The following is a 71,305-nucleotide window of genomic DNA, read 5'->3' on the forward strand; positions in this document are numbered from 1 at the left end:
TTTCTGTCTACTGTCTACTTTCTACTGTCTACTGTTAGGACATATTTATTTCATATTTAGAACAGAAATAAAAAATAAAATTGAATGGTTTTGAAATAGAATTGAAATAGAAGATAAAATGATGAATCATCTAAAAATATTTAGTTTATTACTGGAATAAATGTCTAAATGAAAATTTAGAATTTGTTAGAGGGTTTTTTAATTAAAAGAGAGAAAAGTGATGAGAAAGGAGAATACCTCGTGAGAGAGAATTTTGAATAGTTTATTTTGGAACGAGCCGGTTGAAAATTCAAAGTCCGACTGGACCGTAAATGAATTTGATCATTCATATTTTCAAGTGGAATGAAAGTCAACATTTAATTTTTTTAAAATAAAAATAATTATTAAAATTAATAAATTATATTTAGATTTTATAGTCTAAAATAGGTGAATTAAAGAACTAGGCTGCTATACTATCGGTAGTACGGAACGCTTCGTGCTACCAAGTTGTTTTCGGTGATGCAGCTTTCAAATTGACGATCGGCTCCGTTAGATTTGATCTACACTATCGAAAGTATTTAGAAACTAAATTTCATAATTTTTTGATATCATTTACCTATCAAATAAGTAGTTTAAAATTGAACGGCTGAAAATAAAAATTTCATGAAAAATGATGATAAAAGATTTAAATTCAAGATCAGATATACTGATCTTACTCAAAATAGTGAAAAGAATTTTGTATAAAATTTTCATCGTATTTGGATTGTTTTACACTGTTAAACTCACAAACATACCACATCGGTCATTAAAATTGTCAATTTTAAGATCTTTTAATCACTAGTCAAATAATATCGAAAAAATTTAAAATTTAATTTTCAAATACTTTCAATAGTATAGATCAAGTCTAACGGAGCGGATCGTCGATTTAAAAGTCGCATTATCGAAAATAACTTGATAGCACGGAACACTACTCGCTACCGATAGCATAGTAGCCGAACTCGTGAATTAAATATGGCCTTTGTTTTAATATCTCATATCATCATGTATACTGTGTTGGAAATAGATTGGGGTGTGAGGGGGGTGAGGGGGGTGATGGATTTAGTTATGTTATCATCCCGAGATAGTAGAGGGCTTCCCCATGTGTTCATTGAATGAGAGGTCTCTTTCGCTCTGGGCGCTCGTAGTGCCACCTAGTAGCCTACCTGATGTCCCCTTTTTTCGTCCTTGTTTTCTTTTGGGATTAATTGCACCATTCACCCTATTCTTTATGCGTCTCTTCATTTTGGTCCTTATTTAGTCCCTATGTTTCATTTTTAGTTTGATGTTAATCATCCAAATTTGCCTAAATTTTAACAAAATGGGCCACACCAACTTCATTGAATTCTTCTGTACTCATGCAGATCACTGGCATAGTCCGATAGTGTCCTGTCAATTTTGGTACCGATTTTTTTAATTTTTAAGAAAAAATTGATAGTACATTTGGTTCGATGCAAAGAATGCCAAATGCTTCGGAACATATCATAGACATCATATGCAGGTCATGTGGTTATAGACATAGCGGACGATGTTGAGGATAGTAAAACTGAGTTTGACGTGATCTGTTTGCAAATAGGAAAAGAGGTTATTGACCAAAATTTTTTTAAAAAAATTTAGTTTAGAGACTCATGATGTAATTAATTCTAAAAGCTAAGAAATTAACTGTAGAAAATAAAAGGTTCAGCATCAATGGAAAAAAATTTGGTAAACTTTGGGGACTAATGAAAAACCCTTTTTTATTTCTTTTGGGTTTGGAAGAAACCCTAGGGAGCCTGACATATATATATATATATATATATTCCTGTGGGAACATCGATTACTTAGCCTGTTAGCCTGGATTCCTATCTTGGACTGGTGCGGAGTAACCAGAAAAAAAAATTGTGGTAAAAAAAATATTTTATTTATTTTTATAAGAATTAACGCATGGCATAGATTGCAGTAGTTCGATTTAGTTGTATTTTTTGTGGCTCTTTTTTAAGTCTGATAGCGTCAGAATGCTCTCAATACTAGACGAGCCTTCAAGGCACCTAAAAATCTCTTGTATTTCTAATCTAAATTTAAAATTCAAATTAAAATCACACAATTGAATTCGCTATTTAAATCCAATCTCACATAATCCCAACCTCTTAGTCGACGTTCCTGACTACATCAAACATAGAGACAAACAGTGGACCGAATTAGATTGAGCTCAATCTCTTTTAATCCCTTACTCCAAACATGCTCTAATAAAGGGATTGTGAGGTTTATTAAATTTCGTGCGTGATTGGGCTTTTATTATGTGGGCCAAACTTCATACCTTACCCACCTTGTACGTTGGGCTTGAATCACAAAATTTTTACGTAGCTGCTTAGGCTTCGTGCATTACCTAGGATGTCATGTCATGTAGATTGTAGTTTTTTAGTTTTTTATTAAATTTTTTAATACATATTTTAACCTTTTTCTTAATCTAATAGTTTTTCATGACCATTGATACCAAACAGACTCTTAGTTTAATAGTTTATTGAAGGACACATAGTGTCTTATAACTATGAATAGAATGAGAAATAATACTATTTGTACATCTAAAAATAAATTATAAATTTTATACCCACTTATTCGAGAACTTAGACACTGTTTTAGAAATTTTTAATATGATATATTGGCCTTTGAAAAGCTCTTCTTTTAATTCCTGGTCGATCTAAACTGATGACTAAGGCATGCGAAGCCTAATTTAATCCAACACAAGATCGTACTTTTTCCTTCTCTACTGTATTAACCCAAAAGCATGCATGGCCAAAAATGTTCTTTGTATGTTATAGTGATTTTCTTTTTCTGATGACACATTTACGGAAGTGCGACCATATTATAGTGGTGATTTGCTAAGTTGGCAATCCCAGGTAGTAATTTTGTAAATTAGATCTATATCTAAGTAAAGCACCCAAAAAATGAATTTTTCTTGCATTAGTTAGATTGCAAAAAGATTTTAAAGAGTGGAATAATTAATTATTGCACCTATTAGCAATGTCTTTTTGTCTTTTTCTTTAAACTATTCATAAGGGATATTACTATAGGATGTATTCAATTAATGATGGACAATTATTAGATCTTAGTGAGGTTTGCGGATCCTAAGACAAACTACATATGTATAATCATTTTTACTAGAAAAATGCTAAAGTATATACATCTTACATCCAAGAATTTAAAGATTGGTAAACTCCTTTGAATTTTAGTAAAAATGGAGAGAAATCGCGGCCGATTGAGGTGGGAATCGCGGCCGATCGAAGGGGCGGCTGAGGAAGATGAGTAAGAAGACGAAAATGGCGAGGGGCAAAATGGTCATTTTACACACTGTAACTCCCCTGTGAACATTTTTCATTTTTCATTTTTCATTTTACAAGGGGGCAAAGTGTAGGTTTTTAAATATCATGGGGGGAAAGTGAAAAAGCGGGTTATTACAAGGGGCTTTTTTGTAATTTAGCCAAATAATTATATGAAATATAGTATTATAATATGAAAAAAAAATAATTTATGAGTTGAATATCTAATTTTTTCAGTCTCACATGTCTTTTCTTCCGCCTTCAATCTCTATATTATTCATTTTCATTTATGCAGTCAAAAATAAATAAATTATATAGATAAATATTGTATTAAACTATCCAATCATATATAACTAAAATTAAAATTTTATATGAATAATAATTTTTTACTTTAAAATATTCTGTATATTTTCATCAAAGTCATGACAATTCAATAGGCAAGATAGGCAACGGCGGTATATGATATTACTTGCTAACTTAGAGGGCTTCCCGCTTGGCCACTTAGGGTGAGAGACAGAAAAAAGAAAGAGAGAAATATATTGAAATTTAGAGTTCGAAGAAAGAAAGAACGAAAGAAATGAAAAATATTAAATTTAGTAAAATTTTGCTCTTTTATTTGTCTATTGGTGTTTGTTTTTATGGCCAACAACATCAGCCCAATTTTAACTAAACTCAGATTATTCACTTCAGCCTATATATAATTAAAAATATATATATATATATATATTATATATATATATTATATATATATATATAATATATATATATATATTAAAAGCATATATTTCAAATTTCGGTCTATCGACAGACCCATTTTTGGTGGGAAAAAAAATTGATTTCGCTTTTTTCCTTACGTAAAATAAATAATAGAATTAAACAAACTGTTATTTCCCTCTTATTTTTACAACAGAAAAAAATTTATTTTTCCAAATTTTTTGCCAATCGAAGAATATCTATTGTGAATTTTTATTTAATTCTTCTTATCTCTATATGTAATATAATATTTATATACTATCTATCTATATCTATATATCTATACTATTTAAACATAAATTAAAATAATTGCTACGTGCATTTGCACGTACGCTCAACTAGTATATATTTATATATATATATAATATATATATATTATATATAATATATTATATATATGAGTCACTACTATGCTATCGATAGTACGGACGCTCGTGCTACAAGTGTTTTGATGATGCGGCTTCCAAATCGACGATACGGCTCCGTTAGACTTGATCTACACTCGTTGAAAAGTTTGAAAACTAATTTTAAATTTTTTTTCGACATCAATTGACAGTGATCAAAAGATTCAAAATTGACAATTTTAATGGCCGATGTGTGTGTTGTGAGTTTAACGGTTAAACAATTCAAATGCGATAAAAATTTTATTAGAAAAATTCTTTTCACTATTTAGAGTAAGATCAGTATATCTGATCTTGAATTTAAATATTTTGTCATCATTTTTTATGAGATTTTATTTTCAGCCGTTCAATTTTAGACTACTTGTTTGATAGGTAAATGATATCGAAAAATTATGAATTAGTTCTAAATACTTTCATAGTGTAGATCAACCTCTAACAGAGCCGATCGTCGATTTGAAGCCGCATCATTGAAAACAACTTGGTAGCACGGAGGCGCCCGTGCTACCGATAGTATAGTAGCCTAGCTCTATATATATATATATATATATATATAATAAGTGTAGAACTGCTATGCTATCGAATAATAGAGGATTTGATATTTTTTGAATTTTTGACCCTTTGATTAAAAATGTATGGTTGGGATGATTGCGGTCTCCCTAGGATTTAAATAATACTTTTAGGATTGAGTGGTCCCTACAAGGTAAAAATAATATTAATCAAAGATAAGACGATTTAAGGATTGATCTAAGATATCAAAAAATCGAAACACCGAAATAATAATTTTTTACTTAAAAATATTCTGTAAATATTTTATCTCTAAGCCATCATTCAAATAGCAAGAGTAGGCAACGGCGGGTAAAAATATGAAATATTATTGCTATGACTAGAGGGCTCGCTTGGCCCACTTAGGAGTGATGAGACGAGGAAATCAAAGATAGAGGAATAGTAAATTGCAAATTTTAAAGAGTTCGAAAAGAAAGAAGAAAACGAAAAAATGAAAAAATCATAATTTTAGTAATAAATTTTGCCTCTTTTTAATTTGTCTAATTGGGTTTTGTTTTTTATGGGCCAACAAACATTAGAAATTTTAAACTAAAACTCAAAATTTATTCACTCGCCTACTTAATAAATATATAAATATTATTATCATATATTAATATATATTTAATATATATAATATAGTATATATATTAAAAGCATTTTTAAATTTCGTCTAATAATCGACTCAAGCGCAGTTTTTTGGTGGATCAAAAAAATTGAAATTTTGCTTTCCTTAGTAAAATTAAAAATAAATAGAATTAAAACAAACTGTTAATATCTCTTTTATTTTTAAAACAGAAGAAATAACATTTATGTTTTTATCAATTGTTTTGCCCAATGAGAGAATATTTATTGTGAATTTTTATTTAAATATTCTTCTTTATCTGGTATAATGTAATAAGATAATATTTTATATAAACTAACATATATCTTATTAATTTATATATACTATTTTAAAATATTAAAAATAATTGCTACCGTTGGCAAATTGCAACGTAACGTCAGCTAAGTATAATAATATATTATATAAATATATATAATATAATAATATATATATTAGAAGGGTCCAGCTTACTTAATGCTCTCCGATAGTGAGCGGAAGCGGCTCGGTGGCTACCAGTTTTTGGTGTTTCGATGATGATGGCGGCGTTCCAAAATGAAAGACCGCTCGTTTAAGACTTGGAATTACACTTGTTGAAAAGTATTTGAAACTAATTTTTTTAAATTTTTTTCGTAATCAATTTTTGAAACTAGTGAATTCAAAAAATCTCAAAAAATGAAATTTTAATGGCCGATGTGGTGTGGTTTGTTGGAGTTCACGGTGTAATAAACAATTTCAAATGGATGAAAATTTTATAGAAATCTGTTCACTATTAGAGTAAAGAATCAGTATATCTGAGGCCTTAGAATTTAAATAGTGTTTTGTCATCAATTTTTTATAGATTTTTATTTTTTTTCAACAGCCGTTTCAAATTTTTTAAGACTTAATTGTTTTGATAGGTCTAAAATGGAATATGAAAAATTAATGAAATTATAGTTCTAAATAACTTTCAATAGTGGTAGATCAACTCTAACAAAAAGCACGATCGTCGATTTGGAAGCGGCATACATTGATAAAATACGACTTGGTAGCAGCGGAGCGCCCCCGTGCTACGATAGTGAAAAATACGTAAGAACTAGTCTATATATATTAATATATATTAATATAGTAGTGGTAAAGAACTTGGCTATGCTATCGGAAAATATAAGAAAATTTGATATTTTTTGAAAATGTTTTATGAACGGTTGAATAAAAAATATTGTATGGTTTTTGGGAATGCTTGCGGTCTCCCCTGGAATTAGAAATAAATACTTTTGGCATTGAGTGTCCTACAAGTAAAAAATACGATTAGATCCAAAGATAAGAAAAGAGTTTTATAAAGGGATTGTCTAGAAATCAAGAAAAATCGAAAAGCACCAGATACTCTACCTTAGATAGCATAGTAGCTCTACTATATATATATATATATATATATATATATTCGAGCTTTTCAAGCTTTTCGAGCCTAATTCGAACGAGCCAAGTAAGACTCAAGCTCGGCTTGAAATGAATTTCGAGCCTTTTTTTTTGCTCAAGCTCGGCTCATTTAAACGCGAGTCGAACGCGAGCTGGCTCGCTCATTTGCCATCCCTAAATGTGATGGTGGGCATTTTTGATATATTTTATTAATTTATAGTGGCAAAAGTAATATTGATAATTTTGAAAGAGCATCTATGATATTTTAATTATAACTTTTGACGAGTACATATTTGAAATTGCTTTAATTTTTTACACTACAATAAAATTAGGTTATAGGAATACATTTTTGGGACACTTTTATATAAGTGTCCCATTTGTGCCAAAATTTTTTTAAGGCTAAATTACAAAAACCCTCCTGTAATAACCTGCTTTTTCACTTTCCCCCCTAAGATTTAAAAACCTATACTTTGCTCTCTTGTAAAATGAAAAATATTCACAGGGGGGTTACGGTGTGTAAAATGACCATTTTGCCCATCGCCATTTTCGTCTTCTTCCTCATCTTCCTCAGCCATCCCTTCGATCGGCTGCGATTCTCACCTCAATCGGCCGCGATTTCTCTTCATTTCCTTCTCCACCTGCTCCCCTTCTCCTCCTACACCCTCGCCGCCCCTCGATTTCGACGATAATAGGGAGGAAATCGAGGTGGGTGTTGATGGAGAGGTAGGCAAGGACAACGAGGGCGAAGGCGAGGCGGCGGAGGAGGGCGAAGGGGATCTGGGCGAGGGAGAGGTACTGGAGGACGGCGAGGCGGCGGCGAGGCGGTGAGCCGGAAGGAGGCGAAGCAATAAGGAAGAGGGCGGAGGGGTATTTTCGGCATAAAAAAATATTTTATAACGGAACCCTAACGGTAAGGGGTGAAGTGCACATTTTTTATTTTATAAGGGGGCAAAGTGTAGGTTTTTAAATGTCAGGAGGGAAAGTGGAAAAGCGGGTTATTACAGGGGGATTTTCTGTAATTTAGCCTTTTTTAAAAAATCTATTAAGGTCTAAATATAAAGCCCAATCCAATTAAAAATAAAAAGTTTCTCTACTCAACCAATCACAGCCAGCCTACTCGGTCCGATTACAAATAAAAAAAAGGAAGAAAAAAAAAAGAAAAATTGATCACCATCTCTCCTTCTCCTTCTCTGTCGCCGCAGCTAACGAGGTAGTGTTCCGGCGGCTGGAATTCAGCCGCGAGGATCTCGCAAGGACCGTAGAGGGCTACGATCGCCACGTATCCCTCGCCACAGGTCGCTGGAGTAGTGGGTACCAAATATCAAGGCGACCCTACCTATAGCGACTCCACATATAGCAATACTTTTAAAAAGTGTCGGTAATTTAGTCAGCGGCACTTTTTTTGACGTGTACCGATATTTAAAAGTATCACTATACATAATTTTTATTGTAGTGTTAGCATGAAGCTTTTATCACTGTTTTCACAGTTAGTAGTCTAGGAGATTTTTTTTTCTTTGAGAAACAAATAGTATATTATCTGCTTCAATCATAAAAAAATGATTTAGTTTACGAGCGTGAGATAACCGGGCCTCGAAAAGAAAATAAAATAACTAAAATAAAATAAAATAAAATAAAGATTAAGATGGTTGGTTAGCCTTCCCTAGACTACCAGTAGTTTAGAAGACTAGTACATTTATCACTGACGCTTTCATTGAACAGTTCCATTCAGCATCTGTCCAAAAATGAAAAATCAGATCTAATCAAACATCCCCAAGAACATGGCAACTTTGTTAGGGAGAATTTAATACGGGTACCACTGTAGCTTTCTTTAACCAGCTCAACTCAGCATTTGTCCAAAAATCGCATCTAATCAACATTCCCGAGGAATTGGGCAAGTCCACACTTATTTACTCGATCATGTAATATTTATCTATGATTTAGACATGGTATAAAATATCAATGTATTGAAGTTGACATCTAACAATAATAATAAATAATAATAGTAATAATCCTTTTTTATGTATATATACTTCGTATAGGATGTTGATGTTTGCATTAAAATGCGTATCAAAGTATCCTTTGTGCAAGGGGTTCGGAATATCATTATCAAAAACGACAGAGCAACTGCTGATGTAATTCAATTCAAACTTCTTCGGGGGCTACGTCCAGGTGAAAATTTTTATTTTAATGATTATTTTTTTTAGCTCGTTTTTTCCTTTGTTTGCTCACGCGCTTCCGACCTTGATTTTTCTATTTTGGTTATGTAGGTGTTGAATATATAAATTAAAATCATCATTTTTTGACAGTTTGAATTTTGAGAAAAAAATAAATTTTTATACAATTTCATATGGTATAAAACTAAAAAAATTCTTTGTTCGAATTTTGTCAAACTGTTAACATTATTTAGTTTCTTCCTATTTAATTCAGGTCCATATTTTGGACTTGTTAAAAGTTTCGAGTACAAATATAATGAGAGAAAGTATTGAAAATATAAATTAGGAATATCATTCTTTAATACTTTTAAAAGCCGTCTCATATATTTAATAATAAATTTGGAGAATTTTTTTTGTGTCTTTTTTTATTTATTTAGGTTTAGGGACTTTTCTTGTTATCTTCCTCGATTTGTTTTGTTTGGGAGATTTTGGGAGATTGTTTCGTTGTTGATGTCCTCAGCATTTTGAGGCGGTGCTTTATGTTCCTCCAAAATTATGTCGAAGTAATCAAACTCCGATATTTATTTCCCCTAGAGAAAGGTCGTCAACATAAACAGCTAGATAAAATGCCTTTTGTCCACAACCGTTGTTAAAAGTTCACAGGTTAACTATAATAGTTATTTTCGATAGTGGAACATTCGATTCGGCGGTCGAATTTACTTACCGTAATTAACAGTATTAAAATTATCTAAAAATTAAAATTTATAATTTTTTTTAACTTTATGTTTCTTCAAATTTATATGTTGGCGGCTTAAAAGAGCCAGTATTTTGTCCTACGACGGAAAGCTAGATAGGCTAGGTCTAATCTCATTCGAAATGGCAGGAGGTTGCGTTGGAGCGAGTTATGTTCGAAATGGCAGGATGCTGATTGGGTCAAATTACAATTGAAACTCGTATGCGCTGTATTTATATGTTTTGAGTAAATTGATTGTATTTTTCTAATAGTTCGAGCTTTGGGAATTAACATATAGCATTAGACTACAATACTTTCGAAAGTACGTAGACATATATATTTATAAGTTATTTTGGATAATTGGACATTCGATTCGATGATCGGTTTTATTAGATAAAATCTGCAATGTTAAAACTATCGAAAAGCTAAATTTTATAATTTTTAACTTTATTTGACTAGTAAACGTATAGACTTAAGCTACTAGATTGAACGAGAATTACTAAATATGTCGTATTCATAAACACGTGTGGATCGATCTGAATTGAGTCGAAACTCTACTGATGCGCACCTATTAATTGAACGGCAAAAGACTCGGCCCAAATTTTTTATCTGTAAAAATAAAATAAAATAAAATAAGGAAAACAAAAAATTCTTTGATACTGCTGATAACAACCGCGAACGATAGGAACTGGGGATTGACTAAAGATGGGGGAACTCGAGATTTTCTTTTTCTTTCTTGGGTCGAGCTTAGCCGGACCACAACCGAAGTAGATGCAGTGACGATGATGCTTTTTTCGTTTTTTTAATTGAGATAAAACGATGCAAATTGACATAGCACCACTGCAATTACTCTGGGCTATTTATTATTATGCTAAAATAGGTTTAACATTCTGTTCCGTAATAATAGATTTAGAAGATTAATAAGTTAAGTTGGGTGAGCCTAATAAATTGAGCGGAGGTGCGGTCTACAAAAGATCTAATGGCAATAGACTCAACAATAGATCTAACGTTCGGATGAATTAAGTCAAGTTGAAGCTCGCGAGCGCTGTGGCTGAGCCCTTAAGTGCGATGGATGCGCCTTTCCTATCAGCATGTGCTTTTAGAATAGTTGGTTAGTATTTACGATATGACAAGTGGTATAAGAGCTAGTGGCGCGGGTTCGATTCCCACATGCTGTATTAACGATGCATATGACTAATAAGTTGAATTGGGTAAGCCTAATAAGTTGAGTGATGTACAATCCATAGGAGACCTAACAGCTAGAGGCTCAACAATAGACCCAACGCTCGGATGGGTTGAATCAGGTTGAAATCCGCGAGCGTTATAGCTGAACCCTTAAGTGTAACCCTTAAGTGCAACGAGTACGTCCTAGAACGTATTTTTAGAATAGTTGGTTAGCAATCTACAGTTACCACTCGGATAAAACTCGAACGAAAGTTGATCGGAAAAAATGGGGTACGGCTTCAACAATGTGCGTTTCATATTTTTAATTAGGAAAAAAAATAATTTTTTGAACAATTACTTTTTTTTGTTTAAAGTAGGGTATTTTTGGTAAATTCCGCGTGATGCCAAATTAAAAAGATAAAATCAAAACAGGTCGAAGCTAGTTTCCTGTTTCCCTGCGTAGCACTGAAACCCAGATGTTTCATTTTAACTCTAATTTAGAATTTTTAATGGTTTATATTATTATTTGCATATAGAGCTTTTTGTTTTGTCAGAATTGGCTTTAAATAAAAATGAATACTACCAATAAAAATGGACTTAAACTTACCAAATTATATGCATGTATTGCGTCCTCGTCTCACTTGGACTACGTTTGTGGAATAGAAGGTGTATGCGCAAGAATAATTCCGTCACTTAACATGAATTTTGTCATATTTGATTATATCTAATGTTTGTTATATACATTTCTCATCCAAAATTTATTTTTAAAAAGCTTTACATCCGAAATTCCTAACATCTGCTATTAGTAATGCATATCATTGGACAGTTATTTGTTGACGATCTTCTATTTAACTCCATTTTCCTTCTAATCAATGGATTTTGGATCGTTTCATCGTATTAAATTAGTATGTGATAATTTTTACACCACAAATGTTTAAACCATCATTGTAGATATTGTATTAAAAGTTTTATTTGTGTAATTCTTTAAATATTATCCTTGTATATTATTAAAGTGTTAATATTTTTTGAGAAATAATTAAAGTGTTAATATAGGAATTAATACTTTGCATTATTAATACAAGCACTCTAAACGTTATGTATGGTAAGCATTTCACTTCTTGTATTAGCCGCATTCAGATGAGAATTAAGAGACTTTGATGGAAATTAAAGAATATCCATACTAAAACAATACTTAATAAAAATCAGGTAAGATCATAAAGTACCGTAACTCCAAAAGTGAAAAGTTAACCAAGACCCATAAATTTTTTTTCACCACATATCCATTTATTTAATTTATTCCCAAAATTATAGCTATCACCAACTTAGTTCCACTTAATTACTTCGTCTATCGATAATTTGTAAATAAAGAAATACCGAGTTATAATTCTACAACTATCCAAAACTCGTTTTCTTTATAATACTTTATTTTATCCTAGATTTAGCATTTCTTTTTCTTTATCTTTTAAACTACGATACGGAGCATACATGCACCGTTCAAAACATACATATCTAGACAACATCTTTTTTTGGAAGCAGCACTTGGTGAACCAACTTGTTGAAATTTACGAAAGAGGGACCACCCTCCTGCGTCGCCTTCACCGCGATCTCCTTCCACTCCATGGCCCTCCTCTTCATCTCCTTCCCCTTCTCACCTCCCATGATCTCTCTTATCAACCCCTCCACCTCCTTCCGCTTCACGTCGTTGTCGATCTCCATCCCTATACCCCACTCCGTGCTCACGTATCTGCCGAACATAAATGATTAATTAAAATCAATTGAAGTTGGTTTTTTTACCAGTGATTTAAGGTTTTAGAGTAAAACGGTTATTTTGTAGTACCTGCAGTTGGTTTGCTGCTCTGCAAAGAAGGGCCAGCTCAGCATCGGCACCCCACCGCACACGCTCTCCAGCGTGGAGTTCCACCCGCTGTGTGTGAGGAACGCGCCCACCGCGGGGTGGCGAAGCACTTCCTCCTGCGGGCACCAGCTCGCCATGAGCCCCCTCTCCCTCGTCCCCGCTACAAACTCCGGCGGGAGCAGCGCGGCGTCGCCCTTAACAACGTCGGGCCTGATGATCCACAGAAACTCGTGCTCGCTATTCGCGAGCCCCCACGCGAACTCTATCAGTTGCTGGTTCGTCATGACTGTTATGCTACCGAAGTTCACGTAGACAACGGACCCCGGCCTTTTGTTTTCCAACCATTTTAAGCAAGCGGACTCCTCCTTCCACAGGCTGGAGCCCACGGAGCTGAGTGGGCCATGGGGGATGTGGCGGGCGAGGAGGGGGAGGGGGCCGATGGTGTACATGGGTGGCAGGATTGCCGCCATGGCTTCGAGCACTGGGCGCTCGAAATCGTCGAACGTGTTGAGGAGGACAGCGGACGCCATGGCGGTGCGCTCTGCCTCGCGTAGGAGGAAGTTCGCCATGATGTCGTCGGCGTCCACCGTACGGATGAAGCTGGGGAAGTCTCGTAGTCTCATGTTCGTCGCTCCCGGTACCCCATCGATCGGTGTTTCGAGATACCCATCAGTTAGCTGACCTACATCTGTTCACACAGAACCTGTCAAGATCCATTCAGGTAGCAGGAACAAACATACTGAAAGCAGAAGCACAGTCAAACAGTTCTGAAAGCGTGCCGCACCTTTAAGCGGAAAGATACCCTTCTCCATGAGTTGCCTGTAGTGGCGATAGCTGATGTAGCCAATGGCACTAGCAGTCCAAAAGAGGACGATGGGGATGCCGAGCTCCTTTGCGGCGTCCAGCGTGAAGCTCATGACGGCATCGGAGACGACGCAGGTTACCTTCGGGACGCCCGATGACGGGTCGTTGAGCTCCGCGAGGAGTTTGCGGAAGTGGGGGAGGCAGTTGGTCATGGTGGACCGGCAGAGGGAGGGGACGTCCTGCGTCTTATCCTCATCCGAGAAGGGGAGGCCGTCGGGTATGGTGGCGAATCGGAAGTCGGGGAGGCCATCGAGAGCGGCCGGGCCCTGTGACCGGAGAAGGCGGCGGTGGTTGTACTCGGTGTTGACGAAGGTGATGTGGAATCCATGGAGGGAGTGGAGGAGCTTAGCCACCTTCAACACGGGCGTCACGTGGCCCTGCGCGGGGTAGGGGATGCACACTGCATGGGGCTTATGATCAGATCCCACAGAACCCATCTCTCTATCTCTAACCGGGATATTTTTTGGAGGGGGTTGCTTTGTGTGGCTTAGAAATTAAGGAGCTTCTTGGCTCTATATATATAGGGGGTGGGATGTTATATATCTTTCGTCGTGTTGGAGCTCCAATTACATATTGGCCCCACGATTGCAAGTAAGTTTGCAATTAATAGTAGCTAAATGCCCAAGGAGACTTCGAGGAACCGCTCTTAACTTTGTGGAGGGCCGGCAGGATAGCCCAGTTGCATGTGCATATATATGTCGTGTATAACACTTATATTATATTATTTATTTTAAATTAGTTATATTTTTTATTTTTATATTATTCTACAATAAAAATATTTTTTAAAAAATAATAATGACGCATGAAAATTTTACGATTGATTGGAGGCATCACATCAGCAATTTAACTTCTAAATTTTTTTTTGACTCAGAGTCGTAAATTGTAAATTGAATGTACATGTACCATTCATGTAGCTTTCAAATTTATATTCTTTGCACAACTTGTAGAAGATGAAACAATCATAAGTTGGGGGACTAATTCTTGTCTATGGGGCGAAATAATAGTAAAGTGATTAGTCCCGTCAATTAACTCACTTATTCCAAAGAGTATTGCGTGCACCGATGATCACCATGTTAGCAGGCAACCATTGTACTACTTCCACATAATAAATACAGTTTAATTAAAATTTAGAAGTAAATCCGGATAGTTCAGAAATGATTCAAGATAGAATTTGATATATATATATACACGCATAATAGCCAACACTTAATGAGGAGGGCTACTGTACTATTAGGAGCACGACAGTACTTGTACTCTTAAGTTTCTGACCATCGATCAATTTTGATGGGTTGTTAGGATAATAGGAAAAGAGTAATTTGAAAAAAAATTCAAAAAGAAGAGAAATTCAGATGCCCAATTTTTTTTAATTTTTCTTCTCTTTCTCATCCTAGCCATCCTTTAAAATTAATAGATGGGTAGAAATATAAGAGCACAAGAGCTATTGTATTCCTTAATTGTGTTCTAAAATTATGCTTAGTTTGGGAACTAAACTCTAGTAAATGACTTTTGTTATTTAAGAAAATAAAAAATATTTTTATAAGATGGAAGTTATAAATTTACATTTGAATGTATTCAAGAATATTCTAAAGAATATCCTTAATATAGTTGGGATGAAAAATCTAAAACAATATCTATACATTTTTAAAAATACAATATTTTGTATAGAAGATTATACATAACATACATTAAAAATTAATGTAATGTAAATTTAATAATATTAATGAAAAATCTTATAATATAAATTATTCTCCATAAAGTTATTTTTACTATTTTTTATATAATACATTATATATAATATTTAATAAAGAGTAAAATAATATAATAACAATATATGTAAAACAACTTAATAAATAAAATAAAATAATATATCACATTTACTGTAATTTATATTTTATAATAGTGGATAAGTAAAGCTATATTATAACAAAATTAATATTTATATTAGTAATTATTTATTTATCCATTTATATAATAAAAAATAAAGAGACTAACAATTTTGTTACTAGTTCCATAGAGAATAACTTTTAACCAATTTGTTCAAAGATAATTAGTTTTGATGGGAACAACTAGTTTCTGCCTCTTTAGCTAGTATTTGGGTACAAAGTTGGGATTTTTTTTTGTTCCGGGGATATAAAATATATTAACGATTTTTTATGCATTATATTATCAACTATTTCAGATATTTTATAAAAATTGTGTTCATGAGAATTGATTTGTACGGCGTTGTGCAATAATGCAATAATAACAATGTTCATCCTATATCCAATTTTATTATAGTTGCATATATAATGGAACATGAACGCTGGACCGCGATGGCTATGACGACGTAAGTGTTACAAGAATTGAAGAGAACAAGAAGGAAAAGTGTGTCGGGGCGAAGACGCTTGCTGCGGCCGCAAGGGAGGGGGCACGACAATGGACAAAGATGCAGAGCATGAAAAAAAAAAAAATAATAAAACTAAAAAATAATATAGCATCTAAGATTCGACATATCTCAATATATGAGATATAATAGATCGAGTTAAATCTTGTAGTCCGATTATAGCATATTGGGTGGTGATTAAGTCCAATAAATTAAAAGTAGAGTAAGAATAATTCTTTAAATTGATGACTCCCTAGGGAGAAAAAATAAAAGTTTGACATATTGTTGGGCGATAGTTATGTCCAAAAAGTTAATAAAGGAGATGTGAGATATAATGATGTAGTTGGTTGACTAAAAAAGTTGAAAAAGAGATAAAATATAATAAAATTAAATCTCTTAACTTAGCTATCGTACTTTATCTTCATGTGCTCTTTTCTTTTATCTTTCTTAGATTCTACGGCACCTTTGTCACCATCGTCGCCGACGGCCATGCCCTCTGCCACAGCTTCACCTTTGTGATTTGCATATCTGAGTCCGTGTTATTATCGCTGGAGTTAACAGAGATGTGAAAAAGGTAAAAGAGAAGCACAGCGTACGTCAACGTGGGAGTAGCAGGTGGGGAGGAGGAAGAGGGATAAAAAGAGGTTGGACAAACAGAATAAGATAGAAAAGGAGGATGAATGGGGGAGAAAGACGAGCAACTAAGAGAAAGGAGAGAAAAATACTAATAATAATAATTTAGTTAGTTTACTAAAAATTTAAATTTAATATATAAAATTTTAAAAAATAATATATTTTAATAAAAATATAAAATTAATAAAATTTTTATGTAAATTACTATGACATTGCACATGGCACCTTACAAAACTGCATATCTAGACAACATCTTTCTTAGAAAGCAGCACTTGGCTAACCAACTTGTCGAAATTTGCAAAAGAGGGACCACCCTCCTGCGTCGCCTTCGCCGCCATGTCCTTCCACTCCATGGCCCTCCTCTTCATCTCCTTCCCCTTCTCCCCTCCCATGATTTCTCTTATCAACCCCTCCACCTCCTTTCTCTTCACATCACCATCAATCTCCATCCCGATCCCCCACTCTGCGCATGTGTACCTGCCGAACACGAAAGATTAATTAAAATCAATTTATATGAATTTTTTAAAACATTTAAATTTTTAGAGTAATACGATTGTTTTGCAGTACCTGCAGTTGGTTTGCTGCTCTGCAAAGAAGGGCCAGCATAGCATCGGCACGCCACCGCACACGCTCTCCAGCGTGGAGTTCCACCCGCTGTGCGTCAGGAACGCGCCCACCGCGGGGTGGCAAAGCACTTCCTCCTGCGGGCACCAGTTCGCCATGAGCCCCCTCTCCTTCGTCCCCTCTACAAACTCCGGCGGGAGCACCGCGGCGTCGCCCTTAACAAGGTCGGGTCTGATGATCCACAGAAACTCGTACTCGCTATTCGCGAGCCCCCACGCGAACTCTATCAGTTGCTGGTTCGTCATGACCGTTATGCTACCGAAATTCACGTAGACAACGGACCCGGGCCTTTTGTTTTCCAACCATTGTAAGCAAGCGGGCTCCTCCTTCCACAGGTTGGAGCCCACGGAGCTGAGTGGGCCGTGGGGGATGCGTCGGGCGAGGAGGGAGAGGGGGCCGATGGTGTAGATGGGCGGCACGATAGCCGCCATGGCTTCGAGCGCCGGGCGCTCGAAATCGTCGAACGTGTTGAGGAGGACAGCAGACGCCATGGGGGTGCGCTCCGTCTCGTGCAGGACGAAGTGCACCATGAACTCGTCGGGGTCCAGCGTTCGAATGAAGCTCGGGAAGTCTCGTAGTCTCATGTTCGGCGCTCCCGGTACCCAATCGATCGGTGTTTCGAGATACCCATCAGTTAGCTGACCCACATCTGCTCAAAAAAAAAAAAGAAAAAAAAAGAAAAAAAAAAAGAAAGAAAGAACTGTCAATATCTATTCACTTACTAAAGCAGAAGAAGCAGAACCAAACAGGTCTGAAATTAAGCGTGCTGTACCTTTAAGCGGAACGATACCCTTCTCCATGAGGTGCCTGTAGTGGCGATAGCTGATATAGCCAATGGCACTAGCAGTCCAAAAGACGACGTCGGGGATGCCGAGCTCCTTCGCGGCGTCCAGCGTGAAGCTCATGACAGCGTCGGAGACGACGCAGGTCACCTTCGGGCGGCCGGACAACGGGTCGTTGAGCTCCGCGAGGAGTTTGCGGAAGTGGGGGAGGCAGGTGGTCATGGTGGACCGGCAGAGGGAGGGGATATCCTGCGTGCTGTCGTCGTCGGAGGGGGGGAGGCCGTCGGGGATGGTGGCGAATCGGAACTCGGGAAGGCCGTCGAGGGCTGCGGTGCCCTGCGTGCGAAGGAGGCGGCGGTGGTTGTAGTCGGTGTTGACGAAGGTGATGTGGAATCCATGGAGGGAGTGGAGGAGCTTGGCCACCTTCAACATGGGCGTTATGTGGCCCTGCGCCGGGTAGGGGATGCACACTGCATGGGGCTTGTGATCATCAGATCCCATAGAACCCATCTCCCTATCTCTAATCGGGATTTTAATTCCTTTTTTTTCTTTTTTTTTTTGGTGGGGAGGGTGTTGCTTTGTGTAGCTTAGAAGGGATCGAGCTTCGTGGCTCTTTATATAGGGGGTGGGATGATATATCTTACATCATCTTGGAGATCAAATTCAATATGGCCTCATAAGTCGCAGTCAATAATCTGATGAAAGCTGCAGCCGCAGTAGGAGATTGCTATATGTTCCAGCCGTATTTTAATCATATCCTTCTGAAAAGTTATAAATAAAGAAGTTGTGTGGCCATTTTTTTTGAACAGAAACTTTCAGCAACTACAATTTTTGGTGAGCCACGGATTCCGGTTGCGTATGCATATCGACCCCAGGCCGCCAACTGTACAATTGATTTCATCCGAACATTTAGGCAGCGTTTGATTGCCGAATAAAGTGACAATAAATCAATTTATTTTTTTAATTCATTCAAATATATAGGTTGTAATTTGTTCAGTATAAAGAGAGGACTAAGTCCTTGTTCCTTTCTATATATTTAAATATTAATTTTTTCTTTTGAAAATTATAAGTTTTAATAATTAAAATTATGGAAAATAAGAGTGGAACAATTGTTCCACCCTTGCCTTGAAATGGGAACACGCTTTGTTAAAATTTAAATCTAATTTTAATTTTTATATTAATTTATTAATTAATTTAATTAATATATTTAGGTCATTATCTATTGCTTAAATAGTTAAATAATAAATTTATTTATTTATTATTTATGATTAATTAGCTCATTAAAAATTAATCATTTAATGTGCTCATCTAATAACTAATAATTATATTGGTCAATTAATTAAATTAATTTCTTAATAAATCATCTAAATAATGAAATAATTTACTAATTAATTAAGAAATTAAGTTATATTTTATAATTAAATAAATAATTAATTAGTTAATATATTGTTATATAATATTTATAGTTAATAAATTTTAATTTATTATATTATTTTAATTAATATTTGGTATTAATCAATTAGACAAAATATTATTAATTTAAAATTATAATAATTATTATTTTTACTACTCTAATCTAACTATCCAAATACTTTTTATCTTATTCACAAACAACTTAATTTTTATCCAAACAAAAATTTACCCTAATTCTTATTTATACTTGAATTTATACCTATTTCTGAAATAAGTATTTTTTACTTATATTAAACCAAACGAAGCCTTACAATATATTCATTTCATCATTAGCAATTAAAAACAAAATAATCGTAGGTGAGAACAAGCCTCCCTTATAAGTTAAAAAAGTAATGAAGTGATTAGTCCTGTAAACTAACTCGCTTATTCCGTGCATGTACTTAGTCCAACCACATAGTTAATACGATTTGAGAAAAATTCCATTATTTTTTTTCCTTTGTGGCTGTGATTTTTCATTTTAAAAAACATTATAATTAATGCACGCCACATGCCATTCCTGGGTAAAACGGGATAATGTATTTTATGTAATGGTCAAATATGCCAGAAGAGATATCGTCCAAAAAATATTATCATTTTAAAATTGAAGCGTATGATCCAATCAATTATTTAATGGAGATAACGTCGAACTACCATAGATATTTTTTCTTCCTATCTTAATTATCTTCTGGCCTGAATAAATGTGTACGCAAAAAAAATCTACACCTTTGTTCTAAACATATAATAAATTTTATCAGTCAAAAGATAGGAGAGTAGTCTCAACTGCTGGATTTTATTTTTTGTCGACCGTTGGATCAACACGACTAGTTTAGATTAATTTTATCTCTCTGACGAACCACATAATATACAATCTGGAGAAAATTCTATTTAACAATAGTACATTTCATATACGTTATTTGTCTCTACATTGAATTTCGAGGTGGAACAATAAAAAAAAATTCTGTATTTTGAGGTATCTCAATTGATTTTAGTAATGCTGCAGATCTTTTGAGATGCTACAATTATGATTTATCAATATATCGATTTATATTTTGTGGCTAATATTTTTTGACTGATTTGGAGTATGTTGAACTGTATTTTTTTTATTTAAAAATATAGAAAAATTATATTCGTTTTAACCGGAGAAGTGCTCATAGTATCTTTATTATATTTTTTGTTTCATGATGTTTGTTTGAATAAATTTGCATAAGAAATCATCCATGTTTTAATTTCAAAAAACAATAAGCATATAGTCAAAATATTAAGATATTATATTTATTTGTTAGTATGTAAATAAATATCTAGTAGTTTGCTTTGCCGACGCATGAGAAAAGTAGGCGGAGTACTTGAGCTTAAACATAAAAGTGTACCTCATTTTTTTTCAATAAAAGTGTACTAAAGAGGGTAAGACATTGACACGAGTACAAAAACAAAACTGTATATTTTAAACAACTTAAGTTCACACGTGTGGACACTCAAAAGAATCCGTTTCGAATCCGGAATGAATATCACTTGGTCGACACAAAATTCAACTTTACACTCCCAAAATATATATGAATATAGATAATTTAAAAAAGACACATTCTCGACCTAAAACAAGAGGAACACAAACGTGTCCTTAAGAAGTTGACAAAAACAAAAGCAAATGCCTATGTTTCTCCCACCTAAACCTAATTTGATAATATTGACCGTTCCCGGCACAAGTAACAAAGAGTTTAATAATTGATACTCGAGATTCCAAATTTAAATTCAAATTGATTCACACTTCTAGTTAAATTATTTCTAACAGAAATAAACGAATCAGCTAGCATATTATCTTTCTCTCTCAGAAATAAAAAGACTAGTTTTATTTTATTATATAATGGTTAAGAAAATCGTTTAAATATTTAGAAAGACTTAAAATATTTTAAAAGTGATTCTAATTTTTTTTATACTATAAAATTACAAGAGCAACCAGAGATGGAAAAGCATTTATAGGCCTAATTTGATACGTAATTCAAAGCACCACTTATGTGCACTTTATTATAGGATGCAAATATGATATCTCATGATCCAACAGTCTAAAAATTTTTTTAAAAAAATTTACTATTAAAAAGATTAACATGATAAGTAAACATATTTTATTAATCTTTTAAAGATAAGCGTGTAAGATTTATATCTGGAGGTACATAAAGTATTGCTTAGGAGCAGGACTGTTGTGCTCTTAGGAGCACGGCGGCCTCCATACTACTGAGTCGTTTTCGATGATAAATTTTCAAATAGATGATTAGTTTCGCTAGACTTGATCTAGCGTAGTTGAAGTTTCTAGAAAATATTTTTTGCGATTTTTCGATATCATTTACCTAGCAATCGAAAATATTTAACATCAACGGCTGAAAATAAAAATCCTATAAAAGATGGTGATATAGCATTAAAATTTTCAATCAGAGATATTGATCTTGTTGTAAATAGTATAAAAAAATTTCTATCAAAATTTTATTTGATTTGAATACTTCTATACAGTTAAACTTGCAAACGATAAACATCAACCATTAAAATTTTTTGATCGCTAGGTAAATAATATTATAAAATTGTAAAAATTATTTTATAGAAATTTTAAATACGCTAGATCAAGTCTAACGAAGTCAATCATCGATTCGAAAATTTCATCATCAAAAATGATTCCGGAATACGGAGGCTTTCGTGCTCCTAAGAGCACAGCAGTCCGGCTCCATTGCTTAGTATTTAATCACATGGCAATCGACTTGTCAAGCCTATAATAAAAAATTATAAAGAGAGAGCCAGCAAGTTGGAGAACTTGAAAGTAGTGTCGGTCTGTGGGAATCGTTTCACAAAACCGAATTGGTAGTTTGACATAGAACAGAGCAACAAGTAGTATAAGTAATCAAAACTTTCCACAACCAATGTAGCCTATATAATTAAAAAGGGATAGTTATATATATACCTCTTAAAATCTTTAAAATATCTTATATATTTTTATATTTTTTATTCTAAATATATCCCTTATATATTTTTTCTGTTACTAAAAAATATTTCTGCTATTAGTGCTCGTTAAGTTATCTTAGTTAAACCTGAGTTAAATTTTTACTATAGTTAAAAAATAATTAAAAAAAAAATTTGTCCCTTATGTAAGGCAAACAAGAAAAGTTGATGACCGCAAAAAATTAATATATTTGAAAGGAAAAAAAGAATTGAGCTAGAATACTTTTAGAAGCACCAACTCCTTGGTGCTTCTAAGTTTATAGCTCTTGGATCTACTCTTTAATTACTAATAGTCTTTGAATCAAACACTATTTCACCTACCACCACCTACCACCATCATCTCAACCTTACATCTCTCCATCCAATGGTTAAAAACTCAAAAGCGCCACTCTTTTAATGCTTTTGAGAGTATTCTAGCTCAACTCAGGAAAAAATATTCAAAATACTTATTTTGCTCCTATTAAGGACAAATAAAAAAAATTTGGTAATAGCAGAATGCTATATTTGAAAAAATAAAATGATAATTTTACAGAAATAACGACTGTTCCTAATAATTCACCAATAAAATTTAATTATAGAAATACATTTAAAAGACTTTAAAATCTTAAAATCGTATTTTTAATATTAGTCTTTTAGAAAAAATAAATAAATAAAATAATAAAATTTTAGGACTATATAAGTAATTGTCCTAATTGAAAATGTCTTAAAAAAATAAGTTTTCAGCTGAAATAATATTTAATATTTTTGTAAATTTTTTTTTTCAAATGAAGTAGGGGAATATCTCATTCCCAATGAAACAGGGAACGTGTCATTCTGATGAAAAAGACAAAATATATGTCAAATTATTCAACAGAGACGGTTCACAAGAGATCTATCTATCTATCTCTCTCTTTCTATATATGTATATATAAAAATATTTTTATTGAAGATTTTTCAAACAGATCCCTTTTATATCTCGTCTTTGCAGGAAATTAATGTCCATTCTCACCTTGTTTAATCAGAGACAACTAAAAAAATAATAATAATAAAAGAGAATATTTTAATATTTCTCATTCTTGAAGTTAGAGTTGTGATTTTTTTTTTTTAACCTTACTTTTCTTTTTAAAGTAGCACAGTAAAAATAAATACAAAAGAAATAGCAGGACTCGGTTGTCATTTTGGAGTAGTCTCTCTCTGAACCAAGAGGTCGAGCATAGCAGGCAAGGAGAAAGACACAGCGACGAACTGAGCTTTGATCCAACCAAGGAGAGGAGAGTCCACCAGGATCTAAACCTTCCAAAAGAGGGGCTTCAAAGGCATTAAAACCCAGCTTATCGGGTCGGGTAGTTGGAATATCGGGGCCACCCGGTAAGCTTTGACAATCATAGGCCTCACAGGCATGGCCGAGTCCACTTTCTCCCACTGAAATAGGCCCAGAAAGCCCAATAGTACGTTATATTGTTGCTTTTACATTTCAGTCCACGTTTTATGTAATTTTACAATTCAGTACCATGCAAGAGGGATGAGAACATGAAGTAGATGTAAAGAGCGAAAAAGGTAGAATGAAATATTGAGAAACTTCTTCCCCTCATTGTATCCGCATCCTCTTCTTTTCTCTCCTTTCCATTCTTTCCTCTCTAAATTCCCCTAAATTCCTCATAATTGTGAAGCATTGTAGGATCCGACCCACCCTCACCATCATCCCCTCCGCCATCCACGTCTCAGAGCGATCTCATCATTGATGGGTTGCAGCAAGTCCGGGATATTACAATATGAAGCCCTCAGTTCAAATTTTACTAGATTTTTAGTGCTTAATTTCGTATGTTTAAATTAAGTTCATATTTTGTGCCTACAAAAAAAAAAAAAAAAGGTTTAAAAGTGAGGCACGTTTAGTCAATTCTATTACAGTGTTGTGCTATTTAATAAAATATTTTTATATATTGCTGTCACGAGAACCACTGTATTGATTTTCTTTTTTTTTTTTTATCGCACTCTTCGCGATAAAATCAAAAGCCAGCAACAAACTAAGACTTCTAATATTTGAGTTTACACTCTCAATTGGCTTCTTATTACAATAGCACTAAATTCTACAGTTTGGCAAATATTTGGAAAATGCGACTGGATGTAAAATTAGAAGCAAGGCGAGATAAGTACCAACTTTTTATTTTTTTGATTAAAACTAAAACGCTCTTTTATAGAAGGAACGGAAAATTATAATTAGAATATATAATTTGAGGATGAAAAACTCATATTTACTTTGTGCACAACAGCCAAAATTTCTCTATTTACTAAAAGACCATTCCAATAAAACTAATTATCACAACAAGGTTGAAAGAGAAAATTAATAAGATTCGTAACTATATATATATATATATATATATATATATATAGAGTGAGGTAACTATACTATCGGAAGTACGGAGCATTCTGATAGTACCTAGAAAATAAATTTTATTATTTTTCGATATCATTTGTCTAGTGATCGAATGGGCTCAAAATCAACAAATTTCAATGGCTGTAGTGAGCCGTTTGCAAGTTTAACGGTGTAGAAATATCCGAATCACGTGAAATTTTGATAGAAAATTCTTTATACTATATAAAACGAGATCAATATCTTTGATTTAAAATTTTAATGTCATATTATTACATTTTGTAAGATTTTTATTTTCAGCCGTTGATTTTGAGCCCCTTCGATCACTAGGCAAATGATATCGAAAAATCGCAAAATTTATTTTCTAGATACTTCAAATACTCTAGATCAAGTCTAACGGAGCCGATCATCGATTTGAAAGTCCCAACATCGAAAACAAAGTGGAAGCACGGAGCGCTCCGTGCTTCCGAAAGCACCCCAGACGCACTCTATATATATATATATATATATATATACCAGAGTCCGACTATGGTGCATTCGAAAAATAAAGAATTTGGCGCTTCAGACTTTTTTAACTCTTGGATCAATCATTTCTAGCCTTTAGATTAATATTAATTTTCTAAGAGGACCACTAAACCCTAGAGACCATTATCATTGTAATCCTATAATTTTTTATCCGAAGACTAAACAGTCGAAAGTATCAACTCCTTTATATCACAATAAAATTTACAGCATATGTTTATTTTTGTATTCGTTTCGTTCAAGTGAATATCATAGTTAGTTAATTCGCGAATAATTCGCAAATTATTCGCGAATTTTTGAGAAAACGAATTTAACAGCCGTATACGTATTATTCCCAAAAATTTGAAAAAAATCGCGTTTTTTTTGTCAAAATACTTGTTCGCGAATAATTTGTGATTCGCGAATTATTCATCCGAAAAAATCGGCCCTGTCGGCTTGCAGGTAGCGGGCTCGCCGACGGGTCGCGGGTCTCATGGGTGGCCCAAAACATTAAAAAAAAAAAAAAAAAAAAAAAAAAAGAGAAAGAAGAGCCGAAAAAGGGTTTTGCCCTAACCCTTCACCCCTGCCGCTCTGCCGCCGACCCCAGCCCCATCCCTTTCCTTCCTCCTCTTCCCTTCCCTTCCTCCTCTTCCCTTCGAGCCATCGGAAGCCCCCGCGTGGCCACATCGAAGATCGGGTTCTTCATTCTTCAGAAATCAGAACCCTCCTCGTCGCCTCTTCCTCTTCCGCTTCCGCTTCCGCTCTCCAAACGATGGATCAGTAATCGGGTTGTTCTTTACAAGAATTTTTATGCTTTAGTTTCTCTCTCTCTTCTTTCCTTTATTTCATCTTCTCTTAATTACTAACTGTATGGTTTTGATCAGTAACATGACCATGACTACAACATGTAGCATCATTGTAAACATGCATTTGTTAAGATTCATTACTTCCTTTTTATCTTTAATCTCTACAGTATACATGAATATGCCCAGCATACAAGAATAATCAGCAAATAAGGCTTTAAGAATTAAGTCCTCAAAAGGTTTGATATGCTCAGCAGGTTTGAAAGTCACAAGCATATGCATTGATTAAAAACCAAGGGAGATCTAGCAAACTTAACAAAGGTACATGGGTGTTAATTGGCAATACTGGGAATTTCCGATAAATTTGGAGAAATAGCAATATGGAGATACAGATTTGAGTTTGCTATTTGCTTAATTATAGATTTATTTTGGAACATAATACAGTTTGCTAATTTTTTACTTAATTAACTTAAATTTGTAGCTCTTTATTCTTATATTCTTAAGAATTATAAGTATTTGTACTAATTGCATAAAACTTGAGAAAAAAAAAATTTAATTTAATAGTCGAATTTTTGATCCCGAATTTTTAATTAGTGAACGTATAATATCCGTATAAATCAAGTATCCGAATAATTGGCGAATCCGTTTTTTAACCGTATTTTTCAACGAATTTAAAAATTAATAGACGAACTCTATCCGAATTATACCCGTACCGAATTTTTGCCGAATCCGAATTAACTAACTATGGTGAATATAGATAAAAAAATCAATGATTCAACCCACTAGCATTAATAATTAATAATTTACTTTTGTGTCCGATTCTTTTTAGTGAATATAGATAAAGAATTAACGATTTGTTTTACTAAAATTGATAATATTTTGGGCCCAAATTGTCGGCCCAAAATATTTAAGTTCAATAATTAGTTATAGTATGTTCGTCACATGTTAACCTCTTACACTTCTACTTTATTCAATGTGGGATTATTAGGATTTTTCTATTTTAATTGCTGATGTGCTCGTTGACTCAATCTGCCAAAAATTATTAGATAATGTAAGATATATTTCACATTTCCAAGTGGTAAACCAACTTTAATACCAATGATAACAAGTAATTCTATTAAAATTAATAACTGAACTTAAACATATTGAGTCAATTATTTGTGCCTGACAAATTATTACTTTTAGTAGGCTGAGCCATTAAAATTTAGTCTTTAACTTTTCACATATACGATACTTTATCAGTCATTATGCGTCAAAAAGCTGATTTTGTTAAAAAATAATCACTCTATCTCTTTTTCAAACAAAAGTTATGATATGTCCGATTATTTTTTTTAATAATGAAGAGTACATTAAGGAAAATTGGAAATTGCATTGTAATATTAATTGTAATAATTTATAAAAAAGTTGAGTTAAAAATTATGAATATTAAAATTAAAAACTAAAGTAACACACTTCTTATATTTGGAGGACCAAAACTATAGTTTGAACGATAAAAGAGAGTAATACTGTTTGTACGTCCAAATCCAAGATTAGATGAAATTTTACATCTTATCTATTACAGAGCTATTATTTTTTTGGTAGAAATCTTATCACACTTTTATTTTTTAAATATCATTAATTTAAAATTATTGTATAAATTATTTAAAACTAGGCTACTATACTATCGGTAGCACGGAGCGCTCCGTGCTACCAAGTTGTTTTCGATGATAGAGCTTCCAAATTGACGATCGGCACCGTTAGACTTAATCTACAATATTAAAAATATTTAGTTATAATTTTTTGATATCATTTACCTATATATCAAACAAGTAGTCTAAAATTGAAGGGCTGAAAATAAAAATCTCATAAAAAATAATGATAAAAGATTTAAATTCAAGATCAGATATACTGATCTTACTCTAAACAGTAAAAAGAATTTTCTATAAAATTTTCATCGCATTTGGATTGTTTTACACCGTTTAACTCGCAAACACACAACATCGGCCATTAAAATTATCAGTTTTGAGATCTTTTGATCACTAGTCAAATGAAGTCGAAAAAATCTAAAATTTAGTTTTTAAATGCTTTCAATAGTGTAGATCAAGTCTAACGGAGCCGATCGTCAATTTGGAAGCCGCATCATCGAAAACAACTTGGTAGTACGGAGCGCTCCGTGCTACCGATAGCATAGTAGCCGGACTCAAATTATTTGACCAATAAATATAAAATTTACACTTAATTTTTAAATATTGTCTAAGATGCATGTGTGACGCATCTTGCGAATTGAGTTGCGATGAGGTGGAGAGTTTTTGCTTGATTTGCGCAAGCTAAGCTAGTGCGCAAAGCTCCATTTGTCCCTCATAATATACTAATTAACAGGAGCTAGCTAGCACATGGATATCGTCAGTTGCCACAGCTAGCCTACAGGTGTAGAGTTTGCATTTGTATCTGGGCACTACACATGGCAAAGAAGACCAAAAAGATTAATTTATTTGAAAGATCTATCATATTTGCCTTTTTTATAATATTATTATTCAATACTTAAAGATTCGGCCGTTCATATTAACAATAAGTATAGATCCCGTTTGAACAGGATCGGTCTGATCCCTATTATATAATTTGCTCTTGCATTGATGTGGTACGCATTGACGTTGGATCGATAGGGAGATATTTAAGAATTAATATTATTTTGCCGATTAAATCACCTCTGTATCATTATGTTAACATGATTAATTTTTACATTTACTGTTATAAGATAATTCCTCGTGAAGCATGAGCCACGTTATTTAAACTCCAAGTTGATCATCGAAGAGAATATGGGAATGGCTGTATAAAGAAGCCATTAGCTAGCTAATAGCATCTTAGCCAAACAAATTGAGGAACCACAATCCCCTACTAGTGTGTGTTTGTGTTGAGATTGAGAAAGATTGAGAGATGGGTTCTATGGGATCTGATCACAAGCCCCATGCAGTGTGCATCCCCTACCCGGCGCAGGGCCACATAACGCCCATGTTGAAGGTGGCCAAGCTCCTCCACTCCCTCCATGGATTCCACATCACCTTCGTCAACACCGACTACAACCACCGCCGCCTCCTCCGCTCGCAGGGCCCCGCTGCCCTCGATGGCCTTCCCGAATTCCAATTCGTCACCATCCCCGACGGCCTCCCCCCCTCTGATGACGACAGCACGCAGGACATCCCCTCCCTCTGTCGATCCACCATGACCACCTGCCTCCCCCACTTCCGCAAACTCCTTGAGGAGCTCAACGACACATCCACAAGCCTCCCGAAGGTGACCTGCGTCATCTCCGATTGCGTCATGAGCTTCACGTTGGACGCCGCGAGGGGGCTTGGCGTCCCTATTGCTTTCTTCTGGACCGCGAGTACTTGTGGCTTCATGGGCTACTTCCACTACAGGCACCTCATCGACGAGGGCATCATTCCGCTCAAAGGTGCACAATTTGATACTATTTTTATATCAGGTACCATGTAGACCACCGCCAGAGTGCTCAATTGATCAGGTGAAATACGTACTAACAAATAATACGAAAAGAATTTCATCCATTGGATGTAAAACTCTTTTTAAACAGTATCTTTATCTTGAATGTGATTTTAGATTTATTGGTAGAACTAGCAATCGAATCTCATGTTGTTATATGAGGTGCAAGTATTACAATATTGCTTAGATAAGATTACTGAACCAGCATCTCACGGACATGTTTGGTAGTATACTAATGAGGTTCGTCGATCGGGAACAGATGCGAGTCAATTCACCAACGGGTACCTCGACACCGCAATCGGCTCGGTCCCCGGATTAAAGAACATGAGGCTGAGAGACTTCCCAAGCTTCCTCCGTACGCTGGACCCCGACGAGTTCATGGTGCACTTCATCCTGCGGGAGATGGAGCGCGCCACCATGCCGGACGCCATCATTGTCAACACGTTCGACGATTTCGAGCGCCGGGCGCTCGAAGCCATGGCGGCGATCCTTCCGCCCATCTACACCGTCGGCCCCCTCCCCCTCCTCGCCCGCCGCATCCCCCACGGTCCACTCAGCTCCGTGGGTTCCAACCTGTGGAAGGAGGAGCCCGCATGCTTAAAATGGTTGGAAGACAAAAGGCCCGGGTCCGTTGTCTACGTGAACTTCGGTAGCATAACGGTCATGACCAACCAGCAACTGATAGAGTTCGCGTGGGGGCTCGCGAACAGCGAGCACGAGTTTCTGTGGATCATCAGACCCGACCTCGTTAAGGGCGACACCGCGGTGCTCCCGCCGGAGTTTGTAGAAGGGACGAAGGAGAGGGGGCTCATGGCGAGCTGGTGCCCGCAGGAGGAAGTGCTTCGCCACCCCGCGGTGGGCGCGTTCCTGACGCACAGCGGGTGGAACTCAACGCTAGAGAGCGTGTGCGGTGGCGTTCCGATGCTGAGCTGGCCCTTCTTTGCAGAGCAGCAGACCAACTGCAGGTCTTGCAAAACAACCGTTTTATCCTAAAAACTTAAACCAATAAAAATAACTATTAATTAATTTTAATCATTTATGTTCTACAGATACGTGTGCACGGAGTGGGGTATAGGGATGGAGATCGACAACGACGTGAAGCGGAAGGAGGTGGAGGGGTTGATAAGAGAGATCATGGGAGGCGAGAAGGGGAAGGAGATGAAGAGGAGGGCCATGGAGTGGAAGGAGATCGCCGTGGAAGCGACGCAGGAGGGTGGTCCCTCTCTTGTAAATCTCAAGAGGTTGGTCCACGAGGTACTTTTGGCGAAGAAGGGCGCTGTGTAAACTGTAGCACTTGTCCCAGAACCTGCTCTACAACATCATATGAGGACCAGTCAATTGAGCGGCCCTTTTTTTATTTTTATTTTTAGTTTTTAAATTAGCTCGGATCTAAAGTAGGGGTGACAATCCAGCTCGCTGTTCATGAGTCAGTTCATGTTCGGCTCGAAATAAGTTTAAGATCGAATCGCTCGTTTAATAAACGAGCCAAACATAAGCTGAATTTTTCGAATCGTTTATTAAACGAACCGAACACAAGCTGGGCTTAGCTCGCTCGTGTTTGGCTCGATCACAGTTCGAATACATATATTTTATACTTATATAATTTATTTAATTTATATTTATATATATAAATAAATAATTATATATAATATATATTTTTATTATTTAATTTTTAGCAAAATAAAAATATAAAGACGAGCTCAATTATAAAAAGATTCATTTATATGTAAACTTTCAACTATTAGATCAAAGTCTAATGGATAAGATTTTATAAATTTATTTTTTATATATATTCAATCTAATTCTTTTAACTTATTATTCGTTGGTCAGCTCGCGAGCCAGCTCGTATTCAACTCGTTTATTAATAAGCCGTATACGAGCTGAATTTTTTGGCTCAATATTTTAACGAGCCAACTCGTGTTCGGCTCATTTATTACACGAGCCAGCTCTAGCTCATTCGTTTTCGGCCCGTTTACACCACTAATCTAAAGTATTGTATTGTTTGACATATTATTCTGATTAAAAAAAGAAATTCTCAGCCGTCCATTGACTTCCTAATGGGAGATATTTGATTACAAGAAGGGCTTTTTGCTCGTAGCTTTCAAAATTACGCCCAACATAATTCGTTTGCATACAAATGAATGACGGTTTACAACTAAGTCGCAAAATTGCAACAAAAATAGTATTGAGGTGGAAGAAGTTTAATATATTTTTTATAATTTTAAAAATATTTTATTTATTATTGAATGACCAAAATTTTTTTATTGGTTTCAAAATATCCCTTCAAAAATCTCCCTTTTCTCTAGGGTTTACTAATAAAATTAAATTTTTGAAGAGTATTTTGAGTGTTGAGAGGTAAAATTAAATTTTTTTAATAACAGTAACGAGCAAGTAAACAAAAGTTACTAAAAATAATGTCTTCTAGCCGTTTAAGTCTTTTTGAAAATTGCAGCCGACTAGACATTATTTAACATGATGCCACAGAATATTTTGAGTTTAAATTTTATCCGACACCTAGTCTTACATTACATGTAGTTTTTATTCTTCAATAAAATATTTTTATATCGTGGTCTAAGGAGAAAATCTGTGTTGAGATTTGTTTGATAACTTCTTTTTAAATAACGCGAACCAAATAAGCCTTATTCAGAAGTTAGCATCAAATCTTGACTTCTAATTTTTTAGCTTAGAATCGCAATCATCTTCTCATTACAATAGAAGTTCTAAATTTGTTAGTTTGTCAAATATTTCGTTAGAAATAATTGTGACTAGAAGCAAATCAGAAATAAGGCCAAATTAGTAAAAAAAAAAAAAAAAAAAAAAATTATTCTTTACAAAAAAAAAAAATTGTTCCTTTATATAAGACGTGGAAGACGAAGATTAGAATATAAATACTAATTCATCAAAAGCGTCATTATAGGAGTATTAAGATTTCTTCACGGAATAAATTCTAATGTTATTTTTAATTTTCTGGCGCTTAATTTGAATTTTTGGACTTGGCCAATTTGACCTTCCGACGTAAAGCAAGATACTGACCTCTTTAGCCCAACAATTCTCTTCTCTTGTTGGCGCTAACCATTAAACCTGAAAGTTCAAACTGTTAGAAATACACAACTAATCTTTTAAAAGTGTATCTTGATTGTGACTTGGCCTTATCAAACTCACGTCATTTCGAACATGATTTGTCCAACTTAGTTTTACACCATTTCAAACGTATCTCGACCGACCTGACCTTCCGTCACAAAAAAAAATATTAATATTTTTAAGCCAACAAAAATATCAAAATATACCTTAGCAAAAATGTACATAACATAAACGTCAGTATACATGTAGTGACTCTTTATTTGTTAATATTTTTTGTCCACGCATTCTCATGTAACAGTAAACTACTTTGGATTACTTTTAAATATTGTTAATTATTAAAAAAACAAATCTTGAGAGTTTTTGATTGACTTGTGCAAGCTAACTAGCGTTCTAAGCTCCATTTGTCCACCATAATTCACTATAACACTGGAGCACATGGATATCATCGGTTGCTACAGGTGTAGAGTTTGCATCTGTACACAGATATAGCATATTCCAATTAATGAAGACTTAAAAGATAAATTAATTAGATAGTTGAATTTTAACGAAAAAGTGATAGGCCAGTGTAGTAAATATTAATTGCTCATGATGCCACGTTATTTGAATTCCAAGTTGATCAAATAGAACACGGCAATTAATGGTTATATATATATATATATATATATATATATATATATATATATATATATATAATATAAGACTAGGCTACTATACTATCTATAGTACCGAGCTCCGGTACTATAGTGTTTGTTTTCGATCTTAGGGCGTTCAAATCAACGATCCACACCGTTAAAACTGATCTAGAGTATTTAAAGTTTCTATAAATAAAATTTTATATTTTTTCGAAATAGTTTACTTTATTATCAAACTATTTCAAAATTATCAATTTTCAATGGCTATTATGACGAGTTTGGAATTTAACGGTGTAGAAGAATCTAAATTTCTTCAAATTTTGATAGAAAATACTTTAAACTATATAAATCAAGGTTAACATTCTTGATCTTGAATTTAAAAGTCCTATACTCAAATTTTAAAGATTATTCAATTTTCACCGTCCATTTTGATATAATTTATTTACTAAGTAAACGATATCGAAAAACACTAAAATTTTATTCCTAAGAAATTCATATACCCTAGATCATATTTAACGGTGCGAATCGTTAATTTGAATGTCCTAAGATCGAAAACAAACACTATAATACCGAAGCTCGGTACTATAGATAGTATAGTAGCATATATATATATATATATATATATAGAAAAGCCATAAGCTAGTGAGCAAGTAGAATCATAGCCAAACAAATTAAGGAACCACAATCCCTGTGTGTGTGTGTTTGTACTGATATTGGGAAAGATAGAGAGATGGGCTCCATGGAATCGGATCACAAGCCCCATGCAGTGTGCATCCCCTTCCCGGCGCAGGGCCACATAACGCCCATGTTGAAGGTGGCCAAGCTCCTCCACTCCTTCCACGGCTTCCACATCACCTTCGTCAACACCGAGTACAACCACCGCCGCCTCCTCCGCTCGCAGGGCCCCGCCGCCCTCGACGGCCTCCCCGACTTCCGATTCGCCACCATCCCCGACGGCCTCCCCTACTCGGATGAGGATAGAATGCAGGACGTCCCCTCCCTCTGCCGGTCCACCACGACCAACTGCCTCCCCCACTTCCGCAAACTCCTCGCGGAGCTCAACGACCCGTCGTCCGACCCCCCGAAGGTGACCTGCGTCGTCTCTGACGCTGTCATGAGCTTCACGCTGGACGCCGTGAAGGAGCTCGGCATCCCCGACGTCCTCTTTTGGACTGCTAGTGCCATTGGCTACATCGGCTATCGCTACTGCAGGCACCTCATGGAGAAGGGCATCGTTCCGCTTAAAGGTACAGCACGCTTAGGCCCCGTTTGGATACTCCTGAAAACGTAGTATAGTTAAACTATGCTACGGCGGTAAAAAAAATATCCTATAAAGTGTTTGGAAGGAAAAAAAAATAACGTAATTTTTGGAGTATAGTTAAACTATACTCTAAAAAATAAAGTAAAAGTATAATCCACTTTAACCAAAGAAAAAAAATTTTCACCATTCATGAGCTCCCTTACTCAAAAAAATGCATCAACTTCTAACTTTTACTTTATTTTTTAGAGTATAGTTTAACTATACTCCAAAAATTACGTTATTTTTTTTTCCTTCCAAACACTTTATAGGATATTTTTTTTACCGCCGTAGCATAGTTTAACTATACTACGTTTTCAGGAGTATCCAAACGGGGCCTAAGCGTGCTGTACCTTTAAGCGGAACGATGCCCTTCTCCATGAGGTGCCTGCAGTAGCGATAGCCGATGTAGCCAATGGCACTAGCAGTCCAAAAGAGGACGTCGGGGATGCCGAGCTCCTTCACGGCGTCCAGCGTGAAGCTCATGACAGCGTCAGAGACGACGCAGGTCACCTTCGGGGGGTCGGACGACGGGTCGTTGAGCTCCGCGAGGAGTTTGCGGAAGTGGGGGAGGCAGTTGGTCGTGGTGGACCGGCAGAGGGAGGGGACGTCCTGCATTCTATCCTCATCCGAGTAGGGGAGGCCGTCGGGGATGGTGGCGAATCGGAAGTCGGGGAGGCCGTCGAGGGCGGCGGGGCCCTGCGAGCGGAGGAGGCGGCGGTGGTTGTACTCGGNCCAAATTTCAAATTTTAAATTTTAAATTTTAAATTTTTTATTTTAAAATTTTAAATTTAAAAATTTAAAAATTTAAAAATTAAATTTAGATTTTTAATTTTTAAATTTTAAATTTGTAAATTTCAAATTTGAAAATTTGAAATTTAAAATTCAAAATTCAAAATTTCACATTTCACATATCAAATTTTAAATTTTAAATTTTTTTCGAAAATTTTAATTTTAGCTTTTAATCTTAAAATTTAGAAAAATTCTGTGAAATTGTACAATGCGTATCCAAACAGTTTAAAAATTGAATCCGTGGAATTTTTTAGAGTTGCAGGATTCTCTATTTTATCTAGACTGAAACCACAGTTTATAAATTCCGTGAAGATATTTTACTGTGCATCCAAACAGGCCCTTAATTTCAGACCTGTTTGGTTCTTTTTTTTTTTTCTTTTTTTTAAGAGATAGGTAGCACGTTACTTGCTTCGTTTATTTTATTTAGAAATAAATTTAGTTAAAAATGTGAATTAATTAGGATTCGAATTTGAAACTTCGGGTAATAACTACCAAGCTATTTACCACTTGTTTGGTTCTGCTTCTGCTTTTAAGTATACTTGTCGGGCCGTGCTACGTGAATAGATATTGACAGCTTTTGTGTGGACAGATGTAGGTCAGCTAACTGATGGGCATCTCGAAACACCGATCGATTGGGTGCCGGGAGCGCCGAACATGAGACTACGAGACTTCCCGAGCTTCATTCGAACGCAGGACCCCGACGACTTCATGGTTTACTTCGTCCTACACGAGACGGAGCGCACCCCCATGGCGTCTGCTGTCCTCCTCAACACGTTCGATGATTTCGAGCGCCCGGTGCTCGAAGCCATGGCGGCGATCCTGCCACCCATCTACACCATCGGCCCCCTCCCCCTCCTCGCTCGCCGCATCCCCCACGGTCCACTCAGCTCCGTGGGCTCCAGCCTGTGGAAGGAGGAGCCCGCTTGCTTACAATGGTTGGAAAACAAAAGGCCCGGGTCCGTTGTCTACGTGAACTTCGGTAGCGTAACGGTCATGACGAACCAGCAACTGATAGAGTTCGCGTGGGGGCTCGCGAATAGCAAGTACGAGTTTCTGTGGATCATCAGGCCCGACCTTGTTAAGGGCGACACCGCGGTGCTCCCGCCGGAGTTTGTAGAGGGGATGAAGGAGAGGGGGCTCATGGCGAGCTGGTGCCCGCAGGAGGAAGTGCTTCGCCACCCCGCGGTGGGCGCGTTCCTGACGCACAGCGGGTGGAACTCAACGCTGGAGAGCGTGTGCGGTGGTGTGCCGATGCTGAGCTGGCCCTTCTTCGCAGAGCAGCAGACCAACTGCAGGTACTGCAAAACAATCGTCTTACTCTAAAATCTTTAAATTTTTTTTAAAAAAATTCATATGAATTGATTTTAATTAATCTTTCATGTTCCGCAGGTACACGTGCGCGGAGTGGGGGATCGGGATGGAGATTGATGGTGATGTGAAGAGAAAGGAGGTGGAGGGGTTGATAAGAGAGATCATGGGAGGGGAGAAGGGGAAGGAGATGAAGAGGAGGGCCATGGAGTGGAAGGACATGGCGGCGAAGGCGGCGCAGGAGGGTGGCCCCTCTTTTGCAAATTTCGACAAGTTGGTTGGCCAAGTGCTGCTTTCCAAGAAAGATGTTGTCTACGATAGCAAGTTAAATTATTACAGTTAGGTAGGACCTCGGTCGAAGTCTGGTCTTAGATATATAGCAAGTTAAATTATTCCAGTTCAAAGTGAGCTGCAAATCTAGTGTTGTCCTTTGGTAATTCGAAATGCTTGACTAAATAAATTGCTTTTGCTTGTAACTTTGAGAATTATGCCAAATGCAACTCGTGTATGTAGATGTGCATGGAGCTTTACAAATACGTTATAAAATTATAATCAAAACAGAACTTGAGATGGAAGAATCAAGATGATAGTGTTGAAAATAATAGTCTAAGATTTTGAAAAATAACAATCATATCGACATTATTTTATTATACCAAACGTCTAGTCTTACTTTATGTTTTCACCTCCTGAGGTCAGGGATTTGATCCGTACCTTAATCCAATTTATACGTACGAGTAAGGGCGTTAAATATATGTTCCCGAATCCATACTCGATTCGATGGATCTTTTGGGTAACAATTCTCTATCATAAAACAAAAACTATAATTCAGGATTTTGTGCTTATGCTAATTAAGCTGCTCAAGAAAGCTAGGTTACGAATATGAGAAAAACTACTAAAAGAAACCAAGGAAACGGTAAACTTTGACAATCAAATATCATCAATTCTGGAAACTTCCTTGCATAGAAGCAAATAGTTCTACACCTCAATGACTATTCAACAAAAATAGGCAAAAAAATGTCATCAACATCAGTATTCAATTATTGTACATCATATAATTGTAAACTTAAATTTGACACGTTTTATAAATTTAGCGTTACACTTAACAGTTGTACAATGGACACGGTCAATGGAGATGCCTTTGAGCAAGAGAAATTCAAAAAAAGAAAGAAAGAAATTAAAGAATAAAAAGCAATTAAGAAAAAAAAATATGTTTTATCCGTAAATTAGTGTGTGTAACTGTATATCTTAGGGCCCTTCTATCATAGGCAATAGGATCTTCTCGCAATTAAGTCACTTATTAAGATTTAATCACCCTACAATACTTGAGGATCATTAATGAAAATATGTGATTAATGAAGGTGATTGTTTAAAAAATAGGTCGTCCAGAAGCCTTCAAGTATCAGGATTATTCTCGACGTTTGCTCCAGCTGTAGAGGGAGATTGAGAGGCTTGTGAATCTGATGCACAAACATGATGAACGGAGTTAATAATGAGGATAATTTTGCGAATATAAATTCTAAAACAGTGTTTTTTTTTAAAAAAAAAGAGCTAAAACAGGATATTTTCTGTTAGTTAAGTACATTACGCAAACACATATCATTCACATCTTCTGTATTTTCCCCCTTTATTCAACAATAAAATCAATCACATTTTCATATTGGTGTGGACCTGCACTTTAGAGTTTCGACAAAAATATTGTTTGAATAAAATAATTTAAAAAGTAATTAATGGCTTTTGTATCAAGATCAATTCTAAGCTTGTTGTAGAAACATGCAAAAGCTTTAATACCTTTTATTTTGTAACATATAGTAATTTTAGCTTCACGTCATGCCTGAACGTTATCTTGTGAAGTAGAGAGAAGCATGATTATGGATCTTCTATTTAAAGAAATAATAATAATAATAATAAAAAAGAGCACCAAGTATTTTTTTCAAACAAACACATAAAAATGAGGGATCAAGCCCATAGCTTCTCGAGTCGTATAAAATATTGAGGTTCAAAACAGGTCTTAATTAAGATGATAGGTCAATCGGAAACTTAAAAACAAAGACAAATATATATATATATATATATATATATATATATATATATATATAGAGAGAGAGAGAGAGAGAGAGAGAGAGAGAGAGAGAGAGAGAGAGAACTAGGCTAGAATACTATCAATAGCACCAAGTTGTTTGTGCTTATTAGTTTTTTAGCCTTTGATTCAGAAATGTGCGTTAGAATGATATGGGCCTCTAGGTTGAGTGGGTGATTGTTGAATAGTATAATCTAACGGATGATAATAATCAAGGAGAGTTAATCTAACGTTGAAAACTTGATAGCACCAATGTTTGGTGCTATCGATAGCATAGCAGCCGGACTCTATATATATATATATATATATATATATTATATATATTTAAAGTAATTTGTTTTAAAATAATTTAAAATGCCATCATTATATAGTTGCATAGATTTTTTTTTTTTTTTTTTTTTTAAAGAGGGATGGTGCTCAAAGTTTTTTTTTTCTTTTTAAGAATTAAATAACGAGCTACCTTTTCATTCATTATAGAAATGAATTAGACTTACATAATGAAAGCAACGGAGTCCAAAGTGGAAGTGAAGTACAGTTGTATTGGCATTTTGCCGTGCACGTGGTGGAAGTTGGAGTTGGAAATATGCGGCGGCGAAAAGGAGCGCTCGAAGGACCCATCCATCTGGGCCGTCGGATATGGGTGTACGGGCACGCAGTCCACCGAGTGGGGAATGAAAACTACCCCGTGGACTCGCCACGTATGTGTAAGGGAATGGTTGTGGACCGAGAGTCGGTGGTGAACCCGGTCCATAGACCCCCAAGATCTGCTGATAATATTGCTGGTTAATTTGCGGACCAGTGTAGATCAGAGCCTGCTCCATAAATGCTAGTTAAATGTAACTTCATAAATTCTCGTCAAATAATTAACATACGTAATTTAATGTAAAATTATATCTTATAATTCTCCAAGAAAAAATGAGATCCGCATTTTTTTTATTATTTTCAAAAATAAAAATCAGCAACAAATATAAGAGGATTACATTGAGTTTAGATGAACAAAGGCACTTACATGGTGATAAGCATAATCAGTTGGATAGGTAGGATACCTGCAAAGTGGACACATTTATTAGTGAACGAGATATGAGATAAAAGCAGGTGTTTCCCTGCGCTTTGTGTGTTGATTTTGCAGCACGCCACAGATCGCTGCTGTTTGGAATTTAACGGTTGTGCGCGGAGTTTGCAAAATTCTACGATTTTAAGAAAGCTTTGAGAGCTTTTTTTCGCATAAGCTTGCGATGCGGTCGCAAGGCCAAACAAGGCCGAAGAAGCATACGAACTCATTAATTTGTGTTGTTATTAAGGCCCACTGCAGCTTAAGAGTTGCATTATCGGTTTTCGAAATTCGTAGCCCAAATTTTAGGACACACAGAATTAGATATCATTCTGATGCAATCCAATTCTTCTAGCTGTTGATAGGAGCCGTACTTTTCTCTTCTTCTTTTTTTTCTGAATAATGCGAGACTGCTAGATCCATACTATGTGATTTTAGAAGTAATTGAAGGACTCGTACCGTTAAATGATTGACATTTTAAATAAATATCAGATCACCCCTCAATTCTACGAGGTCATGGATCCAATTCTCAATTGTGAAAAACCGAATTGATTAAAATCCTATCTCTTACATTTTACATGTGAACATAGGTACTTATTATATCATATCATAGGAGGTAGTATACTATCCGCTTCGTTTATTTCATTTAGAAATAAACTTCGCTAGAAATGTGAATCAACTAGAATTCGAACTTGGGTCTCAAGTACCAACCACCAAGCCCTTTTGCCACTTGTGCCAGGAACAGTCGGTGAAATAGAAAAATACTAATATGTTATAAACAGGGGTTAAAGGTTGTTGGCATGGCATTAATTCTAAAGCAAAAGAGAACCAAACAATGATGAAGAAATAAATATTAGTAACCAGTTAATTAAGGAAAAACACTCACCCCATATTCGGAGGGTATATTAGTGGGGGAAGAGGCATTTGGGCTGGTACTCTGTTAAATCGTGGCCCTGTTGAGCCCTCAAAAACGCCCCCACTTTGATTCATTCCTACACACAGCAAAAATATATTGGAAATGAGAACAGTAAAAAAAAAAGAAAAAAAGAACAAAACAAAACAAAACAAAAACGAAAGTAAATTACATTCCATAAATGGCATGTTACTTATGCCTAGGATCACTTCGATTTGATACTGTGACTAATGAAAAATAGCCTTAGGCACGAAGCACATCAAAAGATAATATCTTAAAAGATATCTACAACCAAAAAGGGCATTTTGCAGAGTATCTTGCAGTAAAGCGATACGAACGATGTAGAAAAAAATAATAATTATTCTTATTCTTGTGGATAAGGATCATTGATGGTCCTTGAACTAATCATCCTTCACCCTTCTATTGTGGCATTCATGTCATTTTCGTGGGGACCCACACTACATTACACAAATGGAGGTGCACGTAAACATCAACCATTAGATGAGCCTCATATTTCCCTTTTAATGTTACTACAAGGCCCAAATCATATGGATGTGATATGGGTCACAGGTCATCAAATTTAGCTACATAATAATAATAATTATTGGCTTTACTACCAATACTACTTTATTTATTTATTTATTTTTAAAGCCATTTTGCACTTACCTAATCAAACTAACTTGTCCTAGAACTTGACTGTGACCCGTTCATTGTGCCCAGAACATTCTAAGCAAGTCACCCACCGTCTCAGTGCATGTGACAATTTTTAATAATTACTATTCTAAATGCAAACTCTAATTATCTTATATTTTTAATTAAGTTTATATATATAAAAAAAATCAACGAAACAGATAATATGTTTTTTCTCACTAGGAAAAAGAAAAGAAAACACTAGAACAACTTCTTTTTTTTTTCCCCTATATTTCAGGTAAGCAAATTAAGCCCTTTTTTTTTAGCATAAGAAAATTTAAAAACTAATCCATTTTTTTTTAAAAAAAAAAAGTAAAAAAATAGTCAATTGAGAATGCATCTTAGGCCAGGCTGGCAAAGCTTTAGTGGCCCACCACCCAAGCCTTGCTCCGATGCGCTGGCACCCAACGTTTCTACCGTGTCTTTGTGGGCCCCATCGTTGATTGGGTCCCTCCAATGGCCATTGGCCAATTAGGTTGAGCTTTGTGATCACACACACAATGCAATTAATCCTCTAAACATTAGATAATCACTAGCAATAATAATATAATAATCATTATATTAGGACCGCCCCACCTGGTGGAAGAGGAGGAGGAGGAGGAGGAGGAGGAGCAGCAGGCCGCGGCCGGCGCTGCGCGGCGATGTTGCAGTTAGCTCGCCTGCTGCCGATCATCGGGTTCGGCTCCGCCACGGCCCTGCTCGCAGAATCCGGCTCGCGAAACGTGACCTGTGTCCAATTCACATATTTATAAGCTAATCCGAATATCATCGAAACAATATGTTACCAAATAAAATTAAAAAGGGCATGAGAAGATTAACGCGATCTTTTAACTTAATGATCATGATCGTGATCAAGTGGAGTGAGAAGAGAGAGAGAGAGAGAGAGAATTGATGAGCTTACAAAGCCGTAGCCCTTGGATCGGCCGGTGCTGCGGTCGGCGATGACGACGGCCTCGAGGATGTCGCCGAACTGCGCGAAGTGGCGGTGCAGCTCGGCGCTGGTGATCTCCCACGCCAGGCCCCCGACGAACACCTTCGTCCGCGTCGTGTCGCCGAACCTCGACCGGAATTGCGGGGCGGCCGAGGGAGACGACGACGACGACGACGACGAAGCCATGCGATCGGAACACCAACTACGTACGGCTAAAATCTAAAATCACAAGATGAACAACAACAACAACAACAACAACAAGAACAAGGACAAGGACAAGAATAGAAGAGAGAGGTAGAGAGAGAGAGAGGGGGATGGGTATATATGTATTATTGGGTTCTACGCATCATCAAAAGGAGAGATGGGTCTTCGCTGAATTGTCGTATTATTATCTTCCTACGGATTCGTTTCTCTTCCTCTTCTTTGGTGGTCTCTGATTCCATGTCCTGGGCTGATCTTTTTGGGGCTATAGGTTCTGTGGAAAAAGGGGAGAAACTAATAAGAGAATAATAAAGAGAGATCGAGAAGGGGGGGATTTATTGTTAATAATAAAAATAAGGAGAGGAATATTGAACGGGTGCGAAGGAGTTAATTCCTCGCTGGATGGAGGATATGAATGTCAAATGACAGCTCTGCGCGAGCCCCCACTATTGTTCTCCTCCTCCTCCTAGCCTGCTAAACCTCCCTCCCTTTTAATAATTTCTCGCTCCTAAATAGATCGCTTTTAACACAAGTGATAAAAAATTTGATAGTTTATATCGAAAATTTCAAATTTGAATCATAATTAATTTATATTTTAAATTAAATTTATTTCTAAAAAAAATAAACGAAATGAATAATATGCTATCTATTTCTCAGAAGAAAAAATAAATAAATAAAACATGACGGTCACATTACTGACATGATATTTTCGGTCAATAGATATACACTCTGACGATTATCCATTCCATCATGACTATTTAAAAAATAATTTTGTTGTAATTTTATTTCAAAATAAGATATATGATTGAGTGATTATAGATGACTTCCTCACTTGATTTTGAGAATAAATGAATAATTTTAGTGCGCTCTCTCTCTCTATATATATTTCCATTCCGGTCCGTTTGCACCTTCTTTGGCATCCTATTTATTTTGTATTTGTTTACATAAAATTTTGTTTATCAAAATATTACAGGACGGGATGGTATATTAAGTGCAATTGTTTCATCCGAAGTATTTAATTGACAATAAAAGTAAAAATTTAAGAGTTTTTTTTTTGTCAATGTTTTTTTAAATAAGTTATTATCTATTACTTAATTGGATGAATTGTAAACTATTCAAACAAACATGCTTTTCTTTTTAGAATTAGTGCTTAGAAAAGTGTAAGTGTTTAAAAAATGTGATTGTTTTAAAAAAAAAATGCGAGACCAAAACAGGGCTTTTTTTTTTTAAAACAATATATATTAACTGATACAATATAACTTTAGATAACAAAAAAAGAAAGTTGATAAAAAATATATGCGCCTCTCTAGGATAAGAGAGAATCAGAGAGAGAGAGACCACGACGAACGTAATTTTCTCTCACTTTATGCCAAAATTATATAGATTTAAGCATTTTAGGATTTTATTCTAGAATTACATAAATTAAGCTTATTTTGTTGTATTTAATATTTGTACAAAGGGTGTTTAAACAACTCTTATAGACAAAAAGAGAAAGAAAGATGTATAAGTAATTCAATAACTCCATATTAAACAGAAGTTTCCAACTTTAATAAATCTCTGTGCAATTCTTTTTACACATCATAAGATATAATTACTCAATCATGATCAGCAAATCAGCAAATTTTGAAATATGTCGTAATAAAGTCTAGTTCCGAACTATTGTCGTCGAATTTTGGAGCATACGATGGACAAAATAAATGATTTTAATTATTTTGACGCAGACAACAATGATTCTAAAAATTTTATCTCATTCCAATAAAATATTGACACTCAAAACCAAAAAGTATTCTTAACTAATAAGAAAGAGCAGGGACAAAGATGTTTTCGATAAGTATCGATGCAATCACAAAGTTATCCACATCGGATTAAATTAGGATATGACTCATCCACTCCGGACAAAAATTTTGTGTACGGGCGCCCAACATCACCGCCCTTTTCCATCGTCGGCTTTTTCTTCTCTCTCTCAAAAATTGGAGCCCATAATTTTATTTTTATTATTTTTTGGAGGGTCGCGATGGGCGCAGCATACCACGCGGCTCCTATCGGCATCATTCCCAAACAAATTATCTGAGGATGATGCCCACAAAATTTTTATCCATCCACTCCTATCAGAGTTTGGTGACTTGCGAATGTGGGACCCGCTTGTATTTTATACATGGATATAACACATATTTATAAATCTCTTACAAAGTCCAATATTAATTCATTTGTTTTCTTTTTTTTTGTGTTAATTACATGTAGTTCTTTATAACCATATCGAATAGCAAATATATTCCCACAAACTTTAATTTTTCATATTTATTTCTACAAAACTCTTAATATTTTTAAATATATTCTAACTATTAGAATCCGTTAAAAAAATATAGTTAATCAATAGATAAAATTATTAACTCTGATTAATAAATGAGATAAATTGATATTTTTATCCCTCTTATATTATTTGAGATGGTAGAAATGAAGAAAATAACTGTTAAAATTTTTTGAAAGAATATTTCTGCATAATTTTAACAGTTGAAATTTTTTTAAGAACATATTTGTGACGGAAAAACTATTATTTTACTTATTAATTTTCTGTTAAAAAAAAAACGAAACTCTAATAGTAACAAATCAAAAATGCAAATATAAATATTATTTGACTTTTGTAGAAATAAATATAAAAAATTAAACTTTGTATATTATATTTGTTATTTAATATATTTCTGTGTGAAATTAATTTTTATTTTTTTTCACTACATTTCAAAAAGGTTGTATTAATTCTTGGATCACGAGTGTGAGCTGTACTACTAAATGGTCTTTTCCGCACCTCTTCCTTATAAATTCCACTGTAATGGTACCATATTTCTTTTCCCACAAGGAACTCCTAAGAATAGTTAAAGGACCACTTGATTCAACATAAAATCATGGAAATTAACTTTTGATGAGAAAACATTTTTGACAATTTTTTTTTATGTTCTATAGTGTTCAGTTTAATACAAAAAAAAAATTTATATCAATATTTATTTGGTTGAAAAAAAAAACTATATTTATTTAGTTCGGTGGACAAAAATAAATGAAAAAAATTTTACATTGTTTAAATTTTCATTTTTCACGAAAAAATGGCGGAAAACAAAAACTATAATTTTATTTTCAAATCTGTAAAAATACTTAAAATATTTTTTACATCGAATCAAACAAACAAAAAAAATATTGTTCATACTGAAAATAACTGTTTGATTCGTTTATGCAAAACCAAACGCCCCATAATGCTGCGCATGAAATAACTTTTAGTGTGTGCAACAATATGCGTTTGAATGTTACTCGTTAAATCCAAGGTTATTTATTGGGGGAATTTGTAGACCATGGTGTCACGGACAAAATATTTTCCGTTGATTTCTCCTTGACAGTGGCCCAAATCTGCTAGCGAGTTCGGGTTGGTAACGGGTCGAATCAGGTTGTCAATACCCAAACCCAACCTGCTGTGGGAAACTCAAGGATTATGAAACTCACGGGAGTTATGGGTGACTCTTGAGCTTTTTGTCATTATGAGGGCTCATTACTATGAAATAGTGGGTGAGTTAATATATGTCCTAATGAGAGAGTTAGTGTGTCTCTAGGTTCATTGTATCTAGGAGTTTATAAGTAGTGGGGTTTGGTTAAGGTCAAAACACACAAGAGAGAGTGTGTGTATGTGTGGGTTGTAATCTCTTTTCTAAGTAGTGTAGTACTTAGTTATTGAGTGAACTTCTGCCTCTCTCTCTTTGTCATTCCCTTTGCATACTTAGTCGTAGGACGCGGATGTCCGAACTAGCAACAAGGACGAAGGCTTGCCCATCTTCGAGCAGGAAGGCGGGCGCCGCACGGACTTTGCGAACAGAACCGCTAAGCCAGTGACAGTTGGTATCAAAGCCGGTTCGAGAAGGAACCATGTCTTTGTCGGAAGCTGTCGTTGTTGACATTGTGCCCGAGCGGGAGCGAACCGAGGGCGATCGAGGTGAACCATCAAAGACGAGTAAGGCCAAAGGTGGGGGAGAGCACCGCGATCCAGGGGACGCAAAAGAGCGCAACGAGAGTTCAACTCTGACAGCCCTGCAGCTTTACGAGGAGGTGAAGCGCGGGAAGGCTGGGGACCTCGAGGAGGAGGGCCTGAGCGGCGGCGAGACTATCGAGTCTCATACGGCGCTGGAGTGGCCAGCGTCTAAGCAAAGTGCAAGTCATTCTGCTAAGGAGCCTGCGAGGACCAAAAGGCGTTCTGCAGCTTGGCGGAGTACGCGTGCGTGTCGCGGAGGACATGCACACTCGGGGCATTCTGCAGCTTGGCAGAGTGCGCGTGCGTGTCGCGGAGGACATGCACATCCGGCAAACACTTCGCACAGCAGGCTCGCTGGTGTACTTGCTCAGAGGGGCAAGACACTAAGTGCTGGTGCGGGGAAAAATGCGGACATTGGGAGCAAGGCACAGGGACGATCGAGCGCGAAGGCACGACGGACCACGCGAAAGGCTATGCGGACTAGGAGCGACTCGGCGCGCGACGAGGGCGTCTACGCGTTAGGTGGGGGAGAATGTCACAGACAAAATATTTTCCGTTGATTTCTCCTTAACAGTGGCCCAAATCTGCTAGCGAGTTCGGGTTGGTAACGGGTCGAATCAGGTTGTCAATACCCAAACCCAACCTGCTGTGGGAAACTCAAGAGTTATGAAACTCACGGGAGTTATAGGTGACTCTTGAGCTTTTGGTCATTATGAGGGCTTATTATTATGAAATAGTGGGTGAATTAATATGTGTCCTAATAAGAGAGTTAGTGTGTCTCTAGGTTCATTGTATCTAGAAGCTTATAAGTAGTGGGGTTTGGTTAAAGTCAAAACACACAAGAGAGAGTGTGTGTATGTGTGGGTTGTAATCTCTTTTCTAAGTAGTGTAGTACTTAGTTTTTGAGTGAACTTCTGCCTCTCTCTCTCTTTGTCATTCCCTTTGCATACTTAGTCGTAGGACGCGAAGGCCCGGACTAGCAATAAGGACGAAGGCTTGCCCATCTTCGAGCAGGAAGGCGGGCGCCGCACGGACTTTGCGAACAGAATCGCTAAGCCCGTGACAACGGGCTCAGTAAATTTGATGGGATTTTTGGGATTAGCCTTTTCTTTAGGTCATATTCATCTTGGATATTAGAGTATTTCTTGTATTCTTAATTAATATTTTTTTTCTTATTAATTTACTATTATATTTATATGTATATTTTGAATTTTAATGTCCCTATTAGTCTATTTAAGTACGAGAATTGTTGATTGGTAACTCAGAATATCCAAAAATGGGTCATTGGTTCAATTTTTTTTTTTTTTAAAAAAAGAAAAGAAAAGAAGAAAAAGGTTTCTGGGCTCAATTCTTTCTAAAATTAATTGTATGGTTCCCAATTTGGGTCAAGGCGAATGTTCTTGGGCCTTTAAAAGTGGAGTACCCATATAATGGGCCTCCAAAGGATTCGGCCCATTTATATGCTTGTCAACGTCTCGTACCCGGGCCCGGGGCGAAACCAAAAGCGCATCCAAAAAGTTAGTAACAGCTCGAAATGTCAAAATTAACCCTCACATTACCATCTCAAACTCGCCTTAACAATGCCAGTTACCATGTCTAATTTCGTCCAAACAGTTAACCACAGACACCAGTACGCGCTTATCATGTTTCCTAATAATCCCCACTTGTTCCCCTCGTTCTTATTTCCCGGATCAGCGAATAAAAAACTCGTCGATAATAATTAACCATGGAGGACCCCGATTCCGAATCTACCCCTCCTCCCGCCCCTATCCCTTCTTCTTCCCAAACTACCCGGCCGCCCCCCCTCGTCGTCGTCCCTCCGCCTCGCCCGCGAGCTGGACGTGGAGGCCCTCATCGCCGCGGCCGTGGGCTTCCCCGTGGACTCCCTCGCGGAGGAGGAGATCGAGGCGTCCGTCGTCCCCGCCCTGGGCGGCGCCGCCCAGTCGAACTACATCGTGGTCCGCAACCACATCGTCGCGCGGTGGCGGTCCAACCCCTCCGCGTGGGTCACCGAGTCGCAGGCGCTCGAGTCCATCCGCGCCGAGCACCGCGCCCTCGTCGCCGCCGCCTACGCCTTCCTCCTCGACCACGCCTACATCAACTTCGGCCTCGCCCCCGCCGTCCTCTCCGCCCCGCCCCGCCGCGCCCCCTCGCTCCCGCCCCCCTCCGTCCTCGTCGTCGGCGCCGGCCTCGCCGGCCTGGCCGCGGCGCGCCACCTCCTCTCGCTCGGCTTCAAGGTCGCCGTCCTGGAGGGCCGCCGCCGCCCCGGGGGCCGCGTATTCACCAAGCGGATGGCCTCGTCCGCCGCCGAGTACCCCGACGTCGCCGCCGCCGCCGACCTCGGGGGCAGCGTGCTCACCGGGATCAACGGCAACCCCTTGGGCGTGCTCGCGCGGCAGCTCGGGTTCCCCCTCCACAAGGTGCGCGACAAGTGCCCCCTCTACCTCCCCGACGGGCGCCCCGTCGACCCCGTCGTGGACTCCCGCATCGAGGCCGCGTTCAACGAGCTCCTCGACAAGGTGTGCCGCCTCCGCCAAGCCGTCGCCGACGAGCTCCGGTCCGTCGACGCCTCCCTCGGCGACGCCCTCGAGGCCTTCCGCGCCGCCTACGGCGTCGCCGCCTCCCGCGAGGAGCGGATGCTCCTGGACTGGCACCTCGCGAACCTGGAGTACGCCAACGCCGCCCTCCTCTCCGACCTCTCCATGGCCTTCTGGGACCAGGACGACCCCTACGAGATGGGCGGCGACCACTGCTTCATCCCCGGCGGCAACGCCCGCTTCGTCCGCGCCCTCGCCCAGGACGTGCCCGTCTTCTACGGCCGCACCGTCACCAGAGTCCGCTACGCCGGCGACGGCGTCCTGCTGCAGGCCGGCCGCCAGCTCTTCCGCGCCGACATGGCCCTCTGCACCGTCCCCCTCGGCGTCCTCAAGAAGGGCCGCATCCACTTCTCCCCGCCGCTCCCTCCCCGAAAGCAGGCCGCCATCCAGAGGCTCGGCTTCGGCCTCCTCAACAAGGTCGCCATACTCTTCCCTTACGATTTCTGGGACGGGAGCGTCGACACCTTCGGCCACCTCACGGACGACCCTAGCCAACGCGGCGAATTCTTCCTCTTCTACAGCTACGCCTCCGTCTCCGGCGGCCCGCTCCTCGTCGCGCTGGTCGCCGGGGAGTCCGCCATCCGCTTCGAGACCACTCCGCCCATGGACAACGTCGACAAAGTGCTCCGAGTTCTCAGGAGAATTTTCTCCCCCAAGGGAATTGAAATCCCCAAGCCACTCCAAGCTATATGCACTAGATGGGGAACCGACAGATTTGCCTACGGATCGTATTCGTACGTGGCCGTCGGGTCCTCGGGCGACGACTATGACATCTTGGCCGAGAGCGCGGGCGACGGACGGCTCTTCTTCGCAGGGGAGGCGACCAACAGGCGGTACCCTGCGACCATGCACGGAGCCCTACTCAGCGGGTTTAGAGAGGCAGCTAATATCGCAAGGGCCGCGAGGAGGCGGGCCACGGGGTCGTCGGTAGCTGAGGGAACGTGTGTTAAGGACGACGTTATGGATTTGGATGACCTCTTTCGAACTCCCGATCTCTCTTTCGGCGCCTTCACGGTTCTCCACGATCCTTCCTCTCCCGGCCCGGATTCGACTTCCTTATTGAGGGTGGGGATAGGGGAGAGGAAGTTGGGGTCGGGTTCTCTTTTCCTTTATGGGTTGATTTCGAGGAAGCATGCGGAGGAGTTGGCGGGCGCCGACGGAGATGATCGGCGGCTGAGCATGTTGTACCGCAACTACGGGACGAAATTAGCCGGGAGGAACGGTTTGGGTAGTCCAGGAGAGAGTCTTATAGCACGTATAAAAGCCACTAGGAGCGATAGCAGCAAGTCGAGAACTGCGAATGGAACTCATAATTCATAGGAGATTCAGTCCAATTCTCAATCAGATTTATTGATTCATTTGACTTGGTTTAATGTTATTGCTCGTGTAGGCAGGGGATAGTTTCGTAAGTTCTGCTTGATGAAGTAGGGGAAGTGACTGAAGATGCGCTCGTTCACGGCATATCTGCCATCCATTCTTTGCTGCCTTTTTTAGTTGGGTATTCGTCTAACCCTGGTGCAATTGTCTTTCTTTATAACAGTTTTCTGATTCTGTAGAGTATAGGTAATCTCCTAAGGAGGTTTGACATCTTACAAGACATCTCTGTGAAAATAATTTATAAACCTGAGATTCATCGGTCTAGATATTTAAGTAGGCTAAATTAGCTAATTAAGCTGATTTGACTTTAGGAACTTGAGTTCTGATGCAAGAAATTTCGAGCAAAATGTTAGTCATTCTTTAGCAGATATTTTGTGTGATATTCTGGAATTCAGTAATTGCGTAGTGTGCCATGCATGTACAACTACCAACTGTGTTACTGCTGCTCTGTGGTTTTATCGACCTAGTGAAATGCAACTTAAAATTTACAAAAGAAATTAATGTACTACATGAGTTTTCTATGGTTATTTCTTAAAAAAATAATTTATTATATGGGTTGTCGGCACCTTGTATGGATCTACTGCAGTAGCAAAGTAGATAAACTGCATAGCCACTATTATCCTGCTTTTAAGTTGCTAAACCCGTGCAGTGGGAAGGTCTCTGTACTGATGATGACAATTGTGGGTGAATGTTATTAGCAGCTAAACTTGAATATTGTGTTGAAATTTCCTTACTGTAAAGAAGGCCAGTTTATAGTGATCCTATATACTATTCCTTCATCCACAGAACAAGATATCACAAAATGTAGTAACTTGCTTTAGTATTCTTGTTCAAATGAGCTTATTTCCACAATTCCTAGCATCTAGCATTAGAATTGTAGTGTTGTATATTGCGCTGCTGCTTATAGAATTGTGGCAGTTCCAACCAATATTTGACCTACTGAGGTTATTTTTTAGATGCCTAGTTTTACGTTTCTTACACATAAAATTTTGCATAAAATTAGTGTTAAATTATATAAGGTAAGACAGTTACATCACTTGGCACCCATAAATGTTGCACAAATTGCATTTATGATCATCATCGCACAGCTGAGACTCAGATTTTCCAAGTTCATCCAGTATCCTTGCTGTGTAGTATACTATAGTACTAACAGGAGATGCTTATGCTGTAGCAGGTTCAATTTTCACAGAAAAACTTCCTCTGGCTACACCAGGTATTTATGATGAACCTTTTTATAGCATTATTCATCGCAGTGAATAGTTATTGATAGCACTCGCTAGCAGAGCAGGTGCCCTTCTCTTCTGTTTACAGATGTAAGTGCTCTCTTTATCGTAGAACTTTTAGGGCTTGTTTGGTTCATCCATTTTGGGTATGGAATGGAATTCTGTTTGATCAAATCCAGTTAATTTTGTTTGGTTCGCATGAATCGGTTTGGAATTCCTATTCCGGACTGGAATGGGAATGACCCATTAGCCTTCAACTTGATTCCGGTATTCTAGCCCGGATTGAGATTTCATTTCGGAAGCCCACTAAGTTCTCGAAGTCCATGTGACCATCTCACCCTCCTTCTCTTCACCCCTATCTCATCAAAAAAAAAAAAAAAAAAATCTATCCTCTCTCAAAACCCTATCCCTAACCCACATCAATAAAAATTTTTAAAAATAAATTTGATTTTTTTTTTGAAAAACTTATTAGAGAATAGTATTATATATTTCATAAATTTTAAATAATATAAATTTATATTTGAGACTAAAATTAGTATTATAGTATCCTATAATTTTTTTAGTTTATACGAACCAAATAATGAAATGTGAATAACTCATTCAAATTCTCAATCCACAAATAAACCAACCGTCTTGGGGGAGTGGACCATTCTAATTACCATTTCAATTCATTTCCATTCTATTATCTATTCCAATTCTATCCTTGAACCAAACAAGCACTTAGTGGCTATACATAAATGCTAGTAAATTAACATAACTGGAAATTTTATTGGCAGAGTAAGTGTATTCAACCTAGTCGGTATCTATGTTGCATAGGTACAAATACAGGATACAAATACAATATGATACGGATACGGTGATGTAACAAATTTTGAAAATTTTATTAATACATACAGGATACATTAATAAAAAATTTATTTGTCCTATATATGATTATTATATACGATAGTATACATTAAAAAAAAAGAATATTTGGGTGATTAGTTAATGTAAAGGTAACTTTAGTTCATCATCCTTCGGATCTAAGCTACTTGAGAATGATTTCGTCCTCAATTAGTGTTGATATAACTCTACCCCCTATCTCACAGATATCTTTCACGTATCTGTCAAAAAATGTCATATGGAGTATCTGACACATATCGGATGTGTATAGTGCAAGTATTGGTATCTGACACATATCTGAAATGGATATGGCAGGTAAAGTATCTATGCATCATAGTAAGCATTCTTCGACTAGATTTGATTAGACTAAAGGTACACAATCTATTGATAATAATATCTACTTTGTTAGTATCGCTTTCCCAGGTATTCCACTGCTCTCAATGTTCTGTGAGCTTTTCACTGTGGCCCAACTCTTTGTTTATGTTTTTTCTAATGCAAAGTGCTACAATTGTTCATGTCACGAGCTCAGTGAATCAGTGTGGGGTGCCTCAATCCAAGTGCCCCTGCCAATTCAGCAAGGCTCAGGAAAAGAAGACCTTTCCTTTCTATAATTCGTAGGCAATGAACTCTGCTTGAATGGAATCTAATGCATGTAGATGTTCTACTGGTCTCCAATTTGGTGAAATTTTTTTCGTCATTTTAGTAAGATTGATGAAGTTTGGGAAGATAACACAAATGTTACTGTTATCAGTTCCCAAGAATGTTGCCCTTAGAGCTTGTTGATGCTTCAGCGACTGTAATATAAAGAGATCTGATTGGTTTATATGCACATCTTAAAGTGCTACATGAATTTGTTGACATATCTAATTTTTTTCTTGGGGATCTAAAGCATTTTCCTGTAAAATCAGGAGTCCTGTCTCTTCTGGTGACTACAAACAGCTTTACCTTGTTTATGTCAAGGAATTATTCTGCAAATGCTCTTCTCTACATTAAGGTGAAGATCCTTGCAATACTCTATATATATATATAAAAAAAAAAAATAGTTTGTAAGAGAATTATTTGTTATACAATAGAAAACGATTCCCTAATTATCTTAACACTATCATTCTTGGGGAAGGAGATGAGAATATGTAGTTGTACATTTTTTGTCTAATTAACAAGGATGGTGAACCAACAATCTGGTAAACATATGGATCGTCCTTAAAACAGAGAGTAAAGAATTTGATGGTTCATACAATATATTTCAAATTCAGAATTTAATTATTTTATATCTTCAATCAAATTTATTTTTAAACTCATCTTTTTCTTAAAATGAAAAAAAAAACTATCTTGTAAACATGGCCACATGGGTCAAAAAAATGTCCATGCCCACTTGGCGTTCGACAAAAGTGAAAATCTAGTTCACTGTTTTGAAGTTGACGAAGATCCCAATGTCAAAGACCAGCTGTAATGATTTGTCCCCATCATTAATCTCATTGCATGGGCTCCTCTTAAGCATCTTTTTGCGTACTTTAATTATCCACTACTACAAACTTATTTAAGCAACTAATTAATGTCAAATGAGGCCCCACCTAGGGGTGTCTATGAGCTGAACATAAGTGAGCTAAAATAAGCTCATACAAGAGCCGAATACGAGTTAACTCATTAGAATATCGAGATAAAAAATTCAGCTCGTGTTTGGCTCACTTATTAATGAGTCGAACACGAGCTACCTCATGAATAACAAGTTAAAAGAATTATAAAGAATACGTATAGAAAATAAATTCATGAGATTTTATTTATTTGGCTTTAATCTAATAGTTGAAACTTTATATATAAATAAATTTTTTTTATAATTGAGTTGGGCTTTATATTTAGGTTAAGCTAAAAACCAAATTATATATATATATATATATATATATATATATATATATATAATATATAAATATAAAATATATGTATTCAAGCTGTTATTGAGTCGAATACGAACGAGCTAAGTCCAACTTGTGTTCGACTCGTTTATAAAACAAATTGAAAAATTCAGTTCGTATTCGACTCGTTTATTAAACGAGCGATTGGATCTTGAGCTCATTTCGAGCCGAACACGAGCTGGCTCGCTAATAGCGAGCTGGATTGCCACCCTAGCCCCATCTCCTCTTTAATAATTAGTCTTCTGTTATCGACCGTCCCTAGAGCAAATGGCAAAGGGTTTGGTGGTTGATATCTGAGACCCAAGTTCGAATCCTAGTTGATTCACATTTCCAGCTAAGTTTATTTCTAAATGAAATAAACGAAGCGGGTAGCGTGCTACCTATCTCTTAAAGAAAAATAATTAGTCTTCTGTTCTAATCCCTCTCTTCTGTTTGCATGATTCCTCATGCGGCACAATGGAATGTAAAATTGCTTTGGTTGATGCATGTTTAAGTTTATATCCAACTATCCCACTGTAAAATATGTTTACTGTTTCAGTAAGTATACAACAGATTAATATATGCTTACTAATACGTTCTATACTTATTCATAATCAATCGTTCTCCGCAAGTAGATTTGTGGAAAGAATATTATCACATGCATCTCAGTAATATTCATTCTTTAGCATCTTCAGATTTTTTTTTTTTTTGAAGGGATAGGTAGCACGCTACCCGCTTCGTTTATTTCATTTAGAAATAAATTTTGTTAGAAATGTGAATCAACTAGAATTCGAACTTGGGTCTCGGGTACTAACCACCAAATCTTTTGCCACTTGCTTTAGGAATAGTCGGTATCTTCAGATATTATTCAGTTTGAAAATTTTATTTTTGTTTTAACTACATTTAAGGAGGGTTAGGGGGACCATAGGGTGACACGTGTCCCCCCCAAACCATCCTTTACTCTCTCTCTATCTCTCCCTCTCTCTCTCTCTCTCTCTATATATATATATATATAATTTTAAATTTTGATACTTTAAAATTTTAAATATTTTAAATTATAAAATTTAATTTTAACTTATCATATTGATTTCCAAATTTTAAACTCCGAAATTTAAAATTTTAAATCTCTAAACTCTAAGGAATTAATTAATTAATTTTATTAAACAATTTCTTATACAATTATATTTTTCTTCTATTTATTGATTTTTAAAAATTTATTTTGATAGATTTATCTCAAATCCTTCAAATATAAATCTTTATAAAATAATTTATTGTATAAATTTACTTTGCGCATATACCAATTTTAATGACTTTTATTTAAATAGATTTAACTATTAAATTATTTTCATATATCTTTTATTTAATTAATAATTAAACTTATAAAGCTATATAAAAATATTAAAAAAATAAAATTTATTATAAAAATATTTTTATATCCGTGGTATCGTGCGGGTATTTCACTAGTATGTCTTAATAAGGCGCATCTGATAGAATTTTCGTACAAAACTTTTTTTTTTTCTTTTTTGATATTGCTCTTATCCCTAATTCTTATGCCATTCCCTGTCGGTGTGCATTAATTAGTAGATGAGTTAAAAATAAAATAAAATAAAATAAAATAAAATAAAAGGAGAGATGGGGAGAAGAGAGAGTGAGAGATTCACATGCTGCATATCGTTATCCAACACTACAAATTAAATAGAGTGTTATGTAGCCATAGGAATGGAGAAATTTTTGCGTGCGCCTTTGTCTCTTTGTTATGTAGGTAGCCTACATTATTAATTATGTCGACATGGTTTTTATCTAGTCTCACGCGCGTTTGGTTTGGCATAAAACGAATTAAAAAATTATTTTCAGTATAAAAAATATTTTTCATCTCTTTAGTTCGACCTGCAGATTTGTAAAAAAAGTTAAAATTTTCACTTTTCACTATTTTTTAGCGAAAAACTAAAAATCAAACTCTCTAAAGTTTTTTTCGTTTATTTTGTTTATCAAATAAAATAATATTGATAAAAAATTGAAAAAAAAATTTCGATGAAAAACTATTTTTCACCGTTTTACTTTGAACCAAATGGAGAGTTTTTTATATTTGCTTTTTTTAAAAAAAATTCTTTTAAGTCGATTGACGACCATAACTTAGGCTTTGAAATTGCCGAGAGATTGCGGAGAGATTGCGTTACGTGTGGTGAGAAAGTATATTGGAAAAATATTCTGTTTATTTCCGTATATAATATTGCGTTTCGCATATCGCGATGAGTCGGTTACGATATATTTTCTGCGGTCCCACCGGAGAACGCAGAAGCATATCCCTGTATGTTTTTTTCTCAACTCCATTTTATCTAATAGCGTTTGATAGATCTCAGTACCAAACTAAGCCTTAGTCATTTTCAGAAGCAGAGAAATTGTTGTCTGAGCCAGTTGTACAAGTACAATTCACACACCACCACCTCTAACAAAGTATGATAGAGATCTTAAATAAAAAATCTTATTAAATATAACTCTGAAAATTATTTCTCATAAGTCAAATGAAGGAACTATTGAAATTGTTTACTGTCCTAGTAATGGATTTTTCAAATCTTATATATATATTTTTTTACGTAAAGACCTTTTTAAATGGTGTGTAGGCCATATGTTTTAGATTAAATTTGCACCCAAAAATATTGATTATTAAAACTTAGGCTAAATTATGATATGAAAAGCCTCTTCGCACATTAGTCCCTCTCCTAATTAGCTCCTGCAAGGAAAATTGCATTAATTATCGTTTACACTTTGCCATCATTTCATAATAGATCTATAAATTTAAAAATTAACGAATTAGATTCTAAAACTTCACTAAAATAAGCGTGCACGCATTGTTCGACATATTAGCATATATTTAATTTGCAATTCAGAAAATAGATAAAAAATTCAGATAAAAGAGATTCCTTATTTTTGTTAATACTATCAAAACCGATAGTTAATTGATTGAGAAATTTTATTTAATTTATATGATTTTACTATATTTTTTTATTATTTTTACAAAAAAATAATCATTCCAATCTATTATATCTATTTGAGATAATGACAAAGTGCAGAATGACTCTGCCTATTTGACGTAATTTTTAATACAGAAAAATAAGTTAAGATATGGGCTAAATTACAAGATGCTTATTATAATTTAGCCGAAAAATAAGTAGAGGTAGGGACTTGGGTGACAAAATTGTGAGCCAACTTGCTCATCACCATCCACTTCGTGTGTGACGCGACACGTGACGATGAATTAGAAACGTCGTTGAGGAGCTTCTGTTAAATATAAAAATATTTAAACACCGTTCTCTAATCACTATTTTCTAATAGCTTAAGGTTTTAGAGTACAACGGTTGTTTCACATGGTATCAGAGCAGGAGGTCCTGAGTTCGAGTCATGCCAGACTCCTAACATATTAATTTCCTCTCATTTAATTCAAGCTCACGTCATGGGCCGATTAAAAAGTCTTAAGCTCAGACGTGAGAGGGAGTGTTAAATATAAAAATGTTTAAATACCGTTCTCTAATAACTTAAACTTTTAGAGAACAACGGTTGTTTCACAGCTGCCTACAAAAATTTTTTTCACATTCTACAGTTACCATGTCTCTTGTTTACAGGAATGTGATTTCATTGCCCTTTTTCTTTTCCTTTTTAGGAGAAAGTCATAAACATCTTAACAATATCTAATTGACAGAACAGTCAGTACAGGTGGCGTTTGGAGGGTGCCTTATTCCACGTGGCGTTGCGAGGTGTGCCCGCTCAGTGCTCGAGAGAAGGAGAGGAAGAAAGAAAGAGAGAAAGAGGCATGGGGCCTACGCGTGGGAGAGAGACTAGAGGAGAGACCTCTTCTCTCAGCAACTCGTCTGCTTTCTCTCGTCGCCCCTCTGCCCTCTCCCCACGCCCAGCCTCCCCCCACCCCCCCCCAACACCCCCCACCGCCCTGGGCACCCCTAACCCCCCCCCCCCGCCCCCCCCGGCTCTCTCTCGGTCTCTCGACCTCCCGCAGTCCAGCCCCTCAGCCAACGCGCCACTCCTCTCTCTCACCCCGCACGAGCCGTACCCAAGCAGCCCCCGCCCATCACCGCGACCCGCGCCCCCGCTCTCTCTCGCCCTCCCGTTAACAGCCTCTCCACTCTCTACCTTCCCTCCATCTCTCTCCCTCTTTCGCGATGCACTTCTCTGCTCGGCCGCGCCGACGGCTGGAGCGGGGCACGCTGCGGGCGCGCCTGCGCAGCACAGTCGACGCGTTCGCCGGCTCGCGCAGGTGCGTTACGCATGGCCTAGCAGGACGCCGCGCGAGTACGCGAGTCCGAGCGGCGCGAGCGGCTGATCCGATGTGGGAGGCGAGCAACGTTTTTTTGTTCTTTCCCCTCTTCTCATTCTTTTTTTTTTTTATATATATAATCATATATATTAGCAGTGGCTTGCAGTCTCTTCAGGAGCACGAGCCGCTCTTCGCTTCTCTTGAGGCCAATTGTTTCTGATGATTTTGTGAATGTTTTTTCGAATCGACGATCGGCTAACCGTTAAACTTGTAGTCTATTTGCGTATACAATTGTTTCTAGAAAATAATATTTTGCGGATTTCGATATCATTTACCTTAAGTGATCGAAAGGAATCAAAATCTTCATTAATTTTAATGGTATTATTCTGCCGTTCAAGTAACTGGTAGTTTATTTATAGTATTCCAAATCAATGAAATTTGATAGACAAATTCTTATACTATTCTACTAATAAGATCTATTATTCGATACGAAAATTTTCAGTGGCTATAGTCAGGTTTTTTCACTTTTATAGAATTTTATTTTCAGGTTTCCGGCGTATATATAATTATTGATTTGAATACCTTCGATTGCTAGGTCTAAATGAATACGAAAAATCCGCAAAAAGTATTTTCTAAAACGTTAAAACACGCTAGATCAAGTTTTAAACGGAGCCATCGTCGATCAAACCCATTTCATCGAAAATGTACTCAGGAGCACGGAGATCCGGTCCGTGCTCCGTAGCAGCACAGCAGCCCATACTCTAATATATATATATATAAATATATATATAATATATTATAAATATACTATAGTAACAGTATATATATATTATATATATTATAATATATAGTATAAATACTATATATAATGATAAGGTGAGCAGGCGGTTTCTTTCTTTCCTCTCTTTTTTTTTTATATTATAATAGTGTTATTATTAGTATTATATAGACGCACTCCTCCTTTTTTACCATCCGAATCGCTGCTCTGTGTGCTTTTTATTTTTTTGCTCGTCTGTGACTGCGCGCGCGCATTCTCCGCCTGCTCTTATCGCGCCGCTTCCCAGCTGTTTTTTTTCCTTTGTTTTATATATTATTATTTATTTATGTAATTTTTTATGATGTATTTGTATATTTATAGTTTGATGTATAATATTTGTATTCTTTTATTATATATACTATAAAGGACAGTTGGGCTTTTTTCTCGCATCGTCTCTAGTCTTTTTTTTGTATAGTTATATATATAATATTATAAATTATATATTAAGATAATATATTTATTTTAATTATTTTTATTTATTTTATATATAATAAAGTAGTATATAAAAGAGATGAGGAAAAAAAAAAAAAAACGGCCACTCCCTCGCCACATGCGTGATTCGCTGCATCGCGTGCCGTGCCTTGCGACCTGCCGCCGCTGCTGCGCCGGCTGCGTTTTTTTTCTTTTGTTATATAGAGTATATATATATATTTATATTATATAATATATAATATATTATAATAATAAAAAAGTAGAGTGTTAAATTGCAATTGTTTACCTCGGTCTCGTCTTTGAATTTTGGCGAATTCAGACGTTGCTGCGTTGAAATTTTGTAAAATGGACTCGTTAACCTCCGGAACTATAGGCTCTATTTTCGATCATCGTTACCTCTTCCGTCAGTTTTCCGTCAAGCTCCGTTAACCGGAAACTGACAGAAGAGGTAAAACAAATGAAATATTAGAGTTAAGCATATTAAATGTCTATTTTAGGAGTCTGGGGGTTAAGTGAAACTCGCCAAAAGTTCAGGAGTAACAATATAATTTACCCAAATTTTTATTATAAATTATTTTTATATTATCTTACACTATTTAACCCTCTCTCTCTCGCGCAGCGTTTCTCTCTCCTAAATTGACCGACCCCCCTCTCTCCCTGTTTCTGCCTCTCTCCCTCTCTCTCTCTCTCTTTCTGCTATCTCTGCTCCTCTCTCTCTCTCAATATCTCTCCCAATCTCTCTCTAAAACAGATCCTCTCTCTCTCTATCTCCCCAATCTCTCTCTAAAATAAATCCCCTCTCTCTCTCAATATCTCTCCGAATCTCTCTCTCTAAAATAGATTCTCTCTCTCTCAATATCTCCCCCAATCTCTCTCTAAAACAACTTTAAAATACCTCTCTTTCTCTCTCTCAACCCATCTCTATATCTCTCCTCTGTCTCTCCCCAAGTTTTAGCCAATAATTCATTTTTTTAATGTAAAATTAATCTTTTTTTATTTTTTTTCTTTTTCTTTAATTATTTTTTCTTAATTTATGGAATAAAAAAATTACAGGAGCGTGGGGCGGCCCGCGGTGTGGCGTGGACACGCTGGAGTGCGGGGCGCAGCGCGGCGTGGGGGACACCGCTCTCTTTGTTTTTTTTCCCTTTTAATGCTCTCTTCACTTTTCAAATTATTTTTTTTTCTCTATTTAAATAAATTTTTTTTGTTCTTTTTCTCTCTTTAATTTTTTAAACTTAAAAAATTAAGATTAAATTTAAAAAAAATAAGCTCAAATTTTTAAAAATAAATGTTAACAACGTAAGTATAAAAATATATTAGTTTGATCAAAATATTTTAAAAAATACGTAAATCTTCCGCAGCGAAGCGCGGGNTTTTGATCAGAAATATTGATCTTGTTGTAGATAGTATAAAGAATTTTGTATCAAAATTTCATCTGATTTGAATACTTCTACACCGTTAAACTTGAAAACGGCAGATATCAGCCGTTAAAAATTATGGATTTTGTATCCTTTCGATCACTAGATAAATGATATCAAAAATTACAAAAATTATTTTCTATAAATTTCAAATGTGCTAGATCAAGTCTAACGGAGCCGATCGTCGATTCGAAAATTCCATCAATGAAAACTGCTCAGGAGCACGGAGGCCTCCGTACTCCTGAGAGCACAGCAGCCCTGCTATATATATATATATATATATATATATGGTATTTTATTTTTTTTTAACAATTATAAAGAACTGAATAAGACTCCAAACTTAATAATAAAAGAAAAATATAAAAAATGGGTCTTCCAAACCTGCACATTACCACATAACAGAGGAAGATAGAAAAAATGATCCCTAACTTGCACAACTTAAATAACAAAATAATTAAGCTAGTCAAAAAATTCAAATAGATGCCAAAAGAATGTGGAATAGAATTTTAATATGTTGGAATTAGTATTTGTACTAATACCAATTATATAATGTAAAAATTTAAATAAACTCTATCTCTAACTAATTTTTAAATTAAATTTGAGTTATTTATTTCAAACATAATGAAAAAAAAATAAGAGAAAAAAGAAGTCCCAAACGAGTTTTTGTATTTGGCGATCGTAGGAACATACATAGGGAAGTAGCGAAAGACAGAAACTGGGAAGTGGGGAAAACGCGGTTTCCACGTTTTATTTGGTGGTTTCTGGGAGCCAATCTGACCGTTTATTCGAAATAGGGCCCACACGTGTACAGTAGACAGATTTTCATATATTTTAGAAAAAAACAGTATCATTTTAGGGAAGCGTGGCATGTTATACATTTCATTCAATTTTTTTTAAAAAAATTTTCAAATGTTATTCTTGTGCTTTCATATTTTCTTATTTTAGTATTCTGTAATTTAAAATATATTATTTTAGTATTCTATAGTTTTATTCATTTTTTCTTTTCGTTATTCCATTCATTTATTTTTTTCTTAAATCAGTGAAAAAATTAAAAGTACATAGTACTAAAATAAAAATTCGGTAAATCACAAAGTATTACAAGTGAATATTTGATAGACTGTAGGTGGGGTATCTGAAGTTTTTTTCTATTTGATTTAACGAAGAGTTAACGGAGGTGCTGACGGAAAGAAAAAAACGAAACCACATGATAATAAAGTGACACACTTTAAATTATAAAATAGTAAAGTGAGAAAGCGTGAAACCAAGAAATGGTATTTAAGATTTTTTTTTTTCAAAAAAATAACTTAACGATAAATATTAAATAATTAAATTTTAAATAAGCACTCTTTAGTTTTAACTTTGTCATTGATTTAACGAAAAAAATTAGTGGAATCAATAATAAAAAGATAAAACAAAAGGCACATGACACTAAATTGATACAGTTTAAACCACAAGGTACTAAAGTGAGAAAGTGTGAAACCATAGGAGTGATATTTGAAGTTTTTTCTAAATTAAAGAATTAATTTTATATAGATCTCTATAAATATAGTAAATTATAAATATATCTTAATAAAGTTCAACTCTCATGTATTGTCCCTATAAAAAATCTAATGCTTTCAAATATATCTTTTCCGAATTGTTACCGTTAAAGCACTGTTTATTTTATAAGTAAAATCATCTTTTTTACCATCATAAATATGTCCATCCAAAAATCCTAACTGTTAATTGAAAAGAGGTAGAAAAATTAATTCACCTTATTAACTAACTAGAATTAAATATTTTATCTATAATTAACTAATTTTTTTTTAACGAATTATAATGGCAGGAACATATTTGAAAATATCAGGACTTTTGTAGAAACAATATATGAAAATTAAATTTTAAAGTAATATATTTATAATTTATTATATTTGTAGGAAACTCTATAAAATTAATCCTAAATTAAAATACCACTAGATTTACATTCTTTTTTCCTATATACAAGATGAACTCTCTGCTTTTCCAATTGACTCTTATTTTTTATTTAATATAATAAGTTTTTTAATACTATAAATTTAAAGAGTTTTATAAATTTTAAGATCAAGGTAGAAGATTTATTATTGGTGATTTATACACGTAGCATTTCAATAAAAAAAAAAAAATTGACACCAATCCATGCATTATTGTGTACCAAAGGAAACAGTTTGGAACTTGTCCAATCTCAATCATTCTTCATGACTTATTTCTCATCCGTACCTTCTTAAATCACTCCCATTCTTGGCATGATGGAACCCAGCTTTTCATCCCCACTTTGTTGTTGTATTTTTTTTGTTTTTTGGGCAAGGGGGTGTTTGGTTTGATGTAAAATAGGTTTGAAAATATTTTTTCTGTCGAAAAGTTATTTGTCCATCGTTTGTTTGGTCGTAAAAAAATTTTCAAGGAAAAATAGTTTTACATATTTTGGAAAAAGCCTCACCTTTCGTTTCCGCATGAAAGCTGCGGAAAACGAAAAGGAAGAGGAAGGCAATCGCGGCTCACAGCAACAATCATACTCGGTCCACGAGGCCACTTCGGCCTCGTGGACCGCATGAGAGGAAGGTCCACGATGGACCTCAATGGACCTCCCTCTCATTTTATGTATATATATATATATATATATATATAGAGAGAGAGAGAGAGAGAGAGAGAGAGAGAGAGAGAGAGAGAGAGAGAGAGTTGTGCTTCTATACTATCAATAGTATAGAAGCTCCTATACTATAGTGTTTTAAACCGTTGGATGCTCTTTGAGATCTGTGCACAGGTTTGGGGATTAAGTGGGATGAAGTGGGATGCAGCATATAACACCGTTAACAGAAAAATAAAAGAGAAGAGAGAAACCCACTTCAAACCTTAGAGTATATGACGGCTGCTTTAATAATCACGTCTAATACTCTATTCATAATCAACTCGTTCTCGCGCAATAATTTGGGAAAGAATGATGATCACATCATCCTAGTAATATCCATGTCTTTAGCACTTCAGATTTTTTTTTTCTTCTTTGAAGATCAGCGACAACGCACCGCTTCGTTATTTCCATTAAAAGATAATTTTGTTAATGAAATGGAATCAACTAGAATTCGAACTCGGTCTCGTACTAACTTCACCGAAATCTTTTGCCCACTTTGCTTAAGAATAGTCGGCCGTATCCTTCAGATATTTCTTCAGTTGAAAATTTATTTTTGTTTTAACTACCATTAAGGAGGTAGGGGACCAATAGGGTGACACGTTGTCCAGCCCCAATGACCATCCTTACTCCTCTCTAATCTCTCCTCTCCTCATCTTCTCTCTCTCATATATATATATACTTATTACATTTAAATGCCTTGATCTATTTAAAATGTTAAATCAAGTTAAATTATAAAATTTAATTATTTAACCGTCCGGTAGTCACATTGATTTCCATTATTAATCGTCCGAAATTTATAGAACTGTTTCAATCTATCAAACATCTAACAAGCGAATTAATTGACACTAATCAAATTTATGTAATAAGTTAAGTAATTATAATATAATATAAAACGGTGGTGTAGTAGAGTATTACAGGTAGAGCTGAAGGGAGTCGACGTAATAAAATCTAACATGAAATGCAATTAATATCACGTTAAAATATCTACTGTATAAATAAAAGAACGCATTAATTTAGGAGTATTTAGAAATAATACGGATTGGATGTGTGGCTGTGCTATAATATTATATTTATATATATATAGAAGATACGTATATTATATATATATATATATAAAATATTAATTTTATTAACAATTTTTTATACACTTAATTGTCTTACTATTTAGTTGATTTTTATAAAAATTTCATTTTGATGCGAGATTTATTCAAATCCTTTTTCATAACATATCTTTATAAAAGTAAATGATGTATAATATTTTGCGTACATATTACACAATTTGAAATGACTGTTAATTTAAATAAGATGTAACAACTATTAAATATTTTTCATATATCTTTTATTTAATTCTAACTAATAAAGAGTAAGCTATATAGATATAGATGAAGTAAAAGAATAAAAGTTATTATAACAATAAATTTTTAAAAGTATCCGTGATCGGGGCGTATTTACTAGTTATTTAATTAAGCGCATCCTGAAGAATTTCGGTACAAGATACTTGTTTTTTTTTGTCTTTTTTGGATATTTGCGCTTTATCCCTAATGTCTTATCCATGTGCCCGCGGGTGTGCATTAATTAGTAATTGAGTTAAAAATAAAATAAAATAAAATAAAATAAACATAGAAAGGAGAGATGCGGGAAAAGAGAGATGAGAGATTCACGATGCTCATATCGTTACTCAAACACATACAAATTAAAGTAGAGTGTTATGAGCCAAGAATGGGAGTGAAAGTTTCGGGCGCGCTTGCGTCTTGTATGTAGGTAGCGCTACAATTATGTAGTTATGTCGACATGGTTTTGATCTAGTCCACGCGCAAGTTTGGCTTTGGGCTTGCGATAAAACGAAGTATAAATAGTCAGTATAAAAATTTTCATCTCTTTAAGTTCGACCTGCAGCATTTGTAAAAAAAGTTAAAATTTCACTTTACTATTTTTAGCGAAAAAACTAAACCCATCAAACTCTCTAGAATTTTTTCGTTTATTTGTTTTATCAAATACAAATATATCGATAAAAAAATTGAAAAAAAATTCGATAAAAACTATTCACAACGTTTACTTTTGACCCAAATGGAGTTTTTATATTTGCTTTTTTTAAAAAAAAATTCTTTAAGCTCGATGACTACTCGACCATACAACTTAGCTTGAAATTGCCGAAATTGCGAAGATTGCGTTAACTCGTGTAGGTGAGAAAGTATTAATGAAGAAATATTCGTATTTTCCGTATATATAGATTGCGTTTCGCATATCGCAGATGGATCGTACTGAATAAATACTTTGCTGCGGCTCCACCGTGGAGAAAAACTATCCTGTAAGTTTTTTTCCTCAAACTCCATTTATCTAATATGCCGCGTTGATAGAATCTCAGACAAACTAAGCCATACGTCATTTTCAAAGCAAGAATTTTGTCTGAGCCAGTTGTACAATACAATTCACCCCATCTCAACCCACTTTCTTAACAAAGTATATAAGAGATCTAATAAATAAAAAATCTTATTAAATATACACTCTGAAAATGTATTCCATAAGCAAAATGAGGAACTATGAAATTGTTTACTGCCTAGTAATGGATTTCAATCTATATAATATATTTTTTACGGTAAAGACCTTTTAAAATGGTCTGTAGGCCCATAATTTTAGATAAATTTGCACACCCAATTAAAGTATTGATTATTAAAACTTAGGCTAAAATTATGATGAAAAAGCCCTCGCGACATTAGTCGGCCTCTCCTTAATTAGCTCCGCATAGAAAATTGCATTAATTATCGTTTACACTTTGGCCATCATTTCCATAATAAGATGCTATAAAGTGAAAAATACGAATTAGATTCTAAAACTTCACTAAAATAAGCGTGCACGCATGTTCGATACATATTTAGCATATATTAATTGCAATCGCAGAAAAAATAGATAAAATCAGATAAAAGAATCTCTTATTTTGTTAATTAACTAGCAAAACCGATATTAATTGATGAAAATTTATTTAATTATATGATTTTACTATATTTTATATTTTACAAAAAATAATCATCTCGACCACTATTACATCTAATTTGAGATAATGACACAAGTTGAGAATGACTCTGCGCTATTTGATCGTAATTTTAATACAGAAAATAGTTAAGATATGGGCTAAATTACAAGAGCTTATTATAATAGTCCGAAAAATAAATAGAGGAGAGACTTGGTGACAAAATGTGAGCCAACCTTCTCATTCACCATCCACTTCTGGTGTACGCACACGTGACATAATAAGAAACGTCGTTGAGTGACCTCCTGATTAAATATAAAATAATATTTAGAACACGTTACTCCATAAATCACTATTTTCAATAGCTTCTAAGGTTTAGAGTACAACGGCTTGTTCAACAGCAGTAAGTCAGAGCAGGAGGTCCTGAGTAAGAGTCATGCCAGACCTAACATATAAGTTTCCTCTTCATTAATTCAAGCTCAACATCTCATTGGCACGATAAAAAGCTAACCAGACAGTGAGAGGGAGTGTTTAAATATAATAAATGTTTAAATAGCGTCCTCATAATAAACTTAAAACTTTTAGAGAACAAACGGTTGTTTCATAGCAGCTGCCAGCAAAAATTTTTCAGCATCTTCTACCAGTTACCGACATGTCTCTGGTTACAGTAATGTGATTTCAATATAGCCCTTTCTTCCTTAGAAAAGCATAAACATCTTAACAATATCTAATTGACAAGTACACGTCAGTACAGTCGCGTTTGATAGGTCTTATTTCCACTGCGTTGCGAGGCTGTGGCCCGCTCGTGCTCGAGAGAAGAGAGGAAGAAAGAAAGAGAGAAAGAGCGCATGGGGCCTACTGCGCGGGAGAGTAAGAGAGACTAGAGGAGAGACCTCTTCTCTCAGCAACTCGTCTGCTTTCTCTCGTCGCCCCTCTGCCCTCTCCCCACGCCCAGCCTCCCCCCACCCCCCCCCAACACCCCCCACCGCCCTGGGCACCCCTAACCCCCCCCCCCCGCCCCCCCCGGCTCTCTCTCGGTCTCTCGACCTCCCGCAGTCCAGCCCCTCAGCCAACGCGCCACTCCTCTCTCTCACCCCGCACGAGCCGTACCCAAGCAGCCCCCGCCCATCACCGCGACCCGCGCCCCCGCTCTCTCTCGCCCTCCCGTTAACAGCCTCTCCACTCTCTACCTTCCCTCCATCTCTCTCCCTCTTTCGCGATGCACTTCTCTGCTCGGCCGCGCCGACGGCTGGAGCGGGGCACGCTGCGGGCGCGCCTGCGCAGCACAGTCGACGCGTTCGCCGGCTCGCGCAGGTGCGTTACGCATGGCCTAGCAGGACGCCGCGCGAGTACGCGAGTCCGAGCGGCGCGAGCGGCTGATCCGATGTGGGAGGCGAGCAACGTTTTTTTGTTCTTTCCCCTCTTCTCATTCTTTTTTTTTTTTATATATATAATCATATATATTAGCAGTGGCTTGCAGTCTCTTCAGGAGCACGAGCCGCTCTTCGCTTCTCTTGAGGCCAATTGTTTCTGATGATTTTGTGAATGTTTTTTCGAATCGACGATCGGCTAACCGTTAAACTTGTAGTCTATTTGCGTATACAATTGTTTCTAGAAAATAATATTTTGCGGATTTCGATATCATTTACCTTAAGTGATCGAAAGGAATCAAAATCTTCATTAATTTTAATGGTATTATTCTGCCGTTCAAGTAACTGGTAGTTTATTTATAGTATTCCAAATCAATGAAATTTGATAGACAAATTCTTATACTATTCTACTAATAAGATCTATTATTCGATACGAAAATTTTCAGTGGCTATAGTCAGGTTTTTTCACTTTTATAGAATTTTATTTTCAGGTTTCCGGCGTATATATAATTATTGATTTGAATACCTTCGATTGCTAGGTCTAAATGAATACGAAAAATCCGCAAAAAGTATTTTCTAAAACGTTAAAACACGCTAGATCAAGTTTTAAACGGAGCCATCGTCGATCAAACCCATTTCATCGAAAATGTACTCAGGAGCACGGAGATCCGGTCCGTGCTCCGTAGCAGCACAGCAGCCCATACTCTAATATATATATATATAAATATATATATAATATATTATAAATATACTATAGTAACAGTATATATATATTATATATATTATAATATATAGTATAAATACTATATATAATGATAAGGTGAGCAGGCGGTTTCTTTCTTTCCTCTCTTTTTTTTTTATATTATAATAGTGTTATTATTAGTATTATATAGACGCACTCCTCCTTTTTTACCATCCGAATCGCTGCTCTGTGTGCTTTTTATTTTTTTGCTCGTCTGTGACTGCGCGCGCGCATTCTCCGCCTGCTCTTATCGCGCCGCTTCCCAGCTGTTTTTTTTCCTTTGTTTTATATATTATTATTTATTTATGTAATTTTTTATGATGTATTTGTATATTTATAGTTTGATGTATAATATTTGTATTCTTTTATTATATATACTATAAAGGACAGTTGGGCTTTTTTCTCGCATCGTCTCTAGTCTTTTTTTTGTATAGTTATATATATAATATTATAAATTATATATTAAGATAATATATTTATTTTAATTATTTTTATTTATTTTATATATAATAAAGTAGTATATAAAAGAGATGAGGAAAAAAAAAAAAAAACGGCCACTCCCTCGCCACATGCGTGATTCGCTGCATCGCGTGCCGTGCCTTGCGACCTGCCGCCGCTGCTGCGCCGGCTGCGTTTTTTTTCTTTTGTTATATAGAGTATATATATATATTTATATTATATAATATATAATATATTATAATAATAAAAAAGTAGAGTGTTAAATTGCAATTGTTTACCTCGGTCTCGTCTTTGAATTTTGGCGAATTCAGACGTTGCTGCGTTGAAATTTTGTAAAATGGACTCGTTAACCTCCGGAACTATAGGCTCTATTTTCGATCATCGTTACCTCTTCCCGTCGTTTTCCCCCGTCAAGCTCCGTTAACCGGAGAACTTACAATAGAGGTAAAACAAAATGAAATATATGAGTAAGCATATTAAATGTCGATTTTAGAGTCTGGGGTTAAGTGAACTCGCCAAAAGTTCAGAGTAACAATATATTTACACAAATTTTTATTAAATTATTTTTATATTCATCTTTACACTATTAAGCTCTCTCTCATCTCGCCAGCGTCTCTCTCCTAAAATGGGGTACCGAGTCCCCCCCTCACCTGTTAATGCCCTCTCCCTCTCTCTCTCTCTCTCATTTCTGGCATCTCCTCTGGCCCCTAATCTTCTCTCATTAATTCTCCAATCCTCTCTTCTAAAACAGAATTCCTCCTCTCTCTATCTCCCCAACTCTCTACTCTCCCGTAAAATAAATCCCTCTCCCTCAATATCTCATCGCGAATACTATCTCTCTCTTAAAATAGATTCTCTCTCCCAATACCTCCCCACAAACTATCTCTCTACTAAACATACATTTAAAATATACCTTCTCTTTCTCTCTCTAACCTCAATCTCTATATCCTCCTTGTCTCGTCGCAAACCCAAGTTTGAGCACAATAATCTCAATTTTTTAATGTAAAATTAAATCTTTTTATTTTTCTTGTCTTTCTTTAATTATTTTCTTAATTTATGGAATAAAAAATTACTAGGAGCGTGGGCGCGGCTCGCGGTGTGGCGTGGACACGCTGAGTGCGGTGGCGCAGCGTGCGCGTGGCGACACCCGCTCCTTGTTTTTTTTACACTTTCTAATGGCCTCTCTTCAACTTTCACATATTTTTTTCGTCACTATTAAATTAAACTTTTTTGTTCTTTTTCCTCTCTTAATTTTTAACAACATCGGGTAAAAATTAAGATTATTTAAAAAAAAAAGCTCAAAGTTATAAAAATAAAGGTTAAAGCACGTAAGTAATAAAATATATTAGTTTGACAAATATTAAAAAAAGATTACTAATATCTTCGCATGACGAAGCGGGTTGGGCCTCCACAGTGTCAATTAAAGCTCGGTGATTACACAGCATCGATATATTTGGTCAAGATAAAGAAATCAAAAAAAAAAAAAATAATAACAAAGTATATATATA

At 36.0% G+C, this 71,305-nt stretch overlaps 6 protein-coding genes across 8 annotated transcripts; 3 read left to right on the forward strand and 3 right to left on the reverse strand.

Moving 5' to 3' along the window:
* LOC109711500 (7-deoxyloganetin glucosyltransferase-like) lies at positions 12,289-18,806 on the reverse strand. The gene is made up of 4 exons (XM_020234578.1): positions 18,162-18,806; positions 17,333-18,038; positions 16,973-17,242; positions 12,289-12,521 (listed from the first exon to the last, which is right to left on the reverse strand). Exons 1-3 carry the CDS (start codon positions 18,679-18,681, stop codon positions 17,008-17,010), a joined length of 1,461 nt encoding a protein of 486 aa, XP_020090167.1. The 5' UTR covers positions 18,682-18,806; the 3' UTR covers positions 12,289-12,521; positions 16,973-17,007.
* LOC109711501 (7-deoxyloganetin glucosyltransferase) lies at positions 12,314-14,337 on the reverse strand. The gene is made up of 3 exons (XM_020234579.1): positions 13,691-14,337; positions 12,889-13,594; positions 12,314-12,795 (listed from the first exon to the last, which is right to left on the reverse strand). The coding sequence occupies exons 1-3, from the start codon at positions 14,205-14,207 to the stop codon at positions 12,561-12,563; spliced, it is 1,458 nt and encodes a 485-aa protein (XP_020090168.1). The 5' UTR covers positions 14,208-14,337; the 3' UTR covers positions 12,314-12,560.
* On the forward strand, positions 25,972-31,180 carry LOC109712090 (7-deoxyloganetin glucosyltransferase-like). Of its 2 annotated transcripts, XM_020235517.1 has the most exons (4): positions 25,972-26,241; positions 29,207-29,686; positions 29,993-30,698; positions 30,783-31,180. In XM_020235517.1, the coding sequence occupies exons 2-4, from the start codon at positions 29,245-29,247 to the stop codon at positions 31,015-31,017; spliced, it is 1,383 nt and encodes a 460-aa protein (XP_020091106.1). In that variant the 5' UTR covers positions 25,972-26,241; positions 29,207-29,244; the 3' UTR covers positions 31,018-31,180. The 2 variants fall into 2 exon arrangements, with proteins under 2 accessions (XP_020091106.1, XP_020091104.1); XM_020235515.1 differs by lacking the exon at positions 25,972-26,241 and having other exon boundaries at positions 28,418-29,686; positions 30,783-31,176.
* LOC109711343 (7-deoxyloganetin glucosyltransferase-like) lies at positions 34,084-37,377 on the forward strand. Its single transcript, XM_020234342.1, has 3 exons — positions 34,084-34,693; positions 36,125-36,830; positions 36,925-37,377. The coding sequence occupies exons 1-3, from the start codon at positions 34,177-34,179 to the stop codon at positions 37,184-37,186; spliced, it is 1,485 nt and encodes a 494-aa protein (XP_020089931.1). The 5' UTR covers positions 34,084-34,176; the 3' UTR covers positions 37,187-37,377.
* On the reverse strand, positions 37,778-43,191 carry LOC109712257 (RNA-binding protein 38-like). 2 transcript variants are annotated; one of them, XM_020235727.1, is made up of 6 exons: positions 42,476-43,191; positions 42,151-42,301; positions 40,858-40,963; positions 39,930-39,966; positions 39,415-39,684; positions 37,778-38,300 (listed from the first exon to the last, which is right to left on the reverse strand). In XM_020235727.1, the coding sequence occupies exons 1-6, from the start codon at positions 42,689-42,691 to the stop codon at positions 38,193-38,195; spliced, it is 888 nt and encodes a 295-aa protein (XP_020091316.1). In that variant the 5' UTR covers positions 42,692-43,191; the 3' UTR covers positions 37,778-38,192. The 2 variants fall into 2 exon arrangements, with proteins under 2 accessions (XP_020091316.1, XP_020091315.1); XM_020235726.1 differs by having other exon boundaries at positions 39,415-39,732; positions 42,476-43,188.
* On the forward strand, positions 46,610-51,107 carry LOC109712134 (lysine-specific histone demethylase 1 homolog 1-like). Its single transcript, XM_020235559.1, has 2 exons — positions 46,610-47,229; positions 48,445-51,107. Exons 1-2 carry the CDS (start codon positions 46,610-46,612, stop codon positions 50,627-50,629), a joined length of 2,805 nt encoding a protein of 934 aa, XP_020091148.1. The 3' UTR covers positions 50,630-51,107.

The sequence above is a fragment of the Ananas comosus genome, linkage group 6 (genome assembly GCF_001540865.1).
Source record: "Ananas comosus cultivar F153 linkage group 6, ASM154086v1, whole genome shotgun sequence".
NCBI lineage: Eukaryota > Viridiplantae > Streptophyta > Magnoliopsida > Poales > Bromeliaceae > Ananas > Ananas comosus.

Excerpts from the sequence above, each read along its gene's own strand:
- LOC109712257 (XM_020235726.1), bottom strand. The coding sequence starts at position 42,691 with ATGGCTTCGTCGTCGTCGTCGTCGTCGTCTCCCTCGGCCGCCCCGCAA. Across the intron at positions 42,302-42,475 it reads GATCCAAGGGCTACGGCTTT|GTCACGTTTCGCGAGCCGGA; the intron begins GTAAGCTCATCA and ends AATTGGACACAG. Across the intron at positions 38,301-39,414 it reads GACTCCGTTGCTTTCATTAT|ATTCACAAGCCTCTCAATCT; the intron begins GTAAGTCTAATT and ends TTTGTGCATCAG.
- LOC109711500 (XM_020234578.1), bottom strand. The coding sequence starts at position 18,681 with ATGGGTTCTATGGGATCTGATGATCACAAGCCCCATGCAGTGTGCATC. Across the intron at positions 18,039-18,161 it reads GGGTATCGTTCCGCTTAAAG|ATGTGGGTCAGCTAACTGAT; the intron begins GTACAGCACGCT and ends TTTTTTGAGCAG. Across the intron at positions 17,243-17,332 it reads GAGCAGCAAACCAACTGCAG|GTACACATGCGCAGAGTGGG; the intron begins GTACTGCAAAAC and ends CGTGTTCGGCAG.
- LOC109712090 (XM_020235515.1), top strand. The coding sequence starts at position 29,170 with ATGGGTTCTATGGGATCTGATCACAAGCCCCATGCAGTGTGCATCCCC. Across the intron at positions 29,687-29,992 it reads GGGCATCATTCCGCTCAAAG|ATGCGAGTCAATTCACCAAC; the intron begins GTGCACAATTTG and ends GATCGGGAACAG. Across the intron at positions 30,699-30,782 it reads GAGCAGCAGACCAACTGCAG|ATACGTGTGCACGGAGTGGG; the intron begins GTCTTGCAAAAC and ends TATGTTCTACAG.
- LOC109711343 (XM_020234342.1), top strand. The coding sequence starts at position 34,177 with ATGGGCTCCATGGAATCGGATCACAAGCCCCATGCAGTGTGCATCCCC. Across the intron at positions 34,694-36,124 it reads GGGCATCGTTCCGCTTAAAG|ATGTAGGTCAGCTAACTGAT; the intron begins GTACAGCACGCT and ends TTGTGTGGACAG. Across the intron at positions 36,831-36,924 it reads GAGCAGCAGACCAACTGCAG|GTACACGTGCGCGGAGTGGG; the intron begins GTACTGCAAAAC and ends CATGTTCCGCAG.
- LOC109711501 (XM_020234579.1), bottom strand. The coding sequence starts at position 14,207 with ATGGGTTCTGTGGGATCTGATCATAAGCCCCATGCAGTGTGCATCCCC. Across the intron at positions 13,595-13,690 it reads GGGTATCTTTCCGCTTAAAG|ATGTAGGTCAGCTAACTGAT; the intron begins GTGCGGCACGCT and ends CTGTGTGAACAG. Across the intron at positions 12,796-12,888 it reads GAGCAGCAAACCAACTGCAG|ATACGTGAGCACGGAGTGGG; the intron begins GTACTACAAAAT and ends TATGTTCGGCAG.
- LOC109712134 (XM_020235559.1), top strand. The coding sequence starts at position 46,610 with ATGTCTTTGTCGGAAGCTGTCGTTGTTGACATTGTGCCCGAGCGGGAG. Across the intron at positions 47,230-48,444 it reads CGCGACGAGGGCGTCTACGC|GACCCCGATTCCGAATCTAC; the intron begins GTTAGGTGGGGG and ends TTAACCATGGAG.